The sequence below is a fragment of the Papio anubis genome, chromosome 20 (assembly GCF_008728515.1).
Source record: "Papio anubis isolate 15944 chromosome 20, Panubis1.0, whole genome shotgun sequence".
Classification (NCBI taxonomy): domain Eukaryota; kingdom Metazoa; phylum Chordata; class Mammalia; order Primates; family Cercopithecidae; genus Papio; species Papio anubis.
Genome location: NC_044995.1, coordinates 21,615,335 through 21,676,282, shown reverse-complemented (window position 1 = coordinate 21,676,282; position 60,948 = coordinate 21,615,335). Strand labels below are relative to the sequence as shown.

The following is a 60,948-nucleotide window of genomic DNA, read 5'->3' as shown; positions in this document are numbered from 1 at the left end:
TCAGTCATGAGTTATATGCTGTTGTCTGTGAGTTCAATATTTACAAATCAACAATACAATACAACCAGAAATAGGAGGAAATTCACCTGTCTGTACATGAGGGCAGCTCCTAGAAGTATAAAAAGGAACATCTAAAATGCATGATGAAGTTATAGAAAACATGAAAAAAAGGCTAAATTTATGGGTGAATCAGATGATGACCAATAAAAACTAGAGGACAGCATTATTGTGAGGCTTAAAGCCAAAGAAATTTATGGTCATGACACCTAAGTAAGGAAAATGCTAACCCTGCTTAGCTAGTGCTGGCTACTCACACATTTCAAAAGGCACTACAACATAAAAGGTATTAAACTTGCAGGCAAATTCTTCTGAGAGCTGTAGAAGAATTTAAATAATATCCACTAAATGTTATCCAGGAAAAGGGTTATGAGAAAAGACAGGTTTCAACACTGATGAGAGTGGCTTGTTTTAGAAGGCAATGAATCTATATAGCACAAATGGCCTCCAAAGTCCCTTACTTTAAATCATTCAAAGATCCTGCAACCTTGCTACTGTGCATCAGTACCAATGGTAACTATAAGTGCAAACCACTAATGGTGTACAGAACCCCAAATCCATAGGAACTTAAAGAGAAAAACCTGAGCCATATTCCAGTCCACTGTAGGTGGAAAGAAAAGCATGGGTGACCTCCAAAATATTCTGGGATTGGTTTTACAACTGCTTCATCCAAGAAGTTGAATGCTATCTCCAAGGCAAAAACTTTGCCTTCGAAGTTTAATTAATTTGAAATAATGCTCCAGTCCATTGCCATAAAGAACCTGAAAATTCCCACTGCAACCTAGATATTATTTTATGGCCACAAACACATCTGTCATACAATCCTTCAATCAGAGCGTACTTAAAAGCTTTCAAGGTGCACAACATGAAGGACCTTGATAGCAAGGCTTGTGAGGCTCTCAACACCAACAAGGAAACCACGATTTTGGACTACTGGAAGCCAGTCACTGTAAGCAATGTTATTGAGGCATCAAAGTCAGTGATGATTAAAGATTGTGATGAAGGTCAGCCTAAGATTCCAAGAATTGTCCTTACAGCAGCAAAAATATCAAACTGAAATCCTGCCTTGGAAACATTTTCAATTACATGGAAGAATATGACCCTATACTCGAATGTAGCCTCAAATTTAAGCCCCTAACCTCCACTGCACTCCTTTATACTGGGACACTCAGGTGGGGCCGGGCACAGTGGCTCACGCCTGTAATCCCAACACTTTGGAGGCTGAGGAAGGAGGATCACTTGAGTCCAGGAGTTTGAGACCACCCTGCGCAATATAGTGAAACCCCCACCTCTACAAAAAACAAATGAGCTGGGCATTATGGCACATACCTGTGATCCCAGCTACTCAGGAAGCTCAGTTGGGAGGATTGCTTCAGCCCAGGAGGCAAGGCTGCAGTCAGCTGTGATCACTCCACTGCACTCTAGCCTGGGCAACAGAGTGAGACCCTGTCTCAAAAAAAGATAAAAACACTTTAGGTGAAAAGCCAGACAAGGCTGATGCAATTTTTCATGCCAGTTCAGGAGGGAAAACTGCTGATGCTGTCAACAAGTGGCAAAAGTCAAACTCCTGAAGTAAAAATTGCCAGATGTTGATATGGCACCCTCAGAAATGCCTTCCTCTTCTGCAGAGTAAGTTGCATCAACCTCTTCCTTAGTTTTCTGGGGGTAAGTCAAAGTCAAGAAGTTTAACCATACAGTGCGCTGTCCCATCTTGCAGCTCCATCAAAAGTACAATTTTAATCTTTTTTTTAATCTTTAATGTTTTTCCCCCAGGACTATCTTTATTGGCATGACTGTACTGTATCATATAGGTGTTCACAGTACCATTTACCATATGAGTACTGTACAGTTTACTATGTTTATTGTATATGAATATATGTGTACTGTGTGTACATAATTAAGAGGTAAAGCAGTATAATATACTGAGTACATTACACAAACATGCTATAATTAAAATATTTTTATTATAAAGAATAGTAATTATAATTATTCAAGAAACACTGATAAGGTGTCTTTAAACAAACAGACAAACCAACAAACAAATACCCATAGAAGAAAGTTATATGTTGACTGCTTGATAAAAATGTTTGGATCCAAGGCTCATAGAAGCTAACCCTGTATTTCCTCTAGCAACAATCATTCAGCATTCACTAATTCAGTGTGCACAGAAAATTCACAGAACCTAACTACCACGAGTAACAATTCACTGCATATATATATATATAAATGAATGTGTGTACATGTGCACATGTGTTACATATTTCATGACTCAAGCCTTTATATTTCTCACAAAGACTTACACTCCCTCAAGGGTAGAGATGGCAGTTTTGGAACAATGAATACTTCTAATAAATGTTGGCAGAGCTGCCTTCAATGGTCCAATTCTCCTTAGAGAGAGATATATGTAAGACATACAAAGGGGATGAGACTTTTTCAATGTCTTATTCCCTGTTCCATCCCCCAACCCGCCAAATGACAAACTGTCATAAACAGGGAAATTGGAAACAAGTTATGCACGTCATTTTCTTTTCTCTTCTAGATTGTTTCCTCCATCTCTCATTATTTTAAAATATGCTTGAGATGGATTTATAGTATTAATAAGAGGAAAGTTGTTGCTGACATTTTACCTAAATGCATGTTAACTACCAAGTCTCTCCTCTCTATTATTCTCAGGTACAGTGTAAGGCTCTAAACTGGGTCAATCTTTAATATAATTCTTTGGATGATAAGTGATTACCTGCCATAAAAAGATTTCACAGGGACAATTTTGTTTCTCGTTAGTATAAATTCTCAGATACTAAGACATTTCTCTAGCCAAAAGATTTCCCTCAATAGTTACATTCAAAAGGAAAGGTATGTCACCACTATGAGTTCACTAAAGGCGAACACACTTGTAAAAGTCCTTCCTGTATCTTTTAAACTCTGGTATGAATCTTTCGATGGTGAGTGAACGATGAACTGTGGCTGAAGGTCTTTCCACATTCATTGCATTCAAAGGGTTTCTCTCCAGTGTGAGTTCTCATGTGCTGAGTTAAAGCAAAGTTGTCACAGAAGGCTTTCTCACATTCTTTGCATTCAAAGGGTTTTTCTCCAGTATGGATCCTATTATGCCGAACAAAATTTGCAGGTTGGGTAAAAGCCTTCCCACATTCTCTACAAACATAGGGTTTCTCTCCAGTGTGAATCCTCATGTGTCGAGTGAAGGAAGAGCTATAGTAAAAGGCTTTTGCACATTCTTTGCACTCCAAGGGTTTTTGTCCACTGTGGGTCCTGTTGTGTCGAATAAAAACAGAATGGTGTGTAAAGGCCTTTCCACATTTACTGCACTCATAAGGCTTCTCACCAGTGTGAATCCTCATGTGTTGAATTAAGGAAGAGCTGTCACAAAAGGCCTTCCCACATTCTTTGCACTCAAAGGGCTTCTCTCCGGTATGGGTCCTCTTATGTCGGATGAAAGTGGAGCGATGAGTAAAGGCCTTTCCACATTCACCACACTCATAGGGTTTCTCTCCAGTGTGAATCCTCATGTGCTGAGTGAAGGATGAGTTGAGGCAAAAGGCTTTTCCACATTCTTTACATAAAAATGGTTTTTCTCCCGTGTGGGTCATATTGTGCTGGATAAATGTGGAGCGGTGCGTGAAGGCCTTTCCACATTTACTGCACTCATAGAGTTTCTTTCCAGTATGAATCCTCATGTGTTGAGCAAATGAGGAACTGTAGTAAAAAGCTTTCCCACATTCTTTGCATAAAAAGGGTTTTTCTCGAGTGTGAGTCATATTATGCTGGATAAAAGAAGAGCGGTGGGTGAATGCTTTGCCACATTCTTTGCACTCATAGGGCTTATCTCCGGTGTGAATACGCTGGTGCTCTGTGAGGTGAAACCTGCGTTTGAAGGCTTTCCCACACTCGATACACTTATATGGCTTTTCCCCAGTATGAAGCCTCATATGTCGAATGACATCAGCCATATAACGACAGGCTTTCCCACACTCATTGCACTCATAGGGCTTCACTCCAGCATGAATCTGTTGATGCCGAACCAGGGCCCACTTCTTGCTAAAGCCTTTCCCACATTCCATGCATGTGTAAGGGTTATTCCTTGCATCAATTATGGGGTCTTTTTCTGGTCGTTGAGAGTCATGTTCATGGACAGCATCTTGTGGAGTGACTCGTTCCTGTAAAACCCTTAAGCCCAGACTATCATCTGGCTCCAGATCGTCATGTTTATAGCTCAACTTCCCAGGGCATATCTCTTTGTGCGGGTTTGTTCCTGGCCTCAAGTTCCCTTCCTGAATTTCTATTAGCTTTTCCTCATCTCTAGCTTGCCCAAACCTGGAATCTCTTGAGGATCTCTGTGCCAGAAATTCCTGGAAAGAGGATTCCTCAGAGAAGGCCAGCTGAGAAACAGTAGGCTCTGTAGTCTTGGGTTTTGCTTTTTCACCTGAAGGAAATCCAATATAAAAAAAACAACATTAGTGATGTCAACATAGAACAAACAAAATCACTATTTTAGCAGAAGAATGAAGGTGACAACAGTGTCTCTGATGTCTACTGCATTTTTTTTTTTGAGTCTCGTTCTGTCACTCAGGCTCGAGTGCCATGGCACGATCTTGGCTCACTGCAAGCTCCGCCTCACGGGTTCACACCATTCTCCTGCCTCAGCCTCCAGAGTAGCTGGGACTACAGGCGCCTGCCACCACACCCAGCTAATTTTTTTGTATTTGTAGTAGAGACGGGGTTTCACCATGTTAGCCAGGTTGGTCTCGATCTCCTGACCTCGTGATCAGCCCACCTTGGCCTCCCAAAGTGCTGGGATTACAGGCGTAAGCCACCACACCTGGCCGCCTACTGCATTTTTACATCTCTCAAAACCAGGCTTGCAAATTCTTTCTTAATTCTTGGACTCTTGAGATCTTTAAAAGGAAACCCAAAGGAAAAGCAAGGGCAGAGGACAGAGAATCTGGAATGGAGACAGCTCCTCACTCTCCCAAATGAGGGAGATTGGGCAGACTAATAATTACAATGTGTGTGATGAATGTGCTCTGACAGAGGCAGTCTCATGGCACTATGGCAATGCAGGGAAGGTATACTTAACATGGCCCAGAAGAGAGACAGAGAGGGATCAGAGGATGTCTTGGATCACAGCACCAAGAAAAGGTGCTATGTGAGCTTTCTTTAAAAAGAGGAGTAGGAGTTCCCAGACAGAGGAATTAGGAGGGAAACTTTGGCAGAAACAGAATGTACAAGGGTTGAAAGTCTTGAGAGAATGCTGATTGCTGAGTAATGTAAATGGAATGAGATGATGGAGATGAGGATGGAAAGGCAGGCAGAGACAGAGAAGAAACATATTCTCAGGATTCTTGCCTGTAAAAGTGAGGAGGGTGAGAAGCATCTGGATGAACATAATGAGTCCACAATGTCTGAATAAAGACTAAGTGAACATACACAAAATAGGTAAGATCTACATGAAGAAAATTATAAAACTTAACGCACTAAAGATCTATATGAAAAGAGATTAATCAATATAAAGTTGTCAGTTATCCCTAAATTCACTTCTAAATTCAGTACAACATCAGATAAAATCTCAATAGGGTTTTTCATAGATATTGACAAGCTGACTGTGGATAGAGACCAGTCAGCTAATACAGAGACTAGGATAACTCTGAAGAATAAAGCAGGGGACTTATCCTATGAGGAATTAGTATTATGATGAAACTATATGCATTCAGGCAGTGTGGTTAGGCATAGATATAAGACAAACGGTGAAAGGGAAAAATGAAATGGAGAACTCAGAAATGTATATATGTAACTTTGATATATGATAGAAGCAGCAGAGAAGGCCATTGGGAAAAGGAGGAACCATTCAATAAATGGATTTAGAACAATTATTTGCCACATGGAGAAAAATGAAATAATATTCCTACCTCATACCACATACAGAATTACCTCCAGAGTGATTAAGATCCAACTGTCAGAAGCTAAACATTAAACACAAAATAAAAATGAGTATCTTTTGAGAAAGATTTCTAGAACAAGATATAAAAGCATTAATCATAAATGAAAAATTTGACTAAATATAATAAACAAAAAAGCAAACAAACAAAAAAGGTAACGTTAGTATCAGATAGCAAAGACCTAAGAAAATGAGACAAAGAGGGGCATCACAAGATAAAGAGAAGACCATGGCACTAGGAAGACAAAATCATCTTAAATCTGTATGCACCAAACACCAGAGCCTCAAAATACATGAACCAAAAACTGAGTTGAAAGGAGAAATAAACTCACAATTATGGTTGGGAACTTCACTCTACCCCAAAATGAAAAATGAACATATTATGCACTGATATTCCACAGAAGATATACATTGACCAATCAACATGTGTTCAACTTTCTTGGTAATGGGGGAAAAGCAAATTAGGACCACAATGAGATACCCCATTTTATACTCAATAGGTTGAAAAAACTAAAGGACCTGACAATATCAACTATTGAAGAGTATGTTGTTCTATGAAATCGTTCAGATACGGCAAGGGAAGTGAAATGGGTATAACCATTTTAGGAAACAACAGAGCATTATCTAGTAAAATTCTTCTTTTGCTTATCTTATAATCCAGAAATGCCAGTCCAAGGAACTTTACTAAGAGAAACTCCTATAGATGTGTCTGAGGTCACATATATGAATTTATGGCAGCATTCTTTATGAGAACAAAAAACAATAAGCAAACATTTTTAAGCTCTCCCTGAAAATGAATACATTGTGTTATATTCATGCAACTGACTATAGCAGGAAAAAAATGAGTGAACTACAGCTATATGCATCATGAATGTTAGTAACTTACTGTTGAATAAGAGTGAAAACCCTAGAAGCCAATATAAACCACAATACACTTTTTACAATGTTCAAAAAAAGCAAAATACACACACACAAGAATACAATGTAACAACCTTTTATTTTTTTAGAAGGTTTATCAGTTTTAAATGGCATTATAAAAAGATATATAGATATGTTAAATTTATTTTTCTGACTTTTATTGTGATAAAATATAAAATTCACCATTTTGAGATGAAACAATCTTAAAAAGTAATGGGAAGACAAAGATAAAGTGGGCAAATATTTTAAATCACTCAAATTACCAAAACTGACAAGCAAAATCAGAATATCTGAATAGCCTATATTTATGGAAAAAACCTGAATCTTCCTACAGAATAAGCAATGGAATAACAAATCTTAAATTGGCCATGTATGCAAGGGAGGCAGCACAGGAATGGGAAAAGAAAGAAACACATCAACAGATGCAGGAAGCAGGTAATGTTCTTGTACTTGGCAAAAGTTTGTAGGTGTTCATTGCGATCTTTTTAAAGGAGGATAAATAAATAATAAAATGCAATGAAAGAAAATAAAACAAAAAACCAGGACACGCATTGACTAATGACCACAATGTGTCATAAATCACTATTTATCATTTTTCTAATTCTGCACACCTAGGGACAATTATGAAAGTCAGAGGGGGGTCCAGGTGTGGTAGCTCATGCCTGTAATCCCAGCACTTTGGAAGGCCAAGACAGGCGGATCACTGAAGGTCGGGAGTTCGAGACCAGCCTGGCCAACATGGTAAACCTCTTGTAAGAAGAGACACTAGAGAGCTTCCACTGTGTGTGAAGGCACTGAGGGAAGGCCATGTGAGCACAAAGTGAGAAGACAGCTGTCTGCAAGCTGGGAAGACAAACCTTATCAGAACTCAACCATGCTGGTACCTTGCCCTTAGACTTGCGGCCTCTAGACCTGAGAGAAAATACATTTCTGCTATATAAGCCATGCAGTCTATAGTATTTTATTACAGCAGCCAGAGCAGACTAACATACTTTTCTAAGACTCACTTTCCTCATCTGAAAAACTGGGATGCTCTGTTCCTGCCTACAAGCTGTTAGGAGAAAAAGCATATAAAACATTTGTTTGTGGCTGGGTGTGGGGGCTCACACCTGTAATCCCAGTGCTTTGGGAGGCTGAGGCAGGAAGATCACTTGAGGCCAGGAATTACCAGCCTGGCCAACATAGCAAAACCCCATCTCTACTAAAAATACAAAAAAATCAGCCAAGTGTGGTGGTGTATGCCTGTAATCGCAATTAGGAGGCTGAGGCACAAGAATCACTTGAACCCAAGAGGCAGAGGCTGCAATGAGCTGAGATTGTGCCACTGCACACTAGCCTAGGCGACAGAAAAAACAACAAAAACCAAACAAAAGTTCATTTGCGTGACAAAGGGTAAATGTTTGGTAAACTGTAGACCACTGTCTATTATCATTATTATAGTTGAATTTAGCAATCAGGATGGCAACAGTGACCTGGGTAAGAACATATTAAGTGCTGTGGTGCTGAGCAACACCACTACCAGGCATCAAGGAATAAAGGGAAAGACACCAACTGCTCAGGCGTATGTGGAACAATGAAGGCTCTCATACATGGCTGGTGGAAATGTGAAATGGTGAGTTACTCTGAAACTGGTGGTTTCGATTAAAGCTAATCTATGCCCACACTTGATCTGGCCAGTCCACTTGTATGTATATTCCCCACAGAAATATGAGTTTATATCCAACAAAAAATAAAATCAAGAATATTCGTAAGAGTAGTCTTCATAATATTCCAAAAATGGAGACCAAATCAAATGTCCATCAATAGGAAAATGGGTCTATGTAGTCTATTCATTCAATGATGGTAATGAACTAACTCCAACTATATGCAACCACATGAATGAATCTGAGTCATAAAGATTATCGAAAGAAGTCAGGACAGAGTATATACTGGAAGGGTCTACGTATATGCCTTCAAAACGAATGTATGGTGATAGAGTGTAAACACTGGCTACTTTTGTAGAAGGGGATACTGACAAAGAATGAGCACAAGGAGCCTGTTAAGTGCTGAAAACACTGTATTTCTTGAACTGTGAGGTGGTTTCTCTGACTTGTACATATATAAAATTTTACAGAAATGAAACTTTATGATTTGTACACTTATTATGTATAAATTGCACCTCAGTACAAACATAAGGGAAAAAATAAAGGAAGGTCTTGTGTAGATGTCTCTTCAAAGAATGAGAAGACTCCTCCAACAAGCTTGGCTATTCAGGTGAAATAGAGTCAGCAATATTTAGATGCTGCTGGAGACGTAAGAGCATTAAAAAAAAAAAGTTTCCCCCAGGTATCAGAAACATCATCATTTTTTTAAATGTTGAGTACAGAGGGGATGAAAATATAGAAGAGGTAGGAAATAAGTGAAGAAGCATGTTCCCTGATGCAGCAGAGAGATTCATGTATGGCTTCTCATGATCCCCAAGTCATGGTGTTCACACCCTTTTGTAGTCCCCCTTTAGAATATTGGCAGGACCTCGATTTGCTTCTAAAGAATAGAATATGGCAAAGATGATGGAATGTACATGATAAAATATATGTAATTTTATAAGACTGAAGCATCAGTTTTGCTGGAGTCTCACATAGTGGCTTGATTTGAAGAAGTGAGCTGTGATGAGCTATGAGCTGCCTATGACAGTCCTGAGAGGACCTGGCTAAGCTGTGCCCGGACTCCCAATCCATAGGTGGGAGATAATAAATGAGTGACGTTTCCAGCTGCAGGGTTTGTGGTAATATTGTTACATATGAATAGCAGTAGATGGCTAATACACTTGAGAAGGCAGAAAGTGTAATCTAGATTCTGCTGGAGAAATTAGCCATGGCTAGGATGAGAACTCTTCCACGGAAGTGAGAAGGAAGTTGCAGGATGAGTCAGATGCACGTGACTCAGTAAGTGTCAAAAAACAAGAAAATCAAGTGTGTAGGCTTTATTCATAAAGTAGGTCAGATGCTCTGACATCAGTGGCAAGGGAGGCGGTGATACACGGAATATGTGAGTGGACGCAGATATAACACACAGGGCTGACCAGAGGCACAGAGCACATGTGGGGAAAACAGTGAGGAATATGGCAGCATTATGCAGGCTAGAGATAATCACTTGGCCTAGAGTACTAATGCTGGAACTGATGGAACTGGTGAAGGTGAGGGATTCAGGAGACATGGATGATGTAAAGCGGTCAAGATTCGGGGATGGCGGGATATTGGGTATGAGGGAGATGGAGGTATTGAGGGGTTGTCCACATTTGTTTTTAGCCTTCTCCACTCACTGAAAGGGGCATTAGCTGAAAATGGGGAGATCATGAGGTCCTTTTGAAGCATGATGAGTGTGAGGTGCCTCTGAGACATGCAAGTGAAGATGTGGAACTGGGGAGAGGGGTGAAAGCTGGCTGAGCAGGCAAGAAGGACATTAGAGGGGCGAGATGGTGAATCTGCAGTGTCACAAATCCAGCTGCTTGATGGCTCCAGCTCCCTTTGGCAGCCCAGATGTGGGACTGACAAAGGCAATCATCACCTTGAGGTTTTAGAAGACACGAGGGCCAGAAAACAATAGGGCTAGGGAGTGCTTCTGGGTATCTGATACACAAATGAAAGGATGGATGGATGGATGGATGAATAAATGATGGGCTGGAGAAGGTGAAAAATGGTGGGATGCAGAGTGTAGTTTGAAATAGTAATCTGCAGGAAAAGAAAGGACTGTTCTGAATGCAGAAGAACATCCGAGCTATCACTATTCCTTATGACTAACACTACATGAATATTACTAACAGGTAACTTCTGCTGAGCCACTATGGGTCAGGCAGTGTGCTAGGCAGTTTCCTGTTATGCAATCACATTCCCAAACAACCCGGTCATGCAGAAACTATCATCACTATCTTTCAAATGTAGGCTAAGTTTATCAGATAAGTGTATGTTCACTATACCCATGGGCTCTTCTCCTTAGGCATAAAAAAGCTAAACCACATTTCCCAGCCTGATACAACATGTATCCTAATACCTAGTTCTTGTCAATGAAATGTGAATGGAAGTGATGTGTGTGTGCAAGTGGAAGTGACTACTGCCACCTCTCCCATTCCTCTTGGCCGGGGCAACCTTAAAGCTGCATATTGACAATAGAATGCATGTGATCCCTAAATAAATACAGGTACACGGCTTTCCCGCTGACCCACACTGGACTATGGCATGGATGAAAAAACTAAACTAAACTAAATCTGTTAAGTCACCAGGATTTTGGAGTTTATTTTTCAGAGAAGGTAAATAACTCAGCCTAACTTATATACCAAAGGCACAGTGACATCACACAAATTCTCCAGAGTCATGAGGCTAGTGAGTGGCAAATCATTAAAGCCTAGAATCTGTCTCCTACTGAGCATATTCCAACCTGAATAAAGGTGAAGAGTGTGTGACGGAGTGGGAAGATGGGGAACCATGGGGTTAAGGGCTCCATGACCACTCAAGACCACAAAATAGCTGCCCATGGCATTTCAGACAGTGATGCCTGGGTGGTCTGCAGGCTGCCCTGACACTCGCTGCCAGACTCTCAAAGTCACCAACCTGCACAAGTGCTTTGGCAGAGGCCTCTCTTCACTGTCCACAGGTCCTGTCCATGTTCCAGTAGGTAGATCAGCTCTGGTTTGGGAACAGGATGCCCTGTGCATGGAGAAACAAATGGAGTATGGTATATAGGTAAAGACAAAAAGAAAAGTCTGAGGTGGAAAGGAGTATATACATTTAACATACTGCAGCGAAACCCCAGAAGGGGCCCTCCCCCGCTTCACCAAAACTATTTCCTAATTAACCTAAGTCAGTAGGATTCAACCACCCTGTGCATCAAAACTACCTAGCAACACCCAGTTCCAAAAACAGAACAAATTAAACCAACTCTCTGAGCAGAAGGACTGAGCACTGGTAGTTTTTAAAGCTCCCCAGGTGATTTTGGTGCCCATGATGGTTGAAAAACACAGGACTAAATCGCCTGATGAATGGCATCTATTGATAGTCAGTTGTGTAAGGCAGGCCAGTGACTGAAGCGGAACATGGAGGCCTACTGCCCCACAAGGGTACTGGCCAGGGCCCTAGACTAAGGAGAGAAAGCAGATAGAGAACTGGGTTAGCATGGATTGGCATCGACCAAGCCAGGAGCCAGCAGCACCTCAGGGCTTCTCATCAGGTGAAGTAATAAATTATTTTCAGGGTGAAACTGGCAGGAGGTGGTCTTCTTCCACATGCAGCCACACACATTTTGCCAACTGGGAAGGCTAAAAGAAGATTCTGGAGAGAAGTCAGTGACTGACGCACCAGGACCCAGAAGCATCAACTGGAAAATCTTGTCCTGGCATGCATCCAGCTGTCACTTAGCAAATGTTCACCACAGGATTACGCACACTTCCATGCCACATGCACACTCAGCAAACGTTCTGCCATATGCCTGGCACTGCGCTGGGTGATGAGCAGTGTTAAAGGGGAATCAGGCCTGCCTTCATCTCTGTTAAGGAATCAAGCACCCTGCTCCCACACGGATGCTGCTCATGTCGGTCCCTCCGCCTGGAACGCTGTTCCCCATACATCTCCTTTTCACAGCTAATCACAGTTGTCATAAAATAACACCGCGTTTACTTCATTAATGACTCATCCCTTGTGGGGACGCAGGGCTGGGAAAGCCCTGTGACGGTAACCATTTGAACATCTGAACAAAGCGAGACCTTGGGCCTCCATTAATTTCTACTCAGACCAACTTCTGGGCAAACTGGCCATTAGAGGTTTAGGTGGCAGAGCATTTGGTATTTATTAATTTGTTAAATGTAGCAAACACATGTGGAAGTTATTTTGTTTCCAGCTCTATTCTAAGCACTTTACGGATATTAGTTAACTTGCTGTAACAAGTTACTATAAAAATGGCAAAATCAAAATGGTATCAGGTCCCAGCAAGTTCCTGCTGCCTGCTCGAGGCTGGGAGTTTGAGGCTACTCTTTCTACTGAGGAAGAAATTCACCAACAGCTATGGGAATGTTAAAGATTCAGCCCTAAGACAACACTCAACATTCAAGAGACAGGAAAGAGAAAAGAAAAAAAGAACAGCTTTCTCAGATAGCATACATCCATGCCATTTGAGAATGTGTCTATGCCCCCTTTACATATCATCTGTAGCAGCAGAGGAGCAAGGCACAGGCCTTGGGAAATAAAGGTTACCTGTGCAGGTGCCAGGGGCCAAATAGACTTTTCAGCTGAGACTGTGTTGCTGAGAAAGATACCAGCAGCACTGATAACAAGCACCTTCTTAGTACCTGTGTCCAATCATCCGCTGCTTGCAGAACCTCCCATTATCCACAGGTCCTGCTAACTGGGCTGTGAGGACATTTGACTCAACCAAGCTGGGCCAATTACCTTTTGTGGCAGTCTGGGATAAGGATATCAGACTGAGGCTGGCTGTGCTAGACAATGGGATGAAAGTGTTGAGGAGGACTATGTTCCTTACACAACAATCTTTGATGGAGACAAAAGGAAACCCAGCAAGAGGAGGTCAGACTACAACGTGCTGAGGCTGCAGGGATCAGGGAAGGGTGTGTCCTGAGGCTTCCGGACCAGCCATGCCTAGAAAGGGTGGATTCAAAAGGCTGTGGGTCCCCGACATGGGAGGGTAATGAGGTCTTACCCAGTGAGGCCAGGAGCCTGCAGGTCTCCAGCATCACCTCCTGGTACAGGGTCCTCTGGGCCAGGTCCAGGTGCCCCCATTCCTCTCCAGTGAAGGTCACAACCACGTCTTCAAATGATACTAATGCCTGGGAAGTCAAACAGAGGTGACAGGTGGTGTGGAGCTATTAGGTGAAATTACAGCCCATTTCTTGGTTACTGGCAAAGGGTCCAGAGGCCCTGAATCACTGAGCAACTCCTGAGAAGCACTGAGCTCTGTGGAGGAAGATGGTGCCGCTGACAGAATACAAAGATGTGGGAGAGAAAAGCCTCCTATGTTGGAAACCACTGGAAAATGATATGAGACAATGATAATCCCATATGACTATGAAGAGCAGACAGTAACATCCTAGGACGTTAGAAGAATGGGGAAAAATAAGAATTCAAACAATAATCACAGCAGCAGTAGCTGAGCCTCACTGGTCTGCACCATTTGCCTGCACCCGAGGGCTTTACATGCTGTGTTCAAGCAACTAAATGTCTCCAGGTCTGGAATCAGGCTCCTGAAGTTTAGATCCAGCCTCTTGAACCAACCCATGCCAGATGTGTGACCTTGGAGAAGTCTCTTAATTTCTTGGAGCCCCAGTTTCCACATCAATACATTAATAGTTCCCACTTCAACAGACTGTTGTGAGAATTGAGAAAATGTTCATAAAGCAAACACTGCAGTGCCCAGCATGTGTTACAATGTGTTTGTCAATTTCGGTAATCATCCTATAGCCCATGATGTAAATGCCATCATCATCTCCATTTCACAATCAGCAAATTGAGGCTCAGAGTCAAGTCACTCAGATGGGTATGTCTAATAAGCAGAAGCAGGATTTGAACCCACATCTCTCAGGTCCAGGATCTATGAGTGTGACCCCTGTACTCCTCCATCACCACAGTGAATCCACAGTGACAAGTGCTAAAAATATTTCCTATAATTTTTACAATTAAAACAATTTCAGCCACTCCTGAAAATATTTCCATAGATATGGAAGGAAGAGCAGAGCCTTTCTTTGCCTCATAGAAGAGCTACCTGAAGAGGTGCCAACTGCCTAGGGCTTAGGAGGGCTCAAACAAGGTTTCCCTGCCCTCAGGCAGCTGGGACTTGCAGACTCCCTGGAATATCCCACAATGAGCAGCAACCTGTTCTTTTTCTTCCTGAGCCACGATTAGCACATTAGGTACCAGGTAACACAAGTGGCCAAGGGCAATGCAGGCTGTGGCTCTAAGAACCTGCGCAGTTGCCTTAAGCACCTTGTCTGTCCTGGGTGAGAATGGGATGTTGGCACGATGATCATGAGATGATCACACAAAATACATGTCAGCACGTGACAAGCCCTGGTGTCATTCTACATCTCCTCATGCCTCTGCCTTTGTCCATACAGTTCCCTTTGCCAGGAAGGTTCCCTTAAGACCCCTTCATTCCAATGCCCACCTGCTAGAGAAAGGCCTGCACCTTCCCCTTGCAAAGTGTACTTTAGATGTCGCCCCAAGGGATCTCCAGTCCACTGTGGGTGAAATATTGGTTAAAAATGTAAGCTTTTGGCTGGGCACGTTGACTCATGCCAGTAAGTACTTTGAGAGGCCAAAGTGGGAGGAGTGTTTGAGTTCAGGAGTTCGAGGCCAGCCTGGGCAACACAGTGAGCCCCTGTCTCTACAAAAAAATTAAAAAATTAGCTGGGTGTAGTGGCACACACGGATAATCCTAGCTACTCGGGAGGCTTAGTGGGGAGGATTGCTAGTGAGCTGTGATGCGGCCACTGCACTCCAGCCTGAGCAACAGAGCTAGACCCTCTTTCAAAAAATAAATAAATAAATAAATAATGTAGGCCTTTGTGCTCGACATACTGGATTGTTTCTGTTACTTGTGACCTATGCAACCTTGGGTAGTTAATCTGAGTCTCCAGTTCCTCTTCTGTAAAGAAAGGAAATGAAAGAATTTTACTCTGAGAAGAAGGGCATTAAATAAGATAATACACAGAAACTGCCTCTCAGCACATTATCAGTGTGCTCAGTGAAGACCAGCTATTATTTGTTGCTGTTAGTATTTTTCCTATTTGCTCCGGTAGCACCCTAGGAGAGATCAATGCAGCACACATCCAGGAGAAGGCTTGCAGAGATCTGGGGACAATGTGACAGGGAAAATTGTCCAATGAGCTTGGCATGTGCAGGAGAGAAGAATGGGAGGGGAAGTGTCCTGGTAGACTGGGCAGTGACTCTGCAGCCATGGTGGGGTGTGGGGTGGGGTTGGGTTAGATTAAATCTAAGTAGGATGGGAGCCCCAGAGGGTAGAATCTCATTCATTAATCACTTATCGACTAAGTGGTACAGGCCCAGAACAGAACAGTTTTGGGGCTGGGGATGGAAAACAGAAGCTCACATTCCGGGGTTAGGGGATAGATCCTCAGCCATAAACAATCAAGATAAAGTCAGAAGACTCTAGAAAACAACACAAGAGTGAGAAGACCACAAAGACTGGGAGTGATGATGAAACCAGGGAAGCTCTCTCTGAAGAGACCCTGGAACAAGGTTAGACTGAGGTTAGAGAACAGGCCAGGTGAGGAAAAATGAATAGACAACTCCTGAAGGAGATCAGAGTTATGAGGAGTAAACAGTGTGACATGCTGGAGAGTAACTTGGGGCCTGTTATGTGCTCACATTCCAAGAGACACACATTCACGTACACTGTCATTAATGAATATTGAACTGGATTTGCTTTTTAAATACAAGAGCATGTGTTAAACAGGAGCACGGATTCACTGCTGTTAGGCGGCATGCCAGATTCATTTGTAATAAACAAGGCATCCACAAAGACAAATCCAATGAGCTTCTTGCCTTCTAGCCTCCTGCCAAAAATGCTGCTCCCGCCTCACCTCTTGCCCTCGAGGCTCTCATTCCCTCTCCTAGCTTTTGGTAGGGCCAGACTTCCGCTGGAATGATTCCCTAAAACAACAGTAGGACCTGGGAAGTCCTTCTTCAAGACGGCACCTAGAGTGATGCTCTCCGAGCACTGAAAGGGGACCACGTCACAAGCGTACCAGCTCCAGTTCCCTCCACAGAGAAAATTATTGAGATTCGCATTTTAGACCCGAGGGAATGGAGGCCGAGGGCAGCGAGGCGACAGCTCAAGGTTAGAGCCAGAAACAGGGACCTCTCCTCCCAACTCCTGTCCTGGATTCAGGACTCTGGGTAGGAAGTGATTACACCTGCCCTCTCACCTCACCCTGTCCCGGGATCTCCATATACTAGGGCATCAAAAGCGAGAAGCGCAGAGTCCCGGAATCCCCCGTATTACAGAGAATGGGTGCGTGCGGGCGGTGACTCCAGCGCGCGCGGGCTGCGGAACCCTCCACTCACCAACGCCGGCGCCGCCATAGGCCCAGGGGGCGGGGTGAGGCCGTGAGAGTCGGCGAGGAAGCCGGTCCTGCTGGCTCGGCCGACCCCGGGCTCCGGCTCTGGGCTGCGAGGGACCTCAGTCCTCGCCGCCGTGTAAAATGCGCACAAGGTTCGCGGCGCCGCCTCTGCGCGCCGTGGGGACACAGGGCTGGCGCCAAGGCCCCAGGAAGCGTTTTGCAGACACTTGTGGGGGTGAGATCGCGGCTGACATAAAAGCGTGTAAGTGGGTCCTATCCTCCTCACTGTCCGTCTCTATTTGGTCTCGAGAAGTGACCCCTGTCTGGCGTTGTGGCCGGTGTAGCGTCGGTAACAACAGCATCCTCAACCTAAAGGCATCCAAAGACTGGACGCTGGAAGTCCCGCGCACGCCGCTACGGGAAACGCCCCTCTGCGCTTTCCGTCTATGGCTTGGGGCCGGCTTCCGTCCCTTGTAGCACTGCCTTCTGGGTAATGTAGTTTTGACAGAATCCGAGTGGTACCTGGAGCGCACTCTGTTCTCGGTGACGCGGCTTCTCAAGGTTCCCAAGAAAGGGATTGGCTTCACCTCCTCGTAAAGGATAGGTACACAGATTTCCGTGGAAATCATCTGGAAATTATCTGAGGCAATGACCCACTCTCATTGGGTAGCCCTGCTCTGCAGAGGCAGTCACAGAGCTGTAACACTGCCTTTTCAATAAAGCTGTTTTCTTCTACCACCGGCTTGCCCTTGAATCCTTTCCTGGGTAAAGCCAAGAACCTTCACAGGCTGAGCCCCACTTTGGGACTCACCTGTCCTGCATCAGTTTTATATTTTATACTTCAGTCTGTGATCCACTTTGAGTTAACTTTTGTAAAAGATACTAGGTCTAGGTGGGGGTTGTTTTGTTTGGTAGAATAGGACGAATGTGTAAATATAATAATTACAAACAGCTATAAATTATCCTACTAATAATCTGAGGAATTTGGTTAGTTGTGATTTCCTGTTTTGCAATCATTTATTAGAATCACAGGAATAGCAGTGAATTAATCAATAGAAACAACGTCTGCCTTGCTAATTAGGTTATACAACTCCAGAACTTTTTTTTTTTTTTTTTTTTTTTTTTTTTTTTTTAGTTTTTGAAGAGATGAGGATCTCGTTGTGTTGTCCAGGCTGGTCTCGAACTTCCAGCCTTAAGCAATCCTCCTGCCTTGGCCTCCCTAACTGCTGGGATAACAGGTGTGAGCCACCGTGCCCAGCCTAGACCTTTTCCCATATTCACTACACTCATGAGAACTTTCATCTGAGTGAACTCTCTGATGTTTACTGAGGTTGGGGCTTTGGATAATTTCTCATATTTGCTGTACTCATAAGGTTTTTCTGTGGTGTGAACTCTTTGGTGTTGAAAGAGATCAGAGTAGTAGCTGTCAAGTTTAACCACTGTTCCAGATGGAAAGTCAGGATCTCCAACTCACATCTCTTAGGAGATGCACTCATAAGACCTTTCTCCAGTGTGGATTTGCTGATGTTGAATAAATCTCACTTGCTGTTGAAAGGGTTTAATTTTCTCTCAGACTTTTCTTTAGTGTGAACTCAGATGCATATTGAGAGTAGAGGCTTGTCTAAAGAATTCCCCATATTCTCTATACCCATAAGGCCTTTCCCCAGTGTGGACTCTCTGGTGCTATACAACTGTGAAATTGTGGCTGAAGGCATTTCCAGGTTGACTGCATTGGTAATGCCTTTGCACAATGAGAAAGGCCGCTGCACATGGTATGCTCTTGTGTGGCTCCCCCATTCTAGGAGTGACCTGATGCTGGAGAAAGCCTGCTGTGGCTAGAAAGTCCCCATCCTCCCTGCATGGGAAAGGCTCTTCTGACGTGTGGTTGCTTCGAGTCTTCACAAGCAAGGTCCTCCCCTACTCCTTTGTGATGGACTTCTCTATATTCTCTGCACCTGTTGCTGGGGAAGGTTTACACTCACTCAGAATCTTCTCCACATACCACATGTGTATGATGATTTCTGCCCTGGGTGTGTTACTTGGTATCCAGCCAGGTGCAAAGTGTCTTTCAAGAGTAGACCACATGGCCAGGTGCAGTGGCTTATGCCTGTAATTCCAGCACTTTGGGAGGCTGAGGTGGGAGAATTACTTCAGGCCAGGAGTTTGAGACTAGTCTGGGCAACATGGCGAGACCCTGTCTCTAAAAAAATTTTTTTAAATAAGCTGGGTGTGGTGGTGTGCACTTGTAGTCTCAGCTACTTGGGAAGCTGAGGTGGGAGGATTGTTTGAGCCCAAGAGGTTGAGGCTGCAGCTGTACCACTGTATTCCAGCCTTGGTGACAGAGTGACACCCTGTGCAAGGAAGAGAAGAGAAGAGAAGAAATTAAGGAAGGAAAGAAGGAAGGAGAGGGACAGAGAAAAAGCAACAAAGAAAAGAAAGAAAGAAAGAAGGAAAGAAAGAAAGGAAGAAAAGAAAGAAAGGAAGGAAGGAAGGAGAAAAAAAGAAACAAAGGGAAAAAGAAAAGAAAAAAGAAATAAAGAGGAGGGAAGGGGAAAGAAGGAAGGGAGAGAAAGAAAGAAAGAAAAATAAGAAAGAAAGAAAAGAAGGCCGGGCGCGGTGGCTCAAGCCTGTAATCCCAGCACTTTGGGAGGCCGAGACGGGCGGATCACAAGGTCAGGAGATCGAGACCATCCTGGCTAACCCGGTGAAACCCCGTCTCTACTAAAAAATACAAAAAAACTAGCCGGGCGAGGTGGCGGGCGCCTGTAGTCCCAGCTACTCGGGAGGCTGAGGCAGGAGAATGGCGTAAACCTGGGAGGCGGAGCTTGCAGTGAGCCGAGATCTGGCCACTGCACTCCAGCCTGGGTGACTGAGCGAGACTCTGTCTCAAAAAAAAAAAAAAAAAAAAAAGAAAGAAAGAAAAGAAAGAAGAAAGAAAGGAAAGAAGGAAATGAAAGAAAACAGAGAAAGAAATGAAGGAAGGGGAAAGAAGGAAGGGAGAGAAAGAAAGAAAGAGGAAGGAAGGAAACGAAAGAAAAGAGAGAAAGAAAGAAAGGCAGAAAGAAAGAAGGAAAGAGAAAGAAAGAAAAAGAAAGAAAGAGAAAGAAAGAGAGAAAGAGAAGGAAGGAAGGAAGGAGAAAAAGAAAAAATAAAACCACACACTGGGTGTAGGTTCTGGGTGAAAGGACCTACCTGGGATTCTTGACACGTGACACTTTCTCAGCGTTATGTTCAGAGAGAGAGCTCTTCCTTACCTTCCAATCCAGGCCAAAAAGCTGAAAGCAATGAAATGCTGGTACAATTCTTGTTAGCTTTAGTGGGAGAAAACAGCCCCTTCACAAAGTCTGACCCAGGAATGAGCCTGTGGAATTGTCAGTAAGACAAAGGTGATGAGGAAGCTGGAGGAAGCACCTGCTGGGCAGTAGTAAGACTCTCAAGGTGACAGAATAGAGGAGGCTTTAACAGTGCCACGATCTTGCCAGAGCCAAGAATACCAGGATGCAGTGCAGACGTGTAGAGGCAGGGTCTCCAGCTCACTTCTCCATAAGCACCCTCCAGCAGGGCTTTGGCTGCTGGTAAAACATGAGCCCTAAAGCTGTGTCCAGGCCCAAGAAAAATGCAACTGCACCTGAGTTGCTGGTGTTCAGGGACTGTTAATGGAAACACACATCTCACAACCCATGAATTGTAGGCTAGTGTTGGAGAGCACTCCAGAGTGAGCAGTGGAGAGGGTGAGACATGGAGACCAGGATGCGGGGGGCATCCTGGGGCCCAGTGTCAGAATAGAAATGACAAGTGGATAAAGTTTCAAGAATGGGGAAGGAGTGATATGGATGAGGTATGGCCATTAGCTTTGGAACCCAAACAGTGGTGAACAGGGACAGGTTACTGATAATGTGAACCTAGTCCTGATGTCACACTCTCCTCTTCCTACTTCCCAAGGCCAGGACCCCTCTAACCACCTCTTGTCATGGTTGTCACGGTGTCTGCTCTGTTCAGGCACCCAGGCCTATTCCTCCATCTCCAGTTGGGCAACTAAATGGTTGAGGCTACAGGTTCCACATCCATGGATTCGACTAACTGTGGATTTAAAATACTTGGAAAAAAATGGTTGCCTTTGTACTGAATAAGTATAGGCCTTTTTTTCTTATTATTCCCTGAATAATACAGCAGCACAACTATTTACACAGCACTTACATTGTCCTGGGTATTGTAAGGAAGCTAGAGATGAGTTAAAATATATGGGAGGAGTCTATGTGTAGGCTATATGCAAATTCTATGGCACTTATATTAGGGACTTGAGCATCTGTGGATGTGGTCATCTGTGCAGGATCCTGGAACCAATGCCCCATGGATCCCAAAGGGCGACTGTGTATGATTTCTCCTCCACACTCAATACTCTCACCTCCTCTTTTATGTGACAATCCCATCCAGTCACTGTCCCCATCTCAATGTTAGAATTTTGGTTCATATCCTAACCTAAGATCTAAAGGCTATGAAGAAAATGGTAAGTTATTTGTCACCACTCACTCCCAAAATATAATTGTGACAAACAGGATACCAAGTGAAAGACCCTAGACAAAAAGCCATGCACACCATGTGAATCCATACATGTAACCTTCAAGGAGAGGCCAATCCAATGTATGGGGAAGGAAATCAGAACAGTGATGCCTTTTGGGGGAACTGACTGGGAGATGCAGAGGGAACCTGCTAGGGATTGAGAATGCCTGATAGCTTGATCTAGTGGAAGTTACTATAAGTGGGGACACAGATTAAATATGAATTGAAATGAACACTTAGGACCGAACATTTTGCTGAGGTATGCCTTATGGTATACCTCAAATTAACAAGCATATTAAAACAATAAGTCATGCTCAAAAATGTTATTGTTCTCTTTGGGCAGCAGCTTCCTAGAGGGAAGCCAATTGGGTCTAGAGTCAGCAGCTCTGGGGAAAAGTCCACACTTTATCAGGGATGTTGTGAGGACTATCAGTGGAGCAGGGAGAGTGCCTGGAACAGGGCCTGGCACAGGGTCAGCGCTCAGGGGACGTTGGCTGTGACCATTCGTATAAACTGCTATTCTTTAAGTTGACATGCATTTTGTTTACTTAAATTGGTTTCTTCATAAAGGGAATCTTGTATTACTTACAAAAGAAAAAAACTAGTTTCACTTTTCACAAATCAGTTTCCATCAAAATACAACATTGAAATAAAAAGAGTGCTGTAAGTTCTGGTAAGCTTATGTGGCCTACCTTGTGCATCTGATGTAGGTGAACCCCAAAATTGGGGCTCAGCCCAGGAGGGTTCTTGGTTTTGCGCTGGAAAGAATTCAAGAGCAAGCTGACACAGCAAAGTGAAAGCAAGTTTATTGGGGCCACAGAGGGCAGGAAAATGGCTGCTCCGTAGTAGAGTAGTAACAGGAGCCCACGTGGATCGCTGGCTAGCTATATTTACGGCTATTCCTCCATTGTATGCTAAATAACAGCTGGGTTATTCACAAGTTTTCTGAAAAAGGGATGGAGGTTCCAGTAACTGAGGGTTCCTCCCTTTTTAAAATCACATGTATTAGTCAGTTTTCACGCTGCAGATAAAGACATATCCAAGACCAGGCAATTTACAAAAGAAAGAGGCTTATTGGACTTACAGTTCCACATGGCTGGGGAGGCCTCACAATCATGGCAGAAGGCAAGGAGGGGCAAGTCACATCGTATGTGGATGTCAGCAGGCAAAAAGGGAGCTTGTGCTGAGAAACTCCCGTTTTTAAAACCATCAGATCTCGTGAGACCCATTCACTATCACAAGGTCAGCACAGGAAAGACCCCTCCCCGCCGCCCCATGATTCAGTCATCGCCTGCTGGGCCCCTCCCACAACATGTGGGAATTACAGGAGCTACAAGATGAGATGTGGGTGGGGACACAGAGCAAAACCATATCACCACATAAGGTGGCTTCTGGGAGTTGCATGGCATTTGTAAACTGTCACGGCACTGGTGGGAGTTTCTTTTAGCATGTTAATGAGTTATAATTCATGTATAATGAGCAATGAGGGCAACATCTTGGTTTTAGCTGGTTTTGGCCAGTCTCTTTGCTACATCCTGTTTTGCTCAGATCCTGTTTTGATCAGCGGGGCCTTGTGACAGGTGCTCAGAAAACAAGTCCCACTGATCTTCACCTCATTCCTCCCTCAGAGATTATATACTCCTCCTTAATCTTTTTTTTCTTTTCTTTTTTTCTTTTTTTTGAGGCAGAGTCTGGCTGTGTCACCCAGGCTGGAGTGCAGTGGTGCAATCTTGGCTCACTGCAACCTCCGCCTCCTGGGTTCAAGCGATCCTCCTACCTCCGCCTCCCAAGTAGCTGGGATTATTACAAGTATATGCCACCATGCCTGGCTAATTTTTATATTTTTAGTAGAGACAGAATCTCACCATGTTGGCCAGGCTAGTCTCAAACTCCTGATCTCAAGTGAGCTGCCTGCTTCAGCCTCCCAAAGTACTGAAATTACAGGTGTGAGCCACCGTGCCCAATCTTTCCAAGTTTTTAAGAGGGCTAAATATCTTGGGTGAACAGGGGAGCCATTCTTTTCCTCTGTGGGAAAGGGTAATACTTTATTTCCTTATTCTTGGAGAGCTTTTTGAACCTGGCCCAAGTTGATAGTAGGAGTAAGCATTTTATGCCTCCTCATCAAACAGGAGGTCTGAAGTTAAAAAGGACCTCCCATAGGTCATATCAAATGGGCTAAGATTTAAGGTTCGCTTTGGAACTATCATTATGCACAAAACGGCTATGGGTAGGAGAGGACCCCAGGGTCTCTGGACAAAGTTTTGCTAGTGTCCTTCTGAAAACATGGTTGGCTTTTTCTACCTTACCAGAGGATTGAGGCCTCTAGGAGGAGGGAAGGTGATAGCTAATGCCTAAGGCTGAGGAAACCTACTGAGTTGCCTTAGCTGTGGAGAAAAGTCCATTATCACTTAGCAAACTTTTTTGTAATCCAAACTTTGGGATGATTTCTTTAAGTAAGAATCTGACTTGGCAGGCTGAGGCAGGAGGATCCCCTGAGCCCAGGAAGTTGAGGCTGCAGCAAGCCATGACTGCATCACTGCCCTCCAGCCTGGCCAACAGAGCAAGACTCTTTTCTACCTGGTGATAGTTCCTATAAGTACTAGCATATATTTGAGTCCCCTCTAAAATGGCATCTGGGTGCAATCTGTTTGCCAGTGTTCCCCAGAGTATGTTCCTCGGTGTTGTACAGGTTTGAGGAGGAGGAAGGTACAGGGTTGCTCCCTGGATCATCTTGGGCACAGAGTTCACAGGCCCTGGTGACCCTTTTACAGTCTGGGACAGTCGCTTCCTTAAGAATATTTGGGAAACCGATTTGAAGAGAGACTCTCACCCAAATATGAGAAGTCATGGAAATGCCAAATTGTTCTCCATGGCTCAGTCTTGGGGAGAAAGTTTGTTGTTTCCTAGTAACTGCCCTGAGGGGTTCTTTTTCAAGCCTTTTTTGTTCAGCCCATTTATTGTAATTTCCTTAGCTGTATAGTATGGGACCACTGACGTGGGTGGAGCATTAGGTATTACTGTAGTGGCCTGTAGTATCCATCTTCCTTTAGCTGTGGCCTTGTTGTTCTGTCTGCCAGGGCATTTCCCTTAATAATGGAGGAGTCTCCCTTTTGGTATCCCCTGCAATGATTAACCACTATTTCCTTTGAGAGTTGATCATCTTTACATAAAGCCAAATCTGACATAGAAAAAGGCACATGTACTCTGATTGTCCCCCATCTCTGTCTGCTGCCTAATGGACATAGGTTTGAATTTAGGGGCTGCTATGGGGTCCCAATCCTGGCAGTACTGATAAGGCTTACTTCCTCAGGCAGCAGGGATATAGGTGGATAATGGGGAGGGATGCCTGATGACCATGAGGAGGGATTTCGCACTAGAGAACTGGTGGGAGTCCCTCCCAGATCAGAGCTGGGGCACTGAGGAAGCTCTGGGGGTGGGGAGGTAAGGCCTCCTAGGGCGATTAGCTTGGAGGGGTCATCTAGGGTGTCTGGAGTGGCTTCCTGGTGCCTTAAAGTGACATGACCCAGGCACATTCTATAACTATCCCTTAAGTCAGGATCCTCATAGAGGGCCATGAGAGCCTGTACATAGGGGATTTCTCCCCATTTTCCTTCCCTTTTACAGAATAAATACAATTGTAACAGTATTATAATGCAAAGAACCATTTTTAGAGAGACTAAAATGGTCTCTCTAGACCTAGAAATTTTGGGGGAGAACAATTTTCTTGGTCTCCCAATTTGTATTGGTCCCAAATGATGTTGCAATATAAAATTAATTTCCTTTCTTTAAGCTGTCTAATTTGAATTTGCTCCAATTGCCTAAAAAGCACCCTGGCATCAAGTCCTCCAGGAGTCCTCTGTAGAGGAAAACTACAGACAGAAGTTTTTCTAAGTCTAGCAAGAGCCCAGCTATTTTTTTTCTTTCAAATTCTCATCTCTCTTTTTCCTCAAGAAAGGGCAATTGCCACCAATCCCTGCAAAGAGGGCACGATTACAGTCAGCAAGGGTGCCACAAAGCTGAATTATGAGATATGGGTGGGCAGCAGAGTGATGACTGTATCCACTAGTAAATGGATGCGACAAAAGAGGTGTTTTCATAGGCAAGAAGTAGAGAAGGAGAAGAGAGAAGTGAAAACAGGGTGACAGAATTCTAGTACTCTGAATTCCACAAAAAGTTAAGAAAGCATCTTGGTTTTGGGCAAAAGAAGGATTAGAAGAGGTTACCCAAAACGGGCGGTATGACAAAGGCTAACAAGGTGCCAAAAGCCAAATCCCCAGAGCATCTGGGTATTGGTCAATGAGAATGCCTCCAAACCAAATGCCAAAAACCCCCAGAGCATCTAGAGGGTGACCAACAGTGAACTCCAAAGGCACAAGATCGAACACAATTAGGACCACAGAACAATGTGACTCTCGTGTCCCAAAGTCAGCACAATGGGAGAACCTCTTAAAATAACAACAAAAAAGAAAGAATTCATAACAAACAAGGAAAGTGTCCTGCCGTACACAGAATAGAAACAATTGCCCAAATAAATAGCCAAAGCAAAAACTACAAATGCAACCACAAAATAAATGTCAGCATGCATTTTGGCACTAAAAGTGGAAAAGAAAAATGGCCAGTCCTTAGAAAGTAAAGAGAAAAGGTCTGAGAGAAAGGGCAGCAAGGCAGGTTACAAAAGACATGGCTGGCCAGGCATGCTGTCATCTGAGACCCCATTCCCATTTCCTGGTCCACTCTAAAAGGTAAAGGGAGAGAGAAGAGAGTGAAAGGGAAAGTAAATCAGTTAAAGGAAAGAGCATGATATTGAGGGGAAACAAAGGGGACATTCACCCATCTGTGGAGGCCAAATGGTGCCCGTTGGTCTTTAATTTGGGGTCTGGGTGAAAACCTTCCTCACGTCCCTTCAGTTTGTTAGTCCCTTTGTGGTCACCAGGAAGGATGATGCAGGTGAACCCCGGAGCTGGAGCTCAGTCCAGTAAGGTTCTTGGCTTCACGCTGGAAACAATTCAAGAGCAAGCTGCTGGAGCAAAGCGAAAGAAGTTTATTAGTCCCACAGAGGGCGGGAAAATGGATGCTTCATAGCAGCATAGTAGCAGCAGCTCTCATGGAATTTTGGCTTGCTATATTTATGGCTGTTCCTGGATGATATGCTAAATAAAGGGCAGGTTATTAATGGGTTTTCTGAAAAAGGGGTGGGAGTTCCTGGGAATAAGGGTTTCTCCCCATTTTAAACCATATAAGGTAACTTCCAGGAGTTGCCATGGCATTTGCAAAGTGTCATGGCACTGGCAGGAGTTTCTTTTGGCATGCTGATGCATTATAATTAATGTGTAATGAGCAATGAAGGCAACCAGAGGTCATTTTCATCATGGTCTTGGTTCTAGTTTTTTTGTTTTTTTTTTTCTGCATTCTGTTTTGATCAGATCCTGTTTTGATCAGCAGGGTCCAGTGCTTGGAGAACAAGTCCTACCTTACTATGAGTTGGGGACTACTCGCTCTGCTTAAAAGCGAAATTTTAAAAATTAGGAGAGGTTGCCTGTAATCCCAGCACTTTGGGAGACTGAGGCAGGCAGATCACAAGGTCAGGAGATCGAGACCATCCTGGCTAACATGGTGAAACCTCGTCTCTACTAAAAATACAAAAACTTAGCTGGGCATGGTGGTGGGCGCCTGTAGTCCCAGCTACTTGGGAGGCTGAGGCAGGAGAATGGCGTTAAACTAGGAGGCAGAGCTTAAAGTAAGCCGAGCTCATGCCACTGCACTCCAGCCTGGGCAACAGAACGAGACTCCGTCTAATAAAAAAAAAAAAAAAAAAAAAAATTAGGAGAGGCATCAAAGACTCATCAAACCAAGACTGACAACAAGCAGAAAGCAGGAAAGGGAAGGAAAAAAGGAATTGCTTTCTCAGGATATCCATTCAATATAATCTCCTGTCCCATGGGGGATTGTGACCCTGGCTTTATGAAGCAAGGGATGATGCATAGGTATTGGGGAAAAAATAAGCCTTTTAATGGAGACTGGGTAGTATAGAAAGTTGCCAGATGGCCTGTTTGACTCATGGATTTTTTAGAGAATGGCCTATCATTCACAGCCCCGGCTAACTGGGTTGTAGGAACACCTAACTCATCAAATCTTAACCATTAAGATTTTATCTGGGAATAAGGAACTGACATTGAAGCCAGCCTGTGCTAGGTATTAAAATGAGAGTGTGGGCTTGGTTTAATTCTTGGCTTAGTTCTTGAATTCAGTTCCTGTATTTGGACCCTCATGGTGCCTGGCTAGACACATGGAGACCAGGAAAGAGGAAGTAAGACAGAATCACAGAGGGAATTATGGGTAGAAGTCAGGGTGGTATCCAGAGGCCTTCTCTATCAGTGAGGCCTGGAGTGAGAGGGTAAAAGAAGGCTCTCCCCACATGAGAGAGAGGTGAGCCTTACTCACTGAGACCAGGAGCCCACAGGTCTCCACAAATATCTCCCCATACAGGGTCTTCTGGGCCTCATCAAGTTGCTCCCTTTCCTCCCAGGTTGCAATCATGGCCAAGTACTTGAGGATCAACAACACCTGGAAAATCAAACAGAGATGGACACATTAGCCTTGTGGTTGTTGGATGAGATTAGAGCCTGCAGCCTGGTCACTGGTAAAGATGCAGAGAAACCCAAGGCCTGAATCACCTAAGTGATTACTGAGCACCTCTAGTAAGCTGAGTTCTGTGCTGTGCTCATTATAGAGGCAGATGTTGCCTTTAGAACTAGTACAATTGATCCAAAGAGAAAAGCCTTCAATGGGGAAGACACTGGAGAATGACACACGGTTAGAACAAGCCCATAGGCAATGCAAGGTGTAGACAGTCAGTGCTCTGGTATGCCAGAGAATGGGGAAATAATGATTAAATTTCCAACAATAATAGCAGCAGTAGCATCTCAGCCTAACTGGTCCTCATTATGTGTTGGCACCTTGCTGAGGGCTTCACGGGTTGTGGTTAAGTGTCTGAAAGTCCTAGCTCTGGATCCAAACCTCCAGGCTTCAGTCCGGCTTCTAGAAACTCAGACCTGCAGAGTGCATGATCTTGGGGAGGTCACTTCATTTCTTTTAGTGTCAGCTTCCCCACTGATACAATAACAGTTCCTACTTCACCAGGTTATTGTGAGAAGTAAAATGTTTCAAAAGCAAACACTGGAGTGATTGGCTTATGTAAGGACTCTGTGTGTGTGTGTGTGTGTGTGTGTGTGTGTGTTGTTGTGGTGTGTGTGTTTCTCTTATTTGTAATCAGAAGACATTTTTTAGAACAGTTTCAGATTTACAGAGGAATTCAGCAAAGAATTCACGTATTAGCACCCTCCCACACATACAGTATCACCCATTATTATTAATAGCTTACATTAGTATGGCACATTTGTTACAACTAATGAGCCAATACTGGTACATTATTAACAATTAAAGTCCATAGTTTATTTATATTTTCTTTGTATTTATCTTATGCAATTTTTCTATTTTATGATCCCATCCAGGATACCACAGTGAATTAATTACATCTTCATAGGATGATTTTAGCTGTGATGGTTTCCCAGACTTAGCTTATTTTTTTTAAGATTTATTATATATACTTAAGTTGTACAACATGATCTTTTGATCTATTGATACGTATAGATAGTGAAATGTTATCTATTCTTTTGCTACTTTTTCTTTTGCTTACTATAGTCAAGCAAATTAAAATATCCATCATTGCACATAGTTGCCCTTTCATTGTGTGTGGCAAGAGTATCTAAAATCCATACTTTTAGCAAAAATCCCAAACACAATACGGTATTAACTATTGTCCTCATGTTGTACATTAGATCTCTAGACTTCTTCATCCTACATATCTGCTACTTTATATTCTTTGACTTACATCTCCCCATTTTCTTCTTTACTGAATTCAACATAGACTGGGGCAGCTACTGTGGAAAGCAGTTTGGAAGAAATTAAAAATAGAACTACCATAGGACCCAGCAATTCCTCTTCTGGGTATTTAGCCAAAGAAACGAAACCACCACCTTGTAAAGATCTCTACACTCCCATGTTCATATGCAAACAACTAAATTGTCTGTTGATGGACAAATAAACTGTGGTTTACACACACACACACACACAGAGAGAGAGAGAGAGAGAGAGAGAGAGAGAGAAATATTACTCAATCTTAAAAAGAAAATCCTTCCATTTGCCACAACGTGGATGAACCTGAAGGACATTATGCTAAGTGAAATAAGCCAGGCACAGAAAGAAAAGTACTCCAAGATATCACTTAAATGTGGACTCTAAAAGAGGTAAGTCAAAGAGAGAATAAAACAGAGATAGAGAATAAAACATTGGTTACCAAGGGTGAAGCGTGGACATGGGGATATGTGGTGTTTGCTTGTTTTTGATGATCTTAACAGTTTTGAAGAGTATTGATCAGGGATATTGTAGGATGCCCTTCTACTGGAACTTGTTAACGGTTTTTCCTCATGATTATAGGTTTTTCTCGTGGGTTATGGATTCAAGAGAGGTAGTTGAGAGAAGAAGAATAGAGTACCATTTTCATCACATGATATTAAGGGTACATACCATCAACATGATTTATGACTACTGATGTTGAATGATCACCTGGTTGAAGCAGTGTTTGTCAAACTTCTCCACTGTAAAGTTAGTCTTTTCCCCAATTATCCATATTGTGCTCTTGGAAAGGAAGTCACTATGCACAGTCCACATTTAAGGAGTGTGAGGTATACTCCTATCTACCTAATTTACTTGGAATTCTTCAGCACAGAAGACTTGTCTCTTCTTCCTCACTGATTAACTTATTTGATCATTTATTTTTATCAGTATGTACTCATACACTTTTATATTTTATACTTTGGATTATAATGCAATACATATGTTAATATACTTTGGCTCTGTGTCCCCACCCAAATCTCATCTCAAATTGTAATCCCCACGTGTTGCGGGGAGGGGCTTGGTGGGAGGTAATTGAATCATGGGGCAAACTTCCCCCTTGCTATTCTCGTGACAGTGAGTGAGTTCTGATGAAATCTGGCTGTTTGAAAGAGTGTGACTCTTCTCCCTACGCTCTCTCTCTCCTGCCAACATGTAAACCATGCCTTGCTTCCCTTTTGCCTTCCACCATGATTTTAAGTTACCCAAGGCCTCCCCAACCATGTGGAACTATGAGTCAGTTAAACCTCTTGTCTTTATAAATTACCAATCTCAGGTATTTCTTTATAGCAGTATGAAAATGGACTAATACAATGTATAGATACATAAGTATGTATCTATACATTATACTATACACACAAACACACATTTATTTTTCTCAAACGACTCTATTTTTGGCCATTGGGAGCCCTTTCGGTTGGCTCCTGTGTCCCTTTGATATGCCCCCATCATTGTGGTTTTCTTTATTTATTTGCAGCACTTCCTTATTTTCTGGCATTACTAGTTGCTCCAAGCTCATGTTGTGTATTTTCTTTCCCAGTCCTAGAATCAGCCATTTCTCCAAGGGACCCTGGTTTATTTTATATTGTGGGACCTGGCCAGGAGCTCGCAATGCAATGGGGCTCTTTGTTTGTTCCCAGGTGGATCAGCAGGTCAAGAAATAAAAGGCACACACAAGATAGTGAAAGCTGGGTCCAGGGGATCACCACCTTCTGGTCCTGCGATGCCACCAATGCACTGGATATACCAGCATTTATTATTAAGTTTAGTCAGGGTGGGGGTAGGTTAGTGAGGAATTTAGGATCATTTGATTATGAGGTGAGATGGTCACATGGGGATGAACATAACATAATGTCGGTATGCAGAAGTACAGTATACAGAGATAAGAATTTACAATATAGTGTGAGCATCAGCAATTTCTAACAGAGCCTTTTTTTTTTTTTTTTTTTTGAGACGGAGTCTCACGCTGTCGCCCAGGTTGGAGTGCAGTGGCGCGATCTCGGCTCACTGCAAGCTCCGCCTCCCGGGTTTACGCCATTCTCCTGCCTCAGCCTCCTGAGTAGCTGGGACTACAGGCGCCCGCCACCGCGCCCGGCTAATTTTTTGTATTTTTAGTAGAGACGGGGTTTCACTGTGGTCTCGATCTCCTGACCTTGTGATCCGCCCGCCTCGGCCTCCCAAAGTGCTGGGATTACAGGCGTGAGCCACCGCGCCCGGCTCTAATAGAGCCTTAAAACAGAAACACAGTCTATCCATAACCTATGTTTAGTAAGATACTAATCAGTAGTAATAATTGCAGCAAAAGCTGATTGCAAACAATCAATAGAAGCAGGATGTGAAACCAGACAACCAGTTAGACCACACATTCTCAGAAGGGAGTATGTCTTAACCCTAAAGAGTCCTAGAAGAGCCATGGCAAGATAAGGGTGTTTATAGCCGTATCTCATCCATATGAATAGGTGCCCCTCATGCATCTGTTTATAGGCTCTCCACAAGGGTCACATCTCATTCCCAGAGCTATGAACATCTGCTTTTCTGGAATAGGAATCTTGGTGATGTGAAACCTCCCTGACTCCACATCCGTTTTTAGGCTCTCTGCAGGGGGAAGCACATCACGTGCTGTTGGCTAATTCTGGCAGCCCAACCTTGCATTGTCTTTACACAATCCTGCATGCAATTTTGTTTTTACAATAATCAGGAGCATTTCATCTTTTATTCCGTAGCAATAGTTTCAGTGGGTCTCCCTACAATTTTATTAGATAAATGCATTACAATCAAGATTTAGGCATCAGATGTGCTCATTGCTACTGGGGTACAATTTCTTTGAGGTCTTCTCGGCGACAGAGCAAAGAAATGTATGGGTATATACTAACCATGTATATGCCATCTGTAGCTATATTAACTTAAACATGTATTCTTACTGATGATTCCAACTCTAATCTGGTACCACATAGATCATTCTAGCATCCTCCCCTTGCTAATCTGTAAATTCCTACTCCAACAGTGAAAACCTGGCTCCCACTGTCCAGCATCCATTTATTTAATAGTTCAATTCCAGTATACATGTATAGCAGTATCAGAATTGTTAATCTGTACCCTCATTTGAAAAACTTTATCAACTAGTGTACACTGCATATTTGTAATTTATTTTGCCTTTAGTCTTACAGACTCCATTCATTTCTAAAGTTACTTAGGTCAGCACCTTTCCCTCTACTCCCTCTGTGAAGTTGCCTCATACATTTGTAATACAGATAGATTCTCGTGTGACAGCCTAAATTATTTTCTGGGATCCCCTCAACGTCTGAATTTATTACATTAATTTGCATGCATTAAGATTCACTCTGTGTTGGGCAGGTCTATGAGTTCTGACAAATGCAAACAGTATCATAGGGAGTAGCCTCATGGCGATAAAAATTCCTTGAATTTCACCCATTCAACCCTCCCCCAAACTCCTGGCAACTATTGATCTTCTTACTGTATCTACGGTTTGTCTTTTCCAGAATGTCACATAATTGGAATCATAGCACTATACATAGCACTATTTTTTTTTGGAACAGGGTCTCACTCTGTCACCCAGGCTGGAGTTGCAGTGGCATGATCTCAGCTCACTGCAACCTCCACCTCCCAGGCTCAAGTGATCCTCCGACCTCAGCCTCCTGAGTAGCTGGGACCACAGGCATGCACCACCCCATCCTCCTAATTTTTGTGTTTTTGGTAGAGACGGGGTTTTGCCACGTTGCCCAGGCCAGTCTTGAAGTCCAGAGCCCCAGTGATCCTCTCACAGAGCTCAAGTGATCCTCTCGCTTCAGCTTCCCAAAGTGCTGGGATTACCAGTGTGAGCCACCATGCCCAGCCTCATACTATACATAGCATTTTCAGACTGGCTTATTTCACTTAGCAATATGTGTGTAAGAATTCTCTGTCTTTTGGTGCCTTGATAGCCCATTTTGTTTTATCGCTGAATTATATTCCATTGTGTGGATGTACAGCCAGTTTTTATTTCCTTTTTATCCTTTTATCCATTCACATACAGAATGACATTTTGGTTGCTTTCAGTTTGGGGAAATTATGAATAAATTGGCAATCATCATCCATATGCAAGTTTCTCCGTGATCTTAAGTTCAAAATACAAAGCCCTAATCCCAATGTGACTATATTCGGAGAAAGGGCCTTTAAGGAGCTAATTAAGGTTAAATGAAATCATAAGTGTGGTGTTCTAACCTGCTAGGACTCATGTCCATATAAGAAAAGGAAGAGACATCAAAGATTGAGGCCTCCCCTTTTACTTTCTCTTCCCTGTCTACCCTACAGAACAATGTGAAGTCACAGCAAGAAGGCAACTATCTGCAAGCCAGAAAAAGAGGATGGAGGGCCAAAAGAACAGAGCCACTGTTATCTACTGAACTGGGGGAGACACAATTCAGTTGGTAACAATGGCTATACTACTTTGCATTCCCAGTATCAATTATAGAGTTCCTTCACTCTACATACTTGTCAGCATTTGGTATTGTCAATTTTTAAGATTTTAGCCACTTTAATAGATGTGTAGGCTAATGTCTTGTTAATGTCTTCATTGTATTCCCTAATAACATATGATGTGCATCTTTACATATTTATTTGCCCTTTGTATATCTTCTCTGGTATTTGTTCAGATCTTTTGACCATGCCTTGGGTTGGTTTGTTTTCTCACTGGTGAGTTTAAGTGTTCACTTCACATATTTTGATGCTCTGTTATGTACATAAACATTAAGGATTATTATATCTTCTTGGAGAATTGACCACTTTATCATTATGTACTGCCCCTCTTTACCCCTGAAATTTTCCTTGCTCTGAAGTCTGATATTTATATAGTTACTCTTGCTTTAGTTTTTATTTTTATTTTTATTTTTATTTTTATTTTTATTTTTTGAGACAGAGTATCACTCTGTCACCCAGGCTGGTTGTGCAGTGGCACAATCTCAGCTCACTGCAAGCTCCTCCTCCCAGGTTCACGCCATTCTCCTGCCTCAGCCTCCCCAGCAGCTGGGAATATAGATGCATGCCGCTACGCCTGGCTAATTTTTTTTTTTTTTGTATTTTTAGTAGAAATGGGGTTTCACCATGATAGCCACGATGGTCTTGATCTCCTGACCTTGTGATCCACCCACCTCGACCTCCCAAAGTGCTGGGATTAAGGTGTGAGCCACCGCACCCGGCCTACTCCTGCTTTTTTTTTTGATGAATGTTAGCAAGGCATATCTTTCTCTGCCCCTTAACTTTTAACCTACCAGTATCTTTATATTTAAAGTGAATTTCTTGAAGATTGTTGGGTCTTATTTTTTATTCAATCTGATAGTTCATATCTTTAATTTGTACTAAGTTTCTACTTACATATCTTCAAGCTCATTGATTCTTTTCTCCACTATCTCCAGTCTACTGATGAGCCTTTCAAAGGCATTCATTTATGTTAACAATGTTTTCTATTTCTAGCATTTCCTTTTTTTTTTTTTTTTTTTTTTTTTTTTGAGACAGAGTGTTGCTCTGTCACCCAGACCGCAGTGCAGTGGCGCGATCTTGGCTCACTGCAAACTCTGTCTCCCAGGTCCAAGCAATTCTCCTGCCTCAGCCTCCGGAGCAGCTGGGATGACAGGCATGCACCACTGCACCCTACTAATTTTGCGCTTTTAGTAGAGATGGGGTTGGCCAGGCTGGTCTTGCACTCCTGACCTCAAGTGATCTGCCTGCCTCAGCCTCCTAAAGTGCTGGGATTACAGGCGTAAGCCACCACACACCTGGCTTCTAGCATTTCCTTTTGAGCTTTTCTTAGCAGTTCTACTTATATTACCCACCTGTTCTTAAATGTTGTTTACCTTTTTCCAATAGAGCCCTAAATAGAGCACTTGATGTATATTAATCAGTTATTTTGACCCAATGTGTTTTTGCTACTTTTATCAATCCTTCCACATCTGTGCGGGAAACATGAGCACCTTCTCCATATCACAGTCAGTGATCTGAGGACGTTGTCCAGAGTATCTTAATCTAACAAGCAGGGGCAGGATTTGAACGCAGGTCTCTCTGGTCCATGGTTTATGTGGGTAAACCTCATACCCTTCCACTATCACAGTAACAAGGATGTGAAGCATTTCTAATATCTGTTGCTCCTAAATTCATTTAATCCATCCCTGAAGATACTTCTGTGTACATGGACAAAGAATTCTCCATTTTTGCTGCATTCATAAGGCCTTTCTCCAGTGTGCATTCTTTGTGGTTCAGTAAAACTGGAACTTTGGCTAAAGGATTTCCCGTGTTCCCTGCACTAATAAGGTCTTTCTCCAATGTGAATTGACTGGTGAGGAACAAGTCCATATTTGCAGCTGAAGGTTCTCCCTACATTCACAGAACTCATAAGTCCTTTCCCCGATGTGGACTCTTTGGTGTTTGACAAGTAAGGGTTTGTATTTGATAGCTTTCACATATGTCATGCACTCATAAAGCCCTTCTCCACTGTGGACTCTTTGGTGCTGAACAAGTGTGTGTTTGCAGTTCATGGATTTCCTGAATTCGCTGCACTTCTCATGACTTTTTCACTGTGAATGGCTGCCCCACACTCAGTGGTGCTGTGTGGCTTTTCCTGTTATGTGTGGCCTGGTGCTGGAGAAGTCCTGAGCCAACCAGAAAGTACCTTCCAACCTTCTCAAAGGTAAAGGACTTCTTTGGCACAAGAAATCTGCAGCCATTCATGAACAAGCTCCTATCTACATCTCTTTACTGAAAGGATCATCTCCCACATGCCCCTAAGTATACGATTTCTTCCTGGGATATTTTCCCCTGTCCTCAGCAAAAGGCAAAATGTCTTTCAAGATCAAGACATACGTATCACAGAAGTGGGCTTTCTGAGGAAAGGGCCTCGGGGGGCTCTGACCTGTGACAATTCTTTTATAGAAAATATCAGCCGACAAGGTGCTTCCTCATCTTTCACTTCACGCCAATAACCTGAAAGCAATGACATGCCGGTGAAGTGCACATGGACTTTGGTGAGAAGGGGCACTGCCATCACAAATGTGTATCTGCACACCAATGCATGAGTCTGTGTGAGTTCCCAGGACTGTTTTCAGGAGGAGAGAGTTTGGGTCGGATTGAGGAAGCAGCTGTTATGAACTCATAGTTTTCAAAAGGTCACAGCATGGGGGAAGCCTCACTAGGCAAAGGACACAAGGATGAGGTGCAGCACAAAGAGGAGAGGTGGGGTCTACAACTCCCCCCTCTGCCAATGGGTTTTGGTACTTATCTTTGCTGATGACACGAGAGGTGTGCAGAAAGGTATGTCCAGGCCCAAGAAAATCCAACTGCAACAGAGTGGCTCACGTTCAAAGACTGCTTAAGAATATGTGTGCATCTCACAACACAGTATGTGTGGGCCAGTGTTGGAGAACACTTTGAGAGGGAGCAGTGGACAGGACTGGGTAAAATGTGCAATACAGAGATTTGGGGATTAGCCCTGGGACAAAAGTCTGACTAGAAATGGCAAGCTGCTAGTGTCAAGAATGGGAAAAGAAAGGTAGAAATGAGGTGTGACCACTGGCATTGGCGCCAAAATAGTAGTGGGAACAGGCCTGGTTCATGGTATGATTTGAACACAGCTCTGATGTCATGCCCTCTCACCTGCCACTTAATAGGGCCCCAGCTGAGAACAGTACTCTTCCCCCAGCTGAGAATAGTACCTGGATGATGCAAGAACTAAAGGAAAAGACTGAAGAAGGGAGGAGCCAGCACTGGCCCAGGGCAACTTGGAGCAACAGACTACAGGTAAGAAAACCAAATGTCACAAAAACAACCTCAGAGGAGGACATAAATAGTGACCGTGTCAGTAACTGCAATTCCTGGCATAGGAAGACATGGGGATATATTAACTAGAGAAAGAGGGGAGAACCTGGGGCAGAGACGTCACCTGGCCAGGGAAAGGGAAAAGTGGGCTTAAAACGGCTGACGGTAAGACTCCTGATCCCCTTCCAAGTAAGGCTTTGGGGCAGCAGGTATTGAGGCTGGTTGGGAAGAGGATAGGACAGTACAATGGCTCAGGCCCACCAACCAGTGAACCTACCCAGGAAACTGAGGAAAGAAGTAGAGTCCATTGTCCTAAGGTGAGAAGGATGGATCCGTCCTTGGGGAAAAGGAAAGGCAGAGTCTAGTCTAAAGCATCTGGGTGGGTGTGAGGGTCTCACCTATTGAGGTGAAAAGTTCTCCAGCATCACACTGCAGTATAAGAGTTTCTGAACATCATCAAGGAGACTCCATTCCTCCCAGGAGAGGTGCACGGCCACTTCCTCAAAGGTCACACTGCTCTGCTATGATAGGGACGGATGAAACCATGAACAGCCTCTCTCTTGAGGACCCCCAGTGCATCTTTCTATAAATCCACCCCCCTATTCATACTTCTCCCAAGCTCCACAACCCAGAGGATGTATCAGACCTTGGTGTCACTTGTGCCCACTCCCTCCTATCACCCATTAATCGCTGTGTCTGTGCTCAACAAGAAGAAGCAGGTGGGCAGACAGACACCATTTAAGTTCCAGGCCTGCCACGCTGGGCCCCACACCCTCTTGCCAAGAAATTACCAGGAAGTCCCCTAGATGGTACCTTCCAAACACAACCAAACTTGGGCTCACTCTTCATCCTTAAGTCCCCAATACCAAGGCCCTAGGACACACTCCCTCTCCATGTGCACATCATTCTTTAGGCTGTACCTCTCTCATATCTCCAGATCCCATGGATATTGCTCTCTTCCTGTCCCAAACTATAGATCCCTCCCTAGCCTCCCCACATGCTACTCACCACGTGGCAACAAGAACGTGCCTGGCAATTCAAACAGAATCTAGTACTTCCCCAGACCTCCAATGGCTTTCACCGCCAGGGGCAACCCTTAATCCTGCTATGAAAGCCTCACCTTCTGGCTCTGTTTCATCAGTCAATCTCAGTCATCCAGTACAATATGCAGGTTTTAGATACCTCCCCACAAACCGCTGCCCTCCTAGTGCCTCTACCAGACAACTACATTTGCCCCTGTACTAATCCACTAGCTTGGTGAGTCCGTAGAGCTGTGAAGTAAAGGCCCTGGCCTCAGTATCATCTTTCTTCAATTACTCCTATGCTTCTGTATCCACATGAATGTCTATTCTTCCCTTAGAAGCCCTGGCCTCCTGCCAGACCCTCCTTTCCCCAAACCTGCCCTTCAGGCTCAGTTCTCTCCCTTCAGATGTGCCTGTGATGCCCACCACACCCCACCAGGTGCTCAAGCAAGAGATCTAGTCCTCAGCCCTCACTCTCTCCTTGGCCAGCTGAAAGCTGAAGATCATGACCTGAAGATTTCTTCTTCTAAATGTGATGCACAGCTTCACCTCAAGTCTACAAAGTGGCCACCACCTTCTGGAGGTCTCTATTCTGAATGACTCCCTAGAGTTCCAGACCTTTGTGTCTACGAGTCCACTTGATGTCTTCACTCAGTGTTTTCTGAAATATCTCACTCTTCACATGGCCAAAACAAAACTCACATATACCCACTGAAAATTACTTTTACTACTAACTTCCCCTTCATTCCTGTGGAGTCTTAATTAGGCAAAAGGAGTCAGGCTGGTGGGACTAGGAGAAACCAAAAAGAGAAAGCAGATAAGCTCTAAGTCTACCTTTCTTCATGGTCCAGGACACACAGCCCTCCTGCACAAATGACTCACAATCTTCTGTGCCCAACTATCACCAGACACCTGCATGCTAGCTCACTGTAACCATAAGGTTATCAGTATTACACAAAACCCTCTTCAGCACAGCATAAACACTATCCTATAGAATCTCAAGCAAGCCTTTGTTTCTTGGCAGTCAGCTTCTCTTCTGCTGATCCTGCCTATTCCCTCCCTGGCAACGTATCTTCCTACTTTCTCTAATAAATCTGCCTTTATTTACCTACAACGGTCTTGGTAAGTTCTTTTACTCCCACACCACTGGCCCAGATAGTCACTGCTCACCTATGACACTTCCTCCCAAAACTCTGGAGTAATCCCTAAGTGCTACCTTTTTCTTTTTTTTTTTTTTTTTTTGAGATGGGAGTCTCCATCTGTTGCCAGGCTGGAGTGCAGCGGCACAATCTCAGCCCGCTGCAACCTCTGCCTCCTGGATTCAAGCAATTCTCCTGCCTCAGCCTGCCTCAGCCTCCCGAGTACCTGGGACTATAGGCATGAGGCACCACACCCAGCTAATTTTTGTATGTTTAGTAGAGACAGGGTTTCACCATGTTGACCAGGATGGCCTCAATCTCTTGACCTTGTGATCCACCTGCCTTGGCCTCCCAAAGTTCTAGAACTACAGGCATGAGCCACTGCACCCAGCTGCTACCTTTTTTCCTCTCACCCTCAACATGAGAAAATCCAGCATTCAGCCCTATTTTAAAAAAAGATCTGGAATCCAGATACCACCAACACTTACCTAGACTATTGCAGTAGCCTCATCCCTGATCTTTCTGCTTCCTCCCTCACTCTCAAAATGTGTTCAGTCTGCAGCCAGAGGGAGCCTATTAAGACCTGAGTCATGTCACCTCATTGCTCCCATGCCATTGCTCCCATCATCTCCAGAAACCACCCAACTTCTCAGATTGCCATTCCAGATCTGGCCCCTACTCTCCTGCTAGTGACAAAGAGAGGAGATCTGTGATTCTCTAAACCCTCCCTTCTAATCCTTACCTTCAAGCATTTGGAGATGGTGGTACCTGTGCTTAGGATAACCTTCCACACCTCATTCTATCGGTTGCTAGATATACACAGGAACTATTATATATACTCCCTCTGGCCCAGGACCCTGGGCTTGGGGTTTCTCAAGCATCCCCAGGCTCAAGGGCTAGAAGAGTCACACACAGGCTGAGTCCCAAGGCACCACAATCCCATAGACATGTGGATGGAAAGTTGAGACCAGTGAGGGCTCACTCACCTGTGTATGATCCATAAGCACTTCTGTGGCCACAGGAACCTGTGGGAAGAGGTAGACCTCGAGAAGCAGGCAACTATGGGAGGGCCCCATGGGCTTAGGCCTTTCTTGAACATCCGCCCAGTAGTGGAAACACTGGACTGACGGTACAATCTCTGTATTTTAGTCCTCAATAATGCCTTTTACCTGCTTTTAACTTTGAACAAGTACTCAATCTCCCTGTACCTCACTGTCCTCCTTGCGCCTCATCCAGTCTTCTTCCTCCAAGCAACTTTTGGGAAACTTTAAAACCCTTAACTTAGACTGTGTTCCTTCTCTGTTCGCAACCCTGCATGGCTCCAAGCACCATCAGAAAGTGAAACCGTGCCCCAGGGGTAGAGAATTTGTTAACCAGCAAAATTTCCTGAGCTTGTTTTGCAGAACAGTGGAGAAGTAAATCATTTGTTACAGTCCTCTCTGTTTGCAATAAAGTTGGCTGATGAGCTGAGACTGCTTGGGACCAATATGGCTGACTGGAGTCTGCACAGAATAGACTTACTCATCAGATGAGTGACCTTTTGAGGTTAGAGGGCTGAAAACACCTCCAGATCATGCTACCACCATTTTCTGAACATATGACCCATAAAGCAGCATGTAGGGGCAACAGTGCATGCCCAAGGGACTCTCCAAACCTCTTTTTCTTCCAGCCAATCACTGTCCAGCCCAAAACCCCACCGCAAAATCTCTCCCTCATGTGTATGGCGGCCAAGCTAGTACGAGGAGACAGACTGGCCTCCTGTCTCCTTGACTCTTAATAAACCTTTATTGCTGCAAAAACCCAGTGCTTTGGTGTTTGGGTTTCTGGTGTTTGGCTTTCCTTTGTATATGGGCAAACGGGCCCAGTTTGGTTCTGTGACAAATCAAGGTACACCTTCTTGTCACTGTAGGTGTGACTTCTCTTCACACTCTACTCTGTGTACACACAGCCCCCAGGCCAGCCCAGTTGCCCCTCCAAGCCTTTGCACATCCTGATCCCTCAGTCTGTAACAATCTTCTGTGACTCACCACACTGCCTTTCAGAAATGGCTTCATCACCCATGAGCCCTCCGGTTTCCCCCAAGCCTAAACACCAGGGCCTAGACTGAAGTGACTTGAACAGGCTCTCATAATGTGGGGCTTAAGTTTTGAAAGTAGGAGTCGGGCGGGTGAGGGCCCAAGGGACACAGCACCAACTTGAAGCCACAGTGATGTGAGCCTGTGGGTGAATGGTGCCAGAAACTGCAGGTGACTAGGATGGGGACAGCCACATGGCAGCCTCCAGCCCAGCACTGACACTAGATCACAATGGGTGGCACCTTGGCCTAACTTCAGAGCCTCAGTCTTACCTCTGTGTGGTAGGGACAAGGCTTCCTGTTGCCTTCGCCTCCTTTTTCCTCAGACCTGACCCAGTCCTCCGCAGTTTCTGAACGGGTGAAACAGCCGCAAGGCAGCCAAAATGACCGCCACAAACCGAGACAGGAAACCCTGCCCCCATCTTCACCCCTAAACCCGGAATCACCCATCTTTCTGTGCTTTCATTGGTTAAGCGCTGCTGCCACTCAGCAGAGCATTCTGGGTAAGGGTGACATAGATCTCACACCTCCACGCCGTGAAGAGCTTTCCCCCTGCAGCCACACCCTCTTGAATAACCCTCATTCTCAGGCTCCGAGGTGGGGAAGTAGCTACATCTCTGGACGTATCCAGCAATGATCACCAAAGTTTTGAGACATTATTTCAGACTCTGTGAAGCTCAGCATGCTCCCAGGGCCATATTTCTGATGTTCCCAAAGATTACAAATCCAAATGGAATGATCATTCCGTAGTGTTACTGACACCCAAAGTATGGCCACGCATAGCTGGAAACTAATTACCTTACTGATCTTCAAGTGACTGTGGCCTGAACAGTTAGAGTCAGTTCTGTGAATTTCAGTATGCTCCATTAGGGAGAAGAGAAAAAAGCCTCCAGATAGGGCCACGATAGGGAAGGCATAAGAGTGATATTGGGCTGCCCAGAATCAAGTGGACAAGGGTGGCGCTAAAATTTTCTGGTTTTCTTGGGGAGTTTCCCAGCGAGATCCTCTGCTCTCCAACCTTTAGAGTGAGAATCTGCTGGAGAAGCCATGGGTGGAAATCTCCCAGGTTAGTGAAACCACTCCTATAAACTTTAAAAACTGTATCAGGGAAGAAGGGAGAAATGAAAATAAGCCAAGGTTGCAGCACATTCAACATTAATCATTCCATCATCTTGCTCTCTGACCCACTTTCTTATAGTAGTTTTGTGCTGATTGTCTTCAAACAATGTGGGTTCAACCTTTTGGCTTCCTGGGCCACATTGGAAGAAGAATTGTCTTGGGCAACATGTAAAATACACTAACACTAATGATAGCCGATGAGAAAAAAAAAAAAAAAAAAAAGGAAAAAGGTCCTTGCATGATTTTTGTGATATCTGCCACCATAGATAAGCTAAAAATTCCTTGCATTCAAAGACTCAGACACCTGTGAACCCTGTTACAAGATTATAATTCCCCTTAACTACTCCATAGATAACAACTTGAACATTAAGAAACATTAAGTTTTCCCCTTTGAGATATTCCTTGAGGTCCTGCATACCAATGAAGCTACTGACTCAGCTGGTCTGAAGGATGCCACAGGAGCTGACTCACCAAAGAATGCAATTTCCACATCCTGATGATTTTGTCTCCCTAACCCCAACCAATCAGTGGCCCCAATTCTCCAGCCCCTTGCACTCCATGGTCTTAAAAATCTCAGCCCAGAACTTCTAGGGAGGTGGATTTGAGAGTCTCCTCCCATCTCCTTTCCTGGTGCCCTGTAATTGATAAACTCTTTCTCTGCTGCAAACGCTGCTGTCTCAGGGTAATGGGGCTGTTACTGCCCAGCAAGCACATGAAAACCTCTTTGTCCTATAACACTAGTGAGCCTGCAAGTTCATGGCAGCTGCTTGCAAAAGTTCTCTTTGGCCAAGAGAGTACACAGCCTGTGAAGGGAATAGTGGAAACCCAACCTCTGGAGTGAAAGATCAAGACTTAGTCCTCTGGGCTGAGATCCTGAATGACTTCCTGAGTGAATGGTAGGGACTAGACTTTTGGGCTGGAAGTGGGGGGCTCAAGTCCAGCCTGGGTCAGCACCAGATCTCTGCAGTGTTGTGGATAGACATGCATTGGTGAGAGCATAGGGGCCCCTTGGTTCTACCTGGGCCACCCTGCCCTCACTGTGGGCTGCCATCAGTTGTCTGGGCTTGTGTAGTCATCAAGGGTGTTGTATCTCTCCTCACCACCATTTCCAGCCAGACTCACACTTCCTCTCTTTCTTTCTCTCTCATGGTCCCCTATGAGGTGTGACCTCAGATCAGATGTGGATAGAACCTAATGGTCAACACCAGAGTCATGTAGCTCCCCATTTTGCATGTGCTTTCTTTAAACTAGCCAATTCACAACCCCCACAAGAAAGCATAGGGATAATGGACCTGATAGGGTTTGGATTTGTGTCCCTCCCTGACCAAATCTCATGTCAAATTGTAATCCCCAGTGTTGGAGGAGGGGCCTGGTGGGAGGTGATTGGATCATGTGTTGGGGGGCACTTCCCCCTTGCTGTTGTGAGTGCTCATGAGACCTGGTTGTTTCAAAGTGTGTGGCACCTTCCCCTTTGCTCTCTTCCTCCTTTTCCAGCGATGTAAGGCAGACCTGCTTCCCCTCCACCTCCTGCCATGATTGTAAGTTTCCTGAGGCCTTCCAGCCATGCTTCCTGTACAGCTACAGAACTGTGGGTCAATGAAACCTCTTTTCTTTATAAATTACCTAATCTCAGGTAGTTCTTTAAAGCAATGTAAGAATGGACTAATACATGACCTTAAGGCCCATGCACCTTGGCAGAGGTCTAATCCCACAGGTCCTTCTCCCCTCCACCACCCCCTCCCCACCCCCTGCACCTGGTAGTTGAGCTCCTTTTGCCTCCAGACATCCTGTTGCCTCTCCTTCCCCTGCCATTGGCAAACCTAATGTTTCTGGGACTTGTGCATAAGAAATTTATTCTGTTTCATGCATCTTGGTTTCACTTCCTCATTGTGTCTCACCTGGCACACACCTACCTGAATGTAACTTCCACGTGGTCAGGGTTCTCCTAGAGAGTGGCTATCTTGGCCAATAGCCACTCCAACAGAGGGATCTCAAGACCAAATAGAAATAAACCATAACAAAAATCATAACAGAGGTAAAGATGGTGGATCTGTAATGTCTACTAGACATCTAAAAATAGGTCACAAATACAATATTCTTTCCTTTTTAAATTTTTTTATTTCTACACAAATACAAAGAGAAGACAAGAAGAAATACAATATTAGATATATGACCATGGAGTTTGGAAGACAAGCCTGGGATGGAGATATACATATAATTTTTGGGCTTGTAGTGGTATTTGCAGCCATGACCTTGGATGAGATCACCAATAGAATATTTGTAGATTGAGAAATAGATCAATTTGGAGGGAATTGGTATTTATGCATGGCGTCTACTATCTCTACTAAAAATACAAAAATTAGCCATATACAGTGGCACACACCTGTAATCCCAGCTACTCAGGAGGCTGAGGCATGAGAATTGTTGGAACCAGGAGGCAGAGGTCAGTGAGCCGAGATCATGCCACTACACTCTAGTCTGGGCAACTGTGTCTCAAAAAAAAAAAAAAGGTTCTATCTCCAAATGTGGTCACATTCTGAGGTGCTGGGGGCTAGGACTTCAACATATACATTTTGGGGAGACACAATTCATTTCCTAGCATTAGGAAATGTAGCATACATATAGAAAATTATTATTTATGTAGATTTTAATAAATTTTTCTTAAGTTGATACTGATGTAACTACCACTGAAGGCAATACAGAGTATTAGTGTGCTCAGAGTCCTGAGTGCTCTGTCTGGATCACAATGTGCTCCTCCCTCAAAACTCAGATGAATTCAACATCCCGATTTTTAAAATCAGTATTATCTTTTTAAATAGTTTTTTCTATTGTGTATGAATCTCCAAACTATAGTTTATATGTGGCTGTTACTGACCTTTACATGAATGGAATAATGTGCTCTGTTTGGTTTGATATCTTCCACAAAATAAATGTAAGATTAACTCAGGGTATTCCATGTATCCATGTATCTCTGTAACACCCACTTTCATTGCCATTGAAGGAACAATTTATCTGTCCAATCTTTTGCTGATGTGCCTTTGTATTGCTTTCAGTTATTTGCAATAATGATGCTGCTGTGAAAGTTTTTATCCATATATTCTGATGTACATAAGAATGGCTTTCGTTTTTCACACTTTTCTTTAGCATCTCTCGGGAAGATATAAATATCTTAAATGTTTATGTTTTAATAGCAGAATTTCAACAGGCAAATACTGACCAAACTTAAAGATAACAATCAAATTACAATCACAATTGGAGATATTAACACTTCTTTCTCACTTATTGTTAGAACAAGCAGGCAAAAAACAAGAGTGCAAAAGATTTATCTTGATTTAATGGCATTTGTATAACACTATATCCAACATTATTTGAACACACGTTCTTTTTCTAGTGAATATGGAATGTTCATGAGGGCAAACATACACTGGGTCAAAAAATAAGTCTCAAGAAATTTCAAAAAGATTCAACACATACAGTGTATTTTCTCTGACCACAATAAAATTAAAGTAGTAATAAATAACTGAGATATCTAGAAAGTCTTCACATATTTAGAAATAAAGCAAAATGTACCTTTATATAACCAATGGGTCAAAGAAGAAATGACAAGGAGCATTAGAAGTATTTTGAACTGAATAGTAATTAAAACATGACAAATAAAAACTTGTGGAATGCAGTCAAAACAGTGCCTAACGTAATATGGCAACTTTAAGTGTTTATATTTAAAAATAAAAATTTCTAAAAATAATTATTGAATTTTAAATCCTAAAATTAGACAAATAGAAAAATGGGCTAAATTCAAAGTAGAAATAAATAGTAATCATAAGAGTAGACATGAAAAGTATGTAATAGAGAAGATTAACAAAGCTAAATATGGATTTTTAAAAGAGATTAATAAAATTGATAAATGTCTGCCAAAACTGATCAAGAAATAAGGGAAAATTTAAATTACTAATAGCAGAGAAAAAAGCACTGCCACAGATCTGGCAGACAATGAAACGATAATAAGTGATTACTAACATCTTTCCAGGAAAGAACTTGTAGGTACAAATAATTTTCCTGGTGAATAATGTCAAACATATACAGAAAACATTTTACCAGTGCCACACAAACTCTCAGAAAATAGAGAAGGAGGAAACTTTTCCTAATTCATTCTGTGAGACTAGCATTACCATAACACCAGAAAATAGTAATAAAAATGTACAGATTAATATCCCTCACAGACATAGATATGAACATCTTTAGCACCACTTCAGGAAATCAAATCTAACCAAATACAAAAGGTTGTTCTAGCATGACCAAATGGAGTTTGTTCCTGCAATTCAAGGTTGGTTTAATATTTAAAGTCAATCAGTGTAATTTACCATACTAAGAGAATAAAGGAGAAAAGCCAGGTAAATATCTCAGAGAGGTGGGAAAAGTGATTGACAAGATTTAATTAACATCCTTTTCAAAAAACAATATCTCAGCAAAGTAGGAATTGAAGGAAATTTCTTTTGTCTCAAGGCAAAAGCAGAGCTATGAAATAATCATAAGGAATTATGCCTTGAGACACACAGCTTTTATACTAGAGTGGATCCTGCAACTGATGAGCAACTTGTGTTCTTGCATCTGGGAGTAGATAGGTTATAGACAGTTGTGTGGTTTGCTGCAAGGCTCAGTGAGAAGACAAATGCCTAATGGGGTTCTGCTGACAATTGTTGATCTCTGTCCCAGATCTTTTAAGGAGACTGGAGCCCAGTGTGGCCTGTGGGTCCCTTATGAGTTGAACTTTTATACCTCCCTGTAGGCAGTGGCTGTACTTATTATAGATGTGCATGGTGCTAAGTACTCTGAGAACTATCAAAATGATAATACTTGATGCACATGTGATGAGGAGGTACCACAGTCAGGTGGTTAATGCATGAGCTCTGGAATCAGACAGAATGGGTTCAAATCCTGGCTTCTCCACGACCTTATGACTGACCTGAGAAAGGTTCTAAAGTTGCAAAAGGAAGTGAAACCAAATTTGCCAAAGGAATTTAAGAGAAACCTGTCTGCCAGGAAGAGATGTTGTGGAGTATGGGATCTGGGCAGGAAGGCACTCTGCCTCCACCTCAGAACACTTTGCATCCCAAGTGATGCTGAGGACCCAGGCCTTTCCAAGGTGGCCACAAAGAAGGCTTATTTTGCTTCAGGGTTTGGAAAGGTGATAGACAGATCCTGTTTTGTTGGGTTTTTTTAATTTTAAAAAACGGTATCCCCAGACTATATCTACCAGCATGGAGGTGGGGTAGGGTATGGGGGTAAAGAGATATCCTCTGTGGTGGCTGCCTAAAAGGAAGAGGCTGGGATAAGTTGCACCCATGCCACTTAGTCACTCCTTCCCCACTTTAGCACATGCCTTGCTGCTGCCATCCTGGGCCTCCTGAGTGCCTCAGTATCTGCAAGAGACAGAGCAAAACCCTGTCTCTTTCCATCCCTGACTTTCTTACTCTGACCTCCAGTGAGCTGGGCCCTCACTCTGGCACAATCCAGGTTGCTCCAGCCCTCTGACTTTGAGCAGATTCTGCCCTCAAGTGACTCAGAGAGAAAGGGCTAGTGGACTCCCAGGCACTGGTTGCTGAAGCTGCCCCTCCAGGCCAGAAGTTGAGAAGCCTGCAGACCTGGTGCCCTGGTGGAGCCAACTCTGCTGGAACTAAGTACCCACAGTCCTGAACAGTTCCCACATAGCATGGGGCCCCATCCAGTGGCAAACATCTGCAACTAGCAGGTGGAAGTTCCAAAGGAACAGCCAGAAAGTCTCACTGGGGAAAGGCCCCTGGGCTTCCACCTTTGCCTGCTGGTGACTTTTCTTCACTTCCTTTGCAGTGTACCCTCTATAATGTAGCCCAGTGGTACATCACAAACACCAGGCTGAAGAGTGCATGGTTTTCCTTGGAAGAGTAGGTAGCTAGGAAGCATCTCCAAATTGCATTCTACATCCTCAATATCAGATATGTATGCCCTGCTTTTCAACAGCAATGCTTTTAGCAAGCTTCTCCCCCAGCCTCACTGAATGCCAGTCCCCTGACTGTCACCCCACTGGTTCATCCAGACCACTGTGCTCCTCCCTCACTTCTACAGGTGCCTCAGTCTTCACTGACTAACTGACACGGTTTGGCTCTATGTCCCCACCCAAATCTCATTTTGAATTGTAATCCCCACGTGTGGAGGGAGGGACCTGGTGGGAGGTGATTGGACTGTAGGGGTGGTTTCCCCCATGCTGTTCTCATGATAGTGAGGGAATTCTCATGAGATGTGGTGGTTTATAAGTGGCAGTTTCCCCTGCACTCTCTCTCCTGCCGCCAAGTAAGACTTGCCTTGCTTCCCCCTTTGCCTTCTGCCATGATTGTAAGTTTCCTGTGGCCTCCAGCCATGCAGAACTGTGAGTTAATTAAACCTCTTTTGTTTATAAATTACTCAGCCCCACATATGAATATACCAACCCATCATTAACTGGCCAACCTTATCACTTCCACTGCCCAGTCAGCCCATCTGCAGACTTGACCTTCCAGCCTGCTTTGAACTTTGAGATGACCAACATGAACACCACTCGCTATTCTCTGGGTCTCATCTCCTGGTCCCCCCAAGATTCAGGGTTAGCCTGGAAGACTCAAGCTCTGGGTAGGTTTCCTTTGGTCTTGGAACTCCCATTTGAGCAGCTCATTGCAGTGTGGAGCGGACAGCCCCCTGCAAAAGGCAGTCTCCACTAACCTACCTATGTTTATGGTAAACATCCCTACCCCACTTTGAACCTTTCCTTTAGCCCAGAAGCCACCTCTCAGTCACATTCAGAGCTCCTAAAGGGCAGCAGCAGAGAGTCAGTCTTCCTAGGATCCCTGTCTGCACCAGCATACTTATCACTACTTCAGCAATTGTCTGTTTTCTAGTAGCTAGGACCTTGGCCAATGGGGCAGTCAAGCCTGCCTTTGACTCTGATGAAATCAATATGGCTACCATGTTGCCTTTCTAGCCTTCCCGTGGCAGGACCCCCTGACATATTTGATAACATTTACCCTTTGAGAAACGTAAAATCTCAGTACAAGCTCTAAACTGAGCCTCTACTGCAGCCCAGACACCCAATGGGAGCATAATGCCATCAGATTTTGCATACATGGTACCCCCATGTCCATCTTTGATATCTCTGTTAGCACCCACCCAACCTTGGGTGGCACCTCAGGTCCTTTTCCCATTTGCACAACCACTACTTCTAGCTCTAGAGCCATCACTGGATGCGCAGCACCAGGCACAGTTCACCTTTTGCTAACTCCTCTCCCGACCCATTTCCATTCATGGACTCTGGGGCTTCTTTGGGTCATGACAGCTCTAGGACCAGTGTGTCTGCCCCAGGCCCAGCTCCACATCTGAAGCACTCAGCTTTACAACAGGGCCTAGAGGGGCATGCAGCACCTTAACTTATGTTGGGGAGGCTTACACATGAGCACCAGGGGTCCTGCAAGCCTATAGCACCTCTGGTATAGTTGGAGAGGGCAGTACTACTGAAAGCAAAAACTCCCGGGAAACACTTTCCTCCCTGCCTACAGTCAGAGCAGTTGGGGCCTGTCCTGCCAAAGCACACCTCTTAGAACATCACTGAGAAGAAACATGTTCCAGAAGGCACCTCTGTTCCTTCTTGTGTTCATAGCACTTGGAAACCATCTGGCCAAAGCACACCTGTTGTGGTTGGAGGAGCCCGCGCATACCAGTGCTTGGGACACTTCTGTCTTGCCCACAGACAGACCACCTGGAATACAGCTGGCCAGAGCACATCTGCATCCCTCAAAGGGAAGGAGAAAGCAGCACATCTATGCTTGGAGGCCCTTGTGTTTCCACCACAAGCAGAGCACCCTGTGTTCCATCTTTCCAAGCATCTATGTTGCATTAGTGGGGGACAACACACTACCTGAGACTGAAAGTCTTCTCTTCCTGTGTCTGGTCAGAGCGCTTGGGGCCCATATGGCCAAAGCAAACCTGTTACTACAGGAGAAACCTGCACAACAGAGAAGAAACATGTGCCCCAAGATACTTCTGTTCATGACTTCTGTCAAACACCTGCAGGCCACTCAAGCTTGAGCACATCTGTTTCTGTTGGAGGAACTGCTGCCATATCTGTGATGGAAGAAACTACTGTTTATGAATACAATCAGAGCATGTGGGGGCCATAAGTCCAGAGTATGGGCAGTGCAGTGCCTGCAATGGGAGAAGATGGCACCATACCTGTAATGGGAGGAGATGGCACCATATATGGGTTTGTTTGGTGGGGGACACCTCTATTCACGAACACAGCCAGAATGCCTGGGGTCCACAAGTCCAGAATTCAGGTGGACAATGGGAGGAAACAGCACCCTACCTGTGCCTGCAGAAACTTCTGTCCATGAATAGTCAGAGAGCCTGAGGTCCACAAGTCCAGATTAAAGATGGTGCAATGGCAGGACACAGCCCCACACCTATGCTTACTTGAGAATACAGCCAGAGTGCCTGGGGTCCACAAGTGAGGATTCAGGTGGCAAGTGGAGGGTACAGTACCATTCAAGTGTTTGGATACCCTTTTCACCATCATTCAGAGCAGCTGGGACACTGGTGGCTGGAGCGCACTTGTTGCTCAGATGGGAGAACACATTGAAGAAGATACTTCTATTCTCACCTTCAATTGGAACACCAGGGTACCTTCCCCCTTTAATTTTGGAGAAAACAACATCACTGAGAAAATATCTGTGCTTCAGGACCTTTTCCACCTGCTTTTGATCGGGTCAAATGTGCTTCTGTGGTGGGCACAGCAAGCACAGCCTTGTCTTCGGGGCACCCTCGGCACCTGCACAGGGATTCTTTGGGGACAGAAGCACGCGGCATCACCCTATTTGTTTTCTTCTCATGTAAGACTTAGGGTCCTCAGTGACCGAAAGCAAAAGCTTCCTCTAGAAACGGCAGGTGACCACTGTTCCCTTTCATTTGATCTTGTTCTGCTGGGAGCACGTTCCACGCCTTCTAGTTACAGCAAACAAGCTTCACCTGCTCTTTGTCCTTCTAGGGCAAACTGGAAACCCAACACCCTGGGGTGTTTGTGAATGTGTCCAAGGTCTTGGGTTCAGATGAGCCAAGTCAGAAGTTGACACACTGGCCTAAGATGTTCCCCTGTGGAGAGAAGAGAGAGGTCAGTGAGTATCAGCCGTGCAACACTACACTCTGCTTTCAGTGTTACACTCTGGTTTCAGTGTTATCCTGGAAGACCTGAGCTCTGGGCAGGTTTCCTCTGGTCTTGGAACTGTCAGGACACCCACTGCTATCTATGTCTGCCATGTTTCCTCTGCTCATGTGTTTTTGCTCTAACTCAATGATGGAGAAAATACTGACTTGTATAAGCCATGATTGTTGAGCCAGGCTTAACTGTGCAAAGTTTCTGTGGCCCAGGGCCCAGGGTCTAGAACATGGAGTTGAAATGTCTTTTTTGTTTGTTTGTTTAATTTAGTTGTATACCAGTAATTCACACATGTTCACAACTTTTTTTGGTTGCAGGGGATTGTGGGGGAGACATGGGGTCTCATCATGTTGCCCAGCCTGGTCTCAAACTTGGCTCAAGTGATCCTCCCGCCTTGGCCTCCCAAAGAGTTGGGATAACAGGTGTGAGCCACCACGTCCAGCCACATTCACACTTTCACCTGTGGATGATTGGCTTGGCAATCAGGCTTTTGGGCCTGGAGGAAAAAAGGAGGAAAAAACTCATGTACGACTGCTCCATAATTTTTTAAAAAATTAAGTCTGTTAGAGTGTAATAGACTACATAGATATTAGTATCATGTTGCTTTGACAAATTACAAATGATTATCTTTTAAGGTAAATAGTATGATAGGTTCTATTTGGAAAAATAACTGGTCTATCTTGAGTCCTAACTACAAAAATATCATCACAAGATTTCTAATTTCACAGAGACTTGGCTGACCTTGGAGTTGTACTGTGCTGAAAATACAACCTTCTTAAAGGTATTTTACAACTTATGAAGGTATCTTAAGATAGTGGAAAGAAAAATAAAGTACAAGCATTTCCTTCAGCTGCCTACAGATTACAGTTGTCCCTTGAACAATGTGTGGGGGTAAGGGGCTCTGCTTCCCCCACACAGTCCAAAATGTCTGCATGACTTGTGACTTCCCCAAAACTTAACCACTAATAGCCTACTGTTGACTGGAGATCTCACTGATAACATGAACAGTTAACACATTCTGTATGTTATATGTATTATATACGGCATATTTATAATAAGCTAGAGAAAAGAAAATGGATGAGTGGATCATCATAAAGGTTTCATCCTTATCATTTTCGTGTTGAGCAGGCTGAGGAGGAGGAGGAGGAGGATGAAAGGGAGGGATTGGTCTTGCTGTCTCAGGAGTGGCTGCAGTGGAAGAAAATCCATATGTAAGTGGATCTGTGCAGTTCAGACCCGTGTTGTTCAAGAGTCAATGAATTATATTAAACAGTGCTAGGTCTTGGTGATATAGAATTCAAAGATTTATCTCTTGCATCCCAGTAATTTACAGTATAGCAGAGACAGACAGATAAATAAACCAAATATTACACCTGGAAAGACAGTGGTGGTGATACGGGAGTAGGTAAGAAGGATGTAAAACTAGGTGTGAGACCAGTTAGAATGGTGATCATTAAAAAGTCAGGAAACAACAGGTGCTGGAGAGGATGTGGAAAAATAGGAACACTTTTACACTGTTGGTGGGGCTGTAAACTAGTTCAACTATTGTGGAAGATAGTGTGGCGATTCCTCAAGGATCTAGAACTAGAAATACCATTTGACCCAGCGATCCCATTACTGGGTATATACCCAAAGGATTATAAATCATGCTACTACAAAGACACATGCACACGTATGTTTATTGCGGCACTATTCACAATAGCAAAGACTTGGAATCAACCCAAATGTCCATCAATGATAGACTGGATTAAGAAAATGTGGCACATATACACCACGGAATACTATGCAGCCATAAAAAAGGATGAGTTCATGTTCTTTGTAGGGACATGGATGAAGCTGGAAACCATCATTCTGAGCAAACTATTGCAAGGACAGAAAATCAAACACCGCAGGTTCTCACTCATAGGTGGGAATTGAACAATGAGAACACTTGGACACAGGAAGGGGAACATCACACACAGAGGCCTGTCGTGGGGTGGGAGGAGGGGCAGGGATAGCATTAGGAGATATACCTAATGTAAATGACAAGTTAATGGGTGCAGCACACCAACATGGCACATGTATACATAGGTAACAAACCTGCACATTGTGACCATGTACCCTAGAACTTAAAGTATAATAAAAAAAAAAAAAAAAAGAAAGAAAGGAAAGGAAGCTTAGATTGGACCTTGAAAGATGGACAGAAATTGAATAGGAGGGAGGAAAGAAGGCATTTTAGGCAGCTTGAGCACTAAAGTAATAATAATAATGCTTTTTGAAAAGAAAGGAGAAAACCAGCTTATCTAGAATAATAAGGAAATATGATTTGTGATGGAGAAACTTGCTTTATTGCTAAGTTTATTTCATAAGATATCTTTGATATATTACAAACTATATTTTTGTATTCTTGAGCAGATCCCAGAAAAATATTTTGTAATTATTCTGAATATTGACTCTAAAGTGATATAAAAACTATGACTACTATGAAAATTTCATTATTTTAGTGTATTGAGGGTGGAAGATTTCAGTACATATGCTCTGTAATACTATCATCTCTGTGCACAAGCTTGTTCTCAAGTCAGCCAGTGGCTTTGTGTATAGTCTTATAATTTATGGTTAATATGTTCCTATACCTTTCTTCTTCTATTAAAAAAATCAAATTAGCCAAAAAAAAAAAAAACAAAAACAGAAAAACTTTTTGAACACGTAGTGCCTTGGCTTCCACATTGTTTTGGAGTCTTCCAAGCTATGCAGCTAATATTGTTAGAAGTAAGGTTTTAAATATAACTCCATTTTATAACAACAACAACCAAAAAAAACTAGGTGTGAGAGAGATGGAAAAAGATAAAATAAAATAAATAATAAAAAAAGAAGAAGGAGGAAGTGACCAGGCAGAGAAAGGTTATTTGGGGGTCAAAGAAATAGCATGTTAAAAGTCAGGGAAGACTAATCTGTATAACAAACCTGCACATGTATCCTGGAACTTTAAATTAAATGAAAAGTCAGGGAAGAAAGAGATCATGACCCTGTGGGACACTAGGCAAGTAGTCAAATGTGGTTGGAGAGTGAAACCCAAGCTGGGAGATGTGGCTGCTGTGTTCAGCAAGTGCAGATCATGGACAAACAGACATGCCATGAGGGGGCATTGGTCCATTATCCACAAAGTATGAGGAATCATGAAAGGATAAGCAAAGAAGTTACATGATATATAGAGATTTTAAAAACACTCTATGCCTCCCGGAAAGGAAGAATTAAATAGATGCCAGAATAGAAGCAGATAGGCTTAAGAAATTTTTTTGCAGTGACCCAATGCAAAAATGAGCCACTGAGCTCCCAGTCTAGAGGAATTGACAGTGGGATAGTTGAAGAGATAAGGGAGGAGGCAAGGGAAGTAGGCGATGCCAACAAGACCAGGTCTATTTTAGCCATCTGGTTTAGATAAACCAACATTAGTTGTTTTGGAAAACATACAGTAAGTTAACTTTCTAATAGTTTGACATGGCTGTGGAAGACCCAGGTGATATGCATAAAGCTGTTCATCAGTCATCAGTTGGGCATACATATTATTATTTGAGACAAAATGAGTAGTCTAAGGAATACTTTAGGTAATAGCATCAATTTTTAAAAAACAAGGATAAAAATCTTATGAAAGCTAATTCTAGTTGGAGAAAATAAAATAAACAACAAATGTAATAAATTAGTAAATTATTTGATAGGTTCCAGCAGCAACTTCAGGGAGACGAAGGGCAGCCAACGTAGGATTGAGTTTGGGGCTAGGGAGAAGTGTGAGTTTCTATTTAAATAGACTGGAAATGGTAAACTTCATTGGGAAGGTGGAATCTGAGCAAAGTCTAGAAGGCAACAATTAAGCGAACCACACAGTTATCTGAGGGAAAGGCATTCCAATTAGTGGGACTAGCCACTGTAAAGGCTCAGAGGAAGGACGTCTCTTGCCCACAGGGAGGAGTGAGTAACTCAACAGGGGGCCAGAATGAAGTTCGCACTTTGCAGAGTGGGAAGAGGGGAGAACAGAGATGGAGAGGGATGAAGAGACTAAGTGGGGCCTTGGAGGATGTGATAAGAACATTGCTGCCAGGCGCGGTGGCTCAAGCCTGTAATCCCAGCACTTTGGGAGGCCGAGACGGGCGGATCACGAGGTCAGGAGATCGAGACCATCCTGGCTAACACGGTGAAACCCCGCCTCTACTAAAAAATACAAAAAACTAGCTGGGCAAGGTAGCGGGCGCCTGTAGTCCCAGCTACATGGGAGGCTGAGGCAGGAGAATGGCGAAAATCTGGGAGGCAGAGCTTGCAGTGAGCTGAGATCTGGCCACTGCACTCCAGCCCGGGCGACAGAGCAAGACTCCGTCTCAAAAAAAAAAAAAAAAAAGAACATTGCCTTTTACTCACAGATGGAAATCATGGAGGGTTTGGAGCAAAGGATGATATGATCTGACTGAGGTTTAATAGGATCATTCTGATTTCTGGGGATGAGAGACAATTTAGGTGGCTATGGCCATAGTCATGAAGGCTTGGACACAGTGGTGGTGGTGCAGGTGATGAGAAGTAAAATTTGTATATATTTTGAAGCATTTTCTATTGGCTTGAATGGCAGGAGCATGTGTGGAAAAGGAAGAAGGAATCTATAGACTTATAGACTTGCTATTTGAGTTTAGAAAAGGTTTTGGCCTCATCAAGGTATACTCAGTCACTAGGTGTATGAAAAAAGATGGCTGAGGGAGAATTCCTAGAAGGGGAAAATAGGGAGTGAGGACATGCGAGGATAACAGACTCCTAAATACATGTGGTTGAGTTCATTGCTTGTGCGTATGGAAATTACCCCAACCTCAAACCATCACACAAATGATGAATTGAAGATATCAGATAACAAGAAACATGAAAAAAACTAAATCCAGGTACATCATAATCAAACCGCTTAGTCACTAGAAGAAAATCAAAAGACATCCCAACAAAAAGCACACATTACGTGTTCCAGTGGAACACATGCATTGTTCTAATGAAAAACAAAGAAAAGAAAGAGTAAGATGTAGCTACAGATGAATGAACAAAATTTGAATATATTATTATCAAAAGTTCCCCCCAAACAGAATATGGCACACTTCTCATTGGAAATATACAAGCTAGAACTTAATGGGTTAGCATTTTTTTAAACTCGAAAGAAAACAATACTGTGAACCTATACCCTGTGAACCTGCCAGAATGTGGAGAAACAGGTGCTAACACTACACCCAGTGAAACTCTTTTAAAAGTGAAGGTACACACACACACACACACACACAACTCAACCTTTTTATACACATAAGTGCTTCAATAATTTATCACTAGCATACCTTTCATTAAAAAAAAAGTTAAGAGGCCGGGCGCGGTGGCTCAAGCCTGTAATCCCAGCACTTTGGGAGGCCGAGACGGGCGGATCACGAGGTCAGGAGATCGAGGCCATCCTGGCTAACCCGGTGAAACCCCGTCTCTACTAAAAAATACAAAAAACTAGCCGGGCGAGGTGGTGGGCGCCTGTAGTCCCAGCTACTCGGGAGGCTGAGGCAGGAGAATGGCGGGAGCCCGGGAGGCGGAGCTTGCAGTGAGCTGAGATCCGGCCACTGCACTCCAGCCTGGGCGACAGAGCGAGACTCCGTCTCAAAAAAAAAAAAAAAAAAAAAAAAAAAGTTAAAGGAAGTCCTCTGGGCAAGAGAAAAATAGTGCAAGTTAGAAATCTGGATCTACACAAGCGAATGAGTAGCAATGGAAAAATATAAAAATATATGCATATACATACATATGTGTGTGTGTATGGGTGTATGTGTGTGAGAATGTCAAACACTTTCTGTAAAAAGAAATAACACAATAACACAAATGGTAAGACGAGAGAAATGGAAGTGTACTGTTCTTATTGTATAGTTCTTATACTGTATGTGAAACAATATAATATTACTTGGAGGTAGACTATATATGTTACTCTATATAGTTTATACTATAGCAAGTAGTATATCCTATATAATATAAAGAATCACTTTTAAAACACTTAAGAACTATATCTAGTAGGTAAACAAGAGAGATAAAATGGAATCACGAAAATAATCCAAAAGAAGGTATACAGAAAGGAAAAGGAAACAAAGACCAGATGGAACAAACAGGAAGCAACAGCAAAACGGTCAGTGTAGACACAACGACATCTAACTATATTAGATTTAATGCTCTAAATGTATGATTTGAAAGGCAGAGATTGTGAGATTGGATTAAAAATACAAAACTATATGCTATGTATTAAAAAAAGCCACTTGAGGCTGGGCGTAGTGGCTCATGCCTGTAATCCTAGCACTTTGGGAGGCCGAGGCAGGCGGATCATGAGACCGGGAGATGGAGACCATCCTGGCTAACACGGTGAAACCCCATCTCTACTAAAAATACAAAATATTAGCTGGGCGTGGTGGCGGCGCCTGTAGTCCCAGCTATTTGGGAGGCTGAGGCAGGAGAATGGCGTGAACCCGGGAGGCGGAGCTTGCAGTGAGCCGAGATCGCGCCACTGCACTCTAGCCTGGGCGACAGAGCGAGACTCCGTCTCAAAACAAAAACAAAAACAAAAACAAAACAAAACAAAACAAACAAAAAAAAGGACTTGAAACCTAACAACGAATATAACTGAAAGGATAAGGATGGAAAAAGATATGCTATGTTAACACCAATGTAAAGAAATCTGGAATAGTTATATCAAATGGAGTAGATTTCAGACAAAGAATATAATAAGGAATGAAAAGAGTTATTTGATAATGGTAAAAGGATTAATTCAACAATAGGTCATAACAATGCTAAATGTTTTTGCACCCAATACTAGAGCTTCACATTATATGAAACAAGGCTGACAAAACTCAAAAGAGAAGTAGCATATGAGTCAAAGAAATCTCAAGAAAAATTTAAAAATATTTTGAATCACATTAAAGTGAAAACACAACTTACCAAAATTTGTGGCACACAGAGCATGTAGTTCTTAGAAGAAATTTATAGAAATGGATGCATATATTAGAATGGAAGAAATCTAAAATCAATCTCAACCCTTACCTTAGGAAACTACAAAAAGAAGAGCAATTTAAGTCCAAAGTAAGTGAAATAAAAAATAATTAGAGCAGAAACCAGTGAAATTGAAAACAGGAAAACAATAGAGAAAATCAATAAAACCAAAATTAGCTCTTTGAAAATATCAATAAAACTGATAAATGTCTAAATAAAATAACCAAGAAAAGGTAGAGAAGACAGAAAAAGGAATATCACTATTGAATCACAGATATTAAAAGCATAATAAAAATATTAGAATGCCACAAACTTGATAATGTAGATTAAATGGTCAATTCCTTGAAAGACACAGTCTGCCAAAAGGATAAATAGAGAATATAAATAAGCCTATATCTATCAAAGTAATTGAATCAACAATCAATAACCTTCCAAAACAGAAAGCACTAGGTCCTGGTGCTTTTACTGGTGAATTCTAAATATTTGAGAAAGAAATTAAGCTCTTTACAAGCAGCTCTAGAAAACTGAGGCAGAGGGAAAACTTCCTCACTCATTCTATGAGAATAGCATTATCCTAGTACCAAAATCAGACAAATCCATTGCAGAAAAAAAAAACTACAGACCAATATCTTTCATTAATATAAATGGAAAAAGCCTCAATAAAATATTAGCAAATCAAAACCAAAAATGTATAAAAAGAACTATACATTATGGCCAAGTGGAATTTATTCCAGGTATGCAAGTCTGATTCAACATTTGAAAATCAATTAATGCAATCTATCATATCAACAGGCTAAAGAAAAAAAGTATATAATCATATCAATAGATGCAGAAAAAGCATCAGAGAAAAATCCAACATCTATTTGTGATAAAAAGCTTTCAGCAAACTAAGAATAAAGAGTAGAACATTCTCAACTTGATAAAACATCTACCAAAAAAACCTACATAATATTTAATGGTAATAAACTAGATACTTTTCTTCTAATACTGGGAACAAGACAAGGACTTCTACTCAACATGGTAATGAAGTAAGATAAGCAAAGGACACAAAACATATACAGACTGGGAAGGAAGAAATAAAACTGTCATTTTTGGCAGATACATAATTGTCTATATAAAAAATCCCAAAGAATCAATAACAACAACAAATGACCTCTAACAACTAATAAGTGATTATAGTAAGGGTGCAGGATACAAGATTAATACACAAAAGACAAGTGTTTTCCTATGTAGTAGAAATGAATAATTGGAATTTCAAGTTAAAAACACATAATACCAATAATATCATTTACATTAGCTCCTAGAAATATGAAATATGTAGGTATAAATCTAACAAAATGTGCACAAGATTTATATGAGGAAAATTGTAAAACTCTGATGATAGAGATTAAAAATGTAATCAAATGGAAAGATATTCCATGTTCATTGATGGAGAGACTCAATATTGTTGAGATGTGATTTATTCTCAAATTGACTATATTTCAACAGAATCCAAATAGAAATACTGGCAAGTTGCTTTGTGGATATTAACAAACTGATTCTAAAGTTCGTAAGGGGAGTCTAAAGGACCAGAATATCCAGCGCAGTATTAAAGAACGAAGCATATTGACACTACCCAACTTCAAGACTTACTATAAGGCTACAGTAGTCAAGACAGTGTGGTTTTGAAGAAAAAGCAGATAAATTGATTAATAGAACAGAATAAAGAACCCAGAAATAGATCCATACAAATATAGTTAACTGATATTTGACCAAGGAGACAGGCAATTCAGTGGAGAAATGATAGCCTTTCCAACAAACGGTGCTGGAACAACTGGATTTACACGTGTTAAAAAACTTAATTTGGACACTGACCTTACACCTTTCACATAAATTAACTCAAAATCTACCACAGACCCAGATGTAAAAATTATAAAACTTTTAGGAGATAACATAGGAGAAAAATCTAAGTGATCTTGGGTTTGGCAATAACTTTTTAGATACAACACAAAAAGCTTGATCCATGAAAGAAAAAAAAAAAGATCAACTGGACCTCATTAATGTTAAAAACTACTGCTCACTAAAAACTATT

General features: G+C 43.0%; 2 protein-coding genes and 1 long non-coding RNA gene across 10 annotated transcripts; 1 reads left to right on the top strand and 2 right to left on the bottom strand.

The window, feature by feature from the left end:
* Window positions 1–1,809: 1,809 nt before the first annotated feature.
* ZNF599 (zinc finger protein 599) lies at window positions 1,810–17,385 on the bottom strand. Of its 2 annotated transcripts, none has more exons than XM_003915313.5 (4): window positions 16,996–17,385; window positions 13,613–13,739; window positions 11,515–11,610; window positions 1,810–4,498 (listed from the first exon to the last, which is right to left on the bottom strand). In XM_003915313.5, exons 1-4 carry the CDS (start codon window positions 17,011–17,013, stop codon window positions 2,973–2,975), a joined length of 1,767 nt encoding a protein of 588 aa, XP_003915362.2. In that variant the 5' UTR covers window positions 17,014–17,385; the 3' UTR covers window positions 1,810–2,972. The 2 variants fall into 2 exon arrangements, with proteins under 2 accessions (XP_003915362.2, XP_031515526.1); XM_031659666.1 differs by lacking the exon at window positions 16,996–17,385 and adding an exon at window positions 16,857–16,977.
* A 9,014-nt stretch (window positions 17,386–26,399) lies between these two features.
* LOC110741923 (zinc finger protein 264-like) lies at window positions 26,400–44,053 on the bottom strand. 5 transcript variants are annotated; one of them, XR_002518957.2, is made up of 5 exons: window positions 41,496–41,809; window positions 40,455–40,493; window positions 37,706–37,828; window positions 27,993–28,115; window positions 26,400–26,568 (listed from the first exon to the last, which is right to left on the bottom strand). XR_002518957.2 is itself a non-coding variant. In XM_021930988.2 (3 exons), exons 1-3 carry the CDS (start codon window positions 41,520–41,522, stop codon window positions 27,882–27,884), a joined length of 300 nt encoding a protein of 99 aa, XP_021786680.1. In that variant the 5' UTR covers window positions 41,523–41,809; the 3' UTR covers window positions 27,819–27,881. The 5 variants fall into 5 exon arrangements, 3 of the variants coding, with proteins under 3 accessions (XP_021786680.1, XP_031515531.1, XP_021786679.1); XR_004180337.1 differs by lacking the exons at window positions 37,706–37,828; window positions 40,455–40,493; window positions 41,496–41,809 and adding an exon at window positions 41,816–44,053; XM_021930988.2 differs by lacking the exons at window positions 26,400–26,568; window positions 37,706–37,828 and having other exon boundaries at window positions 27,819–28,115.
* LOC103880045 lies at window positions 33,174–39,545 on the top strand. Of its 3 annotated transcripts, none has more exons than XR_001897692.3 (4): window positions 33,174–33,931; window positions 36,426–36,517; window positions 37,160–37,289; window positions 38,737–39,545. It is a non-coding gene; the product is annotated as an uncharacterized LOC103880045 (long non-coding RNA). The 3 variants fall into 3 exon arrangements; XR_001897691.3 differs by having other exon boundaries at window positions 36,426–36,574; XR_002518959.2 differs by having other exon boundaries at window positions 36,426–37,289.
* Window positions 44,054–60,948: the final 16,895 nt, after the last annotated feature.

Bases quoted from the DNA above. Each gene is read 5' to 3' on its own strand.
- ZNF599 (XM_031659666.1), bottom strand. From the start codon at position 16,880: ATGGAGATCCCGGGACAGGGTGAG. The intron at 13,740-16,856 runs GTGAGAGGGCAG...TTGACTTCCCAG, and splicing joins AGATCCCGGGACAGGGTGAG to GCATTAGTATCATTTGAAGA. The intron at 11,611-13,612 runs GTAAGACCTCAT...CTCCATGCACAG, and splicing joins CAGGCTCCTGGCCTCACTGG to GGCATCCTGTTCCCAAACCA.
- LOC110741923 (XM_021930987.2), bottom strand. From the start codon at position 40,544: ATGGGGCCCTCCCATAGTTGCCTGCTTCTCGAGGTCTACCTCTTCCCA. The intron at 28,116-40,454 runs GTGAGTGAGCCC...TTGATTTTCCAG, and splicing joins TGCTTATGGATCATACACAG to GTGTTGTTGATCCTCAAGTA.